This window comes from Macaca mulatta, chromosome 13 (genome assembly GCF_049350105.2).
Source record: "Macaca mulatta isolate MMU2019108-1 chromosome 13, T2T-MMU8v2.0, whole genome shotgun sequence".
NCBI classification, from domain to species: domain Eukaryota; kingdom Metazoa; phylum Chordata; class Mammalia; order Primates; family Cercopithecidae; genus Macaca; species Macaca mulatta.
The window spans coordinates 87337068-87409156 of NC_133418.1; the positions used below are offsets into that span (position 1 = coordinate 87337068).

A 72089-nucleotide genomic window follows, 5' to 3' on the forward strand; every position below is an offset into this window, starting at 1 on the left:
GACCTTCTGAGTCAGAGCCTGCATTTTAACAAGACCCCAAAATGCACCCATCTTCTGCATGTTTTCCTTTCTTTTATGGATGGGAAAACCGGCCAGGAATGTTAAAGAACTCATCCAATATAGGAAAAGAGTAGAGAAAAAAGACAGAACCAGGCCTCCCTGTCTAAGACTTTCTATTCTATCAGACTGTATTTCTGAACTGCTAAGATTTTGTTTTATTTTGTTTGAATATAAGGAGGCACTTACTCTTTATAGAGCAATTTCTTTGGACAATAGTTCAACTGCATTTTTAATACTTTGTCTTCTAACTTTTATATTAGGAAAGTGATTTAAGTACCACCATTGCAATCTTACAGCATTCTAAATTTGACTATAAACTTACTTTTACCAGTGAGTAAACATATGAACACTTTTATATGTTTTTGTGTTACTAATTAGCATCCTTTTCTTTAAGCTTAAAGAACTCCTTTTAGCATTTCTTGTGAGGCAAGTGTAGTAGCAAATCTGAGGAAGCCCAGCTTTTGTTTGCTTGGGAAAGTCTATCTCTCCTTCAGTTCTGAAGGACAGGTTTGCCACGTATAGTATTCTTGATTGGCAGGGTTTTTTTTTTTCTCCTTTAGCATTTTGAATATCTCATCCTACTCTCTCCTGGCCTGCAGGCTTTCTGCCAAGATATCTACTCATAGCCTTGTGGAGTTTCCCTTGAATGTTACAATCTGCTTCTCTCTTGCTGACTTCAAAATTCTGGCTTTGACTTTTGATAATTTTATTATAATGCGATGTGCCTCATTATAATCTTCTTTGGGTTTTCCTGTTTGGGAATTTTTGAGCTTCATGAACCAAGATGTTAATATCCCTCTCAAGATTTGGGAAGTTTTCAGCCATTATTTCTTTAAGTAAGTTTTTGTCCCCTTTTTCTATTTCTCTTTCATAATGTATATATAAATCCATGTACTTGATGATGTCCAATAAATCTAATCAGCTTCACTCTTTATTGTTATTTTTTCTCCTTTAACTGGATAATTTTATCTAATCTGTCTGGGCTCACATATTTTTTTCTTCTGCTTAAGTCTGTTGCTGAAGCTCTCTATTTAATTTTTCATTTAATTATATTATTCAGTTCCAGAATTTCTGCTTGCATCTTTTTAATAATTTCTATCACTTTATCGAACTTCCAATTTTGTTCATGTATTTTTTCTGAGTTCATTGAGTTGTCTGTTTTCTCTTGTAGTTTGCTGGGTTTCCTTAGAACAATTATTTTGAATCCTTCATCAGGCAATTTATAGATCTCTATTTCTTTGGGGTGGTTACTGATATATTATTGTGTTCTTTTAGTGAAGTCACGTTTCCTTGATTTTTTGCATTCTTCGAAGTCTTTCGCTACTATCTTCACATTTGAAAAAGTAGTTATCTCTTCCAGTCTTTACTAACTTCAAAAGAGAAATACTTTCACTAGTCAGCTTAAATAGGGATTCTGGTGGTCTCTCAGAACTTTTCTATAGATGCATACGCTCCACTTCCCTTGTTCCCTCTTGAGTGGGGTAGAAAAGTCTCAAGATTATATTAATATGTTGTCTTATTCTGCAGTGCTATAACAAAATACCTGAGACTGTGTAATTTATAAGCAATAAAAATTTATTTCTTATGATTTTGGAGCTGGGAGGTCCAAGATCAAGGCTCCAGAAGGATTGATGCCTGATGAAAGCTGCTCTCTGCTTCAGGATGGTATTTTCTTGCTGCATTCTTCATAGGAGAAGTCTCACCTGGCAAAAGGGATGGAAGGGCAAAAGAGAACTCCCATAAACCTTGACCTCTTTTATGAGTTCTCATCCCATTCAAGTGAGAAGAGTCCTCATTACTTAATTACCTCCCAAAGGTCAGACTTCTTAGTACTATTGCATTGAGGATTCAGCTTCAACATAAATTTTAAATTTTAAATTTTCATTCAAATTACAGCATATTCCTTCTCTTGGTCTTGCAAAAGTCAGGCCATGTGCAATGTAAAGCCTCCTGTTTATCTTCCCTAGGAAGTGCCTTGAAAAATTCAAGATTAGTTGCCTCTTTCCAATCCTGAATCAAGTTAGTTGTCTTCGTGTTCCCATGCACAATCTGCAGAAGCTTGTACATACTATCCGTGGGAGTGTATTCAGGGTGCCAGCTACACGGGGGAAAGGCATGCAGAAGGTTGGAAGCACACATGGGCTAGGCAGGAGATCTGCAGATTATGCATTCTATGCAGTTTGTGGCTGGCCCTCTTGATGGAATTTGGGAGGTAGTTAATAGAAACTGTGGCTCTTTGCTGAATTCCATACCTAGGTTGCTGTGAGTTCTGCCCCTTTTCCCTGCTCCTAGCTACCCCAGATTATTCTACCATACTGATTCCCTCAGGGTTCTGACCTGGGTGAGGCAGAAGTGGGTCTCTTCTACAGCATCCTACAGCTGAGGAAATTGGGCACTCACTGTTCTCACTTTCCCCTGTGGAAGAAATCAGGCTGAAGTGGTCTCCCTTGGCACTGAGCTGTGCCACACTGGGGGAGGGGTGACACAGGTAAAGTAAAACTGTTCTTACCTTCTTTAATGCATCTATTCTTGGATTTATTTATTCATTTATTTTTTATTTTTTGCTCCAAACAAGGTGCTATGATCTCTCTGCTGAACTTCTGAGCTCCCACAAAGGTTCTCTTACCTGTGAGTGGTTGGCAAAATTAGTGTTTCTGTGGGAGGGATGAAGGTTGACTACTCATCCATTGACTACGGCCATTCTCCCATCTTGCTGATGTCACCTGCAGCATTGTTTCTTAGAAATGCCAAGATGCCCCCATACATTCAAAATTATAATGTGGCAACTGAAGACCCAGTTTTGGTCATATCTGTGCACCATATTAGTCTATAAAGCTCCTGCATTAAAAAAATTCTTCACTTGCCAACTATCTATCTATATCTATATTCTTATCTATATACTCTCTACACACTTTAGTTTCTTAATCCTGCTTTTTCAGCTTAGCATAAGATTGACAGATCTAGCAAACAGAATTAAGAATGCCCAGTTAAATTTGCATTTCATATAAATAATGAATAATTTTTATTATAAGTATGTCCCAAATGTTACATGTATTTTATCTGAAAACCCTAGCCAAGAACACTTTCTGAAGGCTAGAGTGCTCATGCTTTATTTTGCCCTTCCTCAGCCAGATTTTCCTTCATATTACCGGTGTTTACATTAAGTTCCTATCCCTTTCTTTCCCTTTATTCATTCATCCAACTGGCTCATGGTATTTATGTTTGGGCTGGATCTTAGAGTTCTAGATTTAGAAAAGATATGAGACTCAGAGATCAAGAGCCTTAAAACTTGGAGTTGGGAGAGTTTATGGCTAATGCTGTGATAGCATTTCAAATAGGTAATGACTTTTGTAGGCTTGCCTGAGAATTTACCAATTGTTTAGAAAATTTTTTCTCAAAGAAAGTAAATTTTGAGTTCCAAATTGAATTAGTAACCTAGTAGTAGAGATATAGGGGAGGGGAGAGATTAGAGGAATATTTTGATGGTAAAATAGAATTTGGTGATTACTTGTATACAGACAATGAGGGAGGAATGAAAGATGACACCCAGATTCCTAGTTTGGATAACTGGATTGATAATGAAATAATGAAGCACATATTAAGAAAATACAAAATAGGAAAACAGCTCAAGAATATATGTGTGTGTGTGTGTGTGTGTGTGTGCGTGTGTGTGTGTGTGTGTGTATTTGAAGTAATCAGAGAGCTACCAAGGCAGCCAGGACTTGAAGGGCCAATATTTTAAAAACAAGAGAAGAATGTTGAGGTGAACCAGACAATCAGTGATGCTTTTCACCCAAGGCATTTGTCATTTTATAAGCATTGGTAGAGACATTGAGAAGATAAATAGCACTTTCAGAATTTCAAAAGAATGGGGAGACAAATAATAGAACTTCAGAGCTCACCAGGATGGAAGATCCTGGGTAAACCAATAAACCCAGGCTTTCAGAAAAGAAAGGGCTTTACCTTAGGAATAAAGGTGAAACTAGAAATAGATTGGCCCTTAGTAAGACCAAAACCTTGCTTCAAATCAGAATGGTGCCAAACTGGATTAAGTTGATCACTTTCTGTTCTAAACCCTCACTGGAGGAAGGAAACCTTATTGTGAGCCTCCACTTTCAACTTGTCACTTTATTTTTTCATATATAATGTCTGGACTCAATCAAAACTTACAAAGCAAACCATAAGATCAGACTAGTGTCTGAAAAACCAGAGGGAAAAAGACAAAACTAATTGAGATATTAGAGTTATCAGGCACAAACATGAAAAAAACTGTGATTAATATGTTTAAATTGCCAAACATGTTTTTCCATTTTTTCCAAATCCCAGGCATATCTTGTTACCACAATATTAGGAATAGTTAAAAAAAAATACATTGAGAAGGATGTAGAAAAATAAATAAGTTACAAAGCAGGTAGAAATGTTCCATGTCTTGATGGCAACATATGGCATCTTGATTATGTTGTTTTTACAGGAATACACGTTTGTCAAAACTCATCAAATTGCATTTTTTAAATGAGTAAAGTTTATTGGTTGTTTGTAAGTTTTACCACAATATAGCCTTAAATTCAATCTCAAACACTACATTCAAAAACAAAATTTTAAAAATCAAATATTCATAAATGCTGATTCAAAATGAATGTAATCTTGAGACACACCTACCATGTCAGAGAAGGGAAATATGTCAGACAGTTTGGTGACATCAAAGGAATAAGATGTGTATTCTCTTTCTCTCTCTTTCCCTCTCTGTTTCTCTGTCTCTATCCACACAGCCAGAAGTATCATATCTTATTATTGCAAGTTCTCTATCTCACAGTTGATACTTCCCATAGTTAAGATAGAATAAAGTTGACAGAAGTTACAAGCCATCTCAGGTTTCACTCCTTCTTAATAGGCACGAATTTCCAGTCCACATTTTTCCTGTACTCTGTGGCTCTACTGACCGCTGACTTTTACCTAGACATTTGACTTTCTTCTTGGTGCAGTTTCCATAAAACCCCTTAGTAGATATTTTCAAGCCATCTGGGTCCCGAACCCCACCTTTTGCCTGTACCCAGTATCTGGTCCCACTTCTCTCCCTGATTCTGATTCCATTACTATCCTAACCATTTCCTCCCTCCCAATGTTTAGCTGTTCACCGCTTTCTTAGTATTCTCTAATGCTACAGTCTATGATACAGGAGAGCAGGAACTTTCAGAATAGTTGGCACATTGGTCAATGAATCTCAGATTACAAAATAAATTTTAAAATCCAAGTCATTGCTTCAAACGTCTGTTAAGATTTCAAGGTTACATAGAAAAATAAGACTTTATTTCAAACATAAACTTTAAAGTTTTAGAATAAAAACAACCAAACTATTTCCCAGAACAGGAAGGATCGTTTTTCAAAAGTTGAAAAGCCTAACAGATTTTCAAAGCATAGTGATAATGCATTACCAACACCAATGCCCTCAGTCTAAAAAGATAATATTACCCACCAAAGCATCATCAGAACCAACTGAATTTTCCTCTTTTTAAATTATTTCACTCTCTTCTCTGTTATTCTTTTATTCTCTTGATTTTTTTATTATAGTCTTTCAAATTCTCATCATATTTCTCCTTCCAACTCCCTCCCTTTTAACTGGTTATGATATGGAATTTACAATTAAATTATCTGTTATATTTCTTGAATATAATTGTGGGCATATCCTGCCTTCACTTTAAGATTGCAGATTAAAACTGAGTCAAAGTATTTCCCTTTCCAGTATCTAACAAAATGGAAGAGACGGGAATTTTTAAAAATTATAAAACCTAAAACCTAAAGGAGAAGTCACTAGTAGCCACAAAACAAGAAAAGGGGGGGTGCTTAATGCATAAACTCCAAAAACTGGTAAATAGGGAAAGATACTGAAGACTGTGAAATGAAACAGAGAGGGTGCCCTGCTTTGCTTTTACTTGTGCCCAAACCCCCAGAAGTTGTACTTCTGAATTGATGAACTCAAACCTCAAAAGAAGTTAACTGAGTCACTGTCTTTTTTCCTTTCCAAATGAGAAATTGGGGGAGAAGATCCGGGGGGGGGGGAAGAGAATGAAATAGGGACTCACCCTACAGAAAAGAAAGCTCCACAGCTGTACAGTCTAAGGAGCCAAGTCTACATTTCCACAAGAAAGGAAAATATCCCTCCAGTAAGTCTTGACACAGGACCATCAATAAAGTTCCAGAAAATGAGCAGGGCTCAATTCTTTAACAAAGACTGTAAATAACCTAACCCAGCTGAGCTTTCTCCCTCTGTTGCTATTCTCTTGGTTTATAACAGAATGGGTAGAACACAAGGATACTCAGGCACCAACCTAAAGCTCTGAGGAGCAAACAAAATCGTCATAGATAATGTTTTAAAAAATAAGAAATAACCCTCTGCACATCAGAGCAAATAGAATGCCTAGACAGAACCACCCAAACTTAAAAAAAAAAAAAATGAGATGGCAGGCAATTATATAACTTTTATATGATAAGGAAGAAAGAGAGGAAAGGAAGGACAAAGAACTAAATAAGTTCTTTCCCAAAGGAAAACTGCTCTGCACTATAGAATAATTTACAAAGTACTTGATCTTGCTAAAACAGACTCAGACCGGTTCCAAGATGGCCAAACAGGAACAGCTCTGATCTGCAGCTTCCAGCGTGATCGATGCAGAAGACGGGTGGTTTCTGCATATCCAACTGAGGTACCTGGTTCATCTCATTGGGACTGGTTGGACAGTGGGTGCAGCCCATGGAGGGCAAGCTGAAGCAGGGTGGGGCATTGCCTCACCAGGGAAGCGCAAGGGGTCAGGGGATTTCCCTTTCCTAGCCAAGGGAAGCCATAACAGAAAGTACCTGGAAAAATGGGACACTCTCACCCAAATACTGCACTTTTTCCAAGGTCTTAACAACTGGTAGACAAGGAGATTCTCTTCCATGCCTGCCTCGGAGGGTCCCACACCCATGGAGCCTTGCTCATTGCTAGCGCAGCAGTCTGAGATTGAACTGCGAGATGGCAGCCTGGCTGGGAGAGGGGCATCTGCCATTGCTGAGGCTCAAGTAGGTAAGCAAAGCAGCCAGGAAGCTCGAACTGGGCAGAGCCCACCGCATCTCAGCAAGGCCTACTACCTCTATAGACTCCACCTCTGTGGTCAGGGCATAGCTGGACAAAAGGCAGCAGACAACTTGTACAGACGTAAACATGCCTGTTTGACAGCTTTGAAGAGAGTAGTGGTTCTCCCAACATGGAGTTTGAGCTCTGAGAATGGATAGACTGCCTCCTCAAGTGGGTCCCTGACTCTTGTGTAGCCTAACTGGGAGACACTTCCCAGTAGGGGCCAACAGATACCTCATATAGGTGGGTGCCCCTCTGGGATGCACATTCCAGAGGAATGATCAGGTAGCAATATTTGCTGTCCTGCAATATTTGCTGTTTTGCAGCCTCCACTGGTGATACCCAGGCAAACAGGGTCTGGAGTGGACCTCCAGCAAACTCCAACAGACTTGCAGCTGAGGGTCCTGACTGTTAGAAGGAAAACCAACAAACAGAAAGGACATCCACACCAAAACCCCATCTGTACCTCATGATCATCAGAGACCAAAGGTAGATACAACCACAAAGGTAGGGGGGAAAACAGAGCAGAAAAGCTGAAAATTATGAAAATCAGAGTACCTCTCCCCGTCCAAAGGAACACAGCTCCTCACCAGCAATGGAACAAAGCTGGATGGAGAATGACTTTGACAAGTTGAGAGAAGAAGGCTTCAGACAATCAAACTTTTCCGAGCTAAAGGAGGAAGTTCGAACCCAGCACAAAGAAGCTAAAAACCTTGAAAAAAGATTAAACGAATGGCTAACTAGAATAACCACTGCAGAGAAGTCCTGAAATGACCTGATGGAGCTGAAAACCATGGCACAAGAACTACATGACGAATGCACAAGCTTCAGTAGCCGATTCGATCAACTAGAAGAAAGAGTATCAGTGATTGAAGATCAAATGAATGAAATGAAGCGAGAAAAAAAATTTAGAGAAAAAAGAGTGAAAAGAAATGAACAAAGCCTCCAAGAAATACGGGACTATGTGAAAAGACCAAATCTACATCTGACTAGTGTACCTGAAAGTGATGGGGAGAATGGAACCAACTTGGAAAACACTCTGCAGGATATTATCCAGGAGAACTTCCCCAAACTAGCAATGGCAACAAAACCCAAAATTGAGAAATGGGATCTAATTAAACTAAAGAGCTTCTGCATGGCAAAAGAAACTACCATCAGAGTGAACAGGCAACCTACAGAATGGGAGAAAATTTTTGCAATCTACCTATCTGACAAAGGGCTAATATCCAGAATCTACAAAGGACTCAAACAAATTTACAAGAAAAAAACAAACAACCCCATAAAAGTGGGCAAAGGATGTGAACAGACACTTCTCAAAAGAAGACATTTATGCAGCCAACAGACAGACACGTGAAAAAAAATGCTCATCATTACTGGTCATCAGAGAAATGCAAATCAAAACTACAGTGAAATACCATCTTATGCCAGTAAGAATGGCAATCATTAAAAAGTCAGGAAACAACAGATGCTGGAGAGGATGTGGAGAAATAGGAATGCTTTTACACTGTTGGTGGGAATGTAAATTAGTTCAACCATTGTGGAAGACAGTGTGGTGATTCCCCAAGTATTTAGAACTAGTAATACCATTTGACCCAGCAATCTCATTACTGGGTATATACCTAGAGGATTATAAATCATGGTACTATAAAGACACATGCACACGTATGTTTATTGTGGCACTATTCACAATAGGAAAGACTTGGAACCAATCCAAATGTCCATCAATGATAGACTGGATTAAGAAAATGTGGCACATATACACCATGGAATATTATGCAGCCATAAAAAGGATGAGTTCATGTCCTTTGCAAGGACATAGATGAAGCTGAAAACCATCATTCTCAGCAAACTATCCCAAAGACAGAAAACCAAACACCGCATGTTCTCACTCATAGGTGGGAATTGAACAATGAGAACACTTGGACACAGGGCAGGGAACATCACACACACTGGGGCCTGTTGGAGGTCGGGGGCTGGGGGAGGGATAGCATTAGGAGACATACCTGATGTAAATAACAAGTTGACAGGTGCAGCAAACCAACATGGCACATGTATACCTATATATCATACCTGCATGTCATGCACATGTTCCCTACAACTTAAAGTATTTTTAAAAATAGAATTAAAATAGCAAAAACAAACAAACCAACAAAAAGACTCAAAGGCCCTATGATAACAACAACCTACCAAGATGTAAAAAGTTGTTGCATACCTGAGGAAGCAATGGGGGTCCTAAACAACCTCATATAAAAGTAATAAATATTTTAGAAACAATATGAAACACAGTGGCTATTGCTGTATATACAATTACCAACATAGCAGAAAGACTTGAACTAATCATGGTGAATAACATTTAAAAAGAAATCAAAGCATTTAGGAACGATGTAATAGATATGGTATAGAGAAAAATGTGATCTAAAACAAGGATAATTGGTGCCATCAAGGTAACAAACCCAACAAATAAACAGAAAAAAAAAGGCAAACACATAGTGCAAGAGACCATTCCTGAAGCAAAGAGTTAAAAATAATACTTAAGTCCAGGCACGGTAGCTCACACTTGTAATCCCAGCACTTTGGGAGGCCGAGGCAGGCAGATCACGAGGTCAAGAGATTGAGACTATCCTGGCCAACATGGTGAAACCCTATCTCTACTAAAAATACAAAAATTAGCTGGGCATGGTGGCGTTATGCCTGTAGTCCCAGCTACTCAGGAGACTGCAGCAGGCGAATTGCTTGAACCCAGGAGGCAGAGGTGGCAGTGGACCAAGATCCTGCCACTGCACTCCAGCCTGACGACAGAGCAAAATCAAAAAATAAATAAATAAAAAATAATGCCTGCATTTGCAGTTGTTTTTTCCTGTATTTTCCAGAAAAGTTTGATACAGAACACTCTACACTGAGCATAGCCAAGTTACATTATTAAAATTCAAAGATAAAGAAATAATTCTTCAAGTAATAAGCCAGAAAAGAAAATCATGTACACTGGGAAAAAAATCAGACTTCCTCATAATGACAGTAAATGCCAAAGACAAAGGAGTAATGCTCACAATGCTCTGAAGCAAAGAAGGTGTGATCCAAGAACGTCCTACCCATCCAGAATGCATTTGACTAGAGGAGAACAGTAGGCAGACTTTCTCAAACATGACAGAATTCAGGAAATACAACATTCATAAGCGTCTCTTGGGGAAAAAATATTAAAATATGAATCAAAATAAAGAACACAGAAATAAAATCATCCAAGTTTTAAAAAACTGATAGGCATTAAATCCATTTATATATTGAGCTAAATACTAAACTAATCAAACTAAGAGAATTATGATTACAGAAAAAACCTAAAAGTTACATTTTTAGACAATATAAAAATATTACCAAAATTTGGGAAGCAGTGGGAGAAAGTTTGAGAATGCTAGGATTGAAATATGTAGCTGAAGGCCAGGCGCGGTGGCTCAAGCCTGTAATCCCAGCACTTTGGGAGGCCGAGACGGGCGGATCATGGGGTCAGGAGATCGAGACCATCCTGGCTAACACGGTGAAACCCCGTCTCTACTAAAAAAATACAAAAAACTAGCCGGGCGAGGTGGCGGGCGCCTGTAGTCCCAGCTACTCGGGAGGCTGAGGCAGGAGAATGGCGTAAACCCGGGAGGCAGAGCTTGCAGTGAGCTGAGATCCAGCCACTGCACTCTAGCCTGGGTGACAGAGCGAGACTCCGTCTCAAAAAAAAAAAAAAAAAAGAAATATGTAGCTGAAGAATTATTATTGTTTTTTAAATTTCTTTTTTAATCTGAAAGAAAACTTTTAGGAAATAATAGATCTTGTCTATTCTTTTCTTTTCTTTCTTTGAGACTGAGTATCGCTCTGTCACCCAGGCTGGAGTGCAGTGGCACGATCTCGGCTCACAGCAACCTCTGCCTCGCAGGTTCAAGTGATTCTCCTGCCTCAGCTTCCCAAGTAGCTAGAACTACAGGCTCATGCCACCACCCCCGGCTAATTTCTTTGTATTTTTAATAGAGATGGGGTTTTACTATGTTGGCCAGATTGCTCTTGATCTCCTGACCTCGTGATCCACCTGCCTTGGCCTCCCAAAGTGCTGGGATTACATGAGTCACTGTACCTGGCCAATCTTGTGTATTCTAAGGAAATATTTATTTAGAGTTCAACAATTCTCTGTTTCTGCTTCTATTAAATTTAAGTAAAATTATACTTTTTGCATTAAAGTGTCTTCTGTAATGTCTCCATCTTAATAAAGATATTTCTAAATAACCTGTGTGTGTGTGCATGTGTGTGCATTATACGTTAGAATGTTTTGTGTTGCTATAAAGGAATACCTTTATATATATGTACCTTTATATAAAGACATGGGGTAATTTTTAAAGAACAGAGGTTTATTTAGCTCCGGGTTCTACAAACTATACAAGAAGAATGGCACCAGCATCTGCTTCTAGTAAAGGACTCAGGCTGTTTCCACTCATGGTGGAAGGTGAAGGGGAACCATTGTAATTTTGCAGAGATGACATGGTGAGGGAGGAAGCAAGAGACCTTGGGGGCAGGAGCCAGGCTCTTTTAAACAACCAGCTCTTATAGGAACTAACAGACTGAGAACTCTCTCACTCCCTCCCAGGAAGGGCACTATTTATGAGGGATCTGCCCCCAAGACCCAAACACCTCCCATTAAGCACCACCTCCAACACCAGGGACCAAATTTCTACTTCAGGTTTGGAGGAGTCAAACAGTATATATGCATAAAAAGATGGACTCTAAAATGATGTTCCTCTCATGATAACAGTGAATTTTTTCTGAGCAGTAGCATTGAGTGATTTTTTTTGTCTTTTGAATTTGTTATAATAAGCACATATTTCTACAAAAATAATAGATTATTTTGCAGATATGGGGTCTTGTTGTGTTGCCCAGGCTAGTCTAGAACCCCTGGCCTTTAAGCAATCCTCCTGCTTCAGCCTTCCAAAACACTGGGATTACAGAAGTAAGCTACTGCACCCAGCCTAGTATTTTTTTAAGCATAAGAATATATCAAGATAAATATTTAATATTGGGAACTGAAAATATGGATGTTTGCTATTTTCTGTACATTTCTGTGGTGTTTACATTAAAAAATGTATTGATAAACTAGTTTCTAGTTTTCTTCTTTACTGTCTTGATTTTTCAGAGGGGGGTGTTCTTATTTGATATTTCCTCTATGGTTTTCTGGGTTTCAATAGAAAAATTGTTGCCCATTTCTAGTTTAGATAGGGATTCATTTAGGAGGGAAAAGAAGCAATATCTGAAAATTGCTGGTTAATAATCAGTCAACTACATGCTACTTAGTTTACATTAGCACAAAGAAAACAATGGATTCTGGAAAGCTGATGTCTAGAAAAATATCATTTTATTATGAACTAAATTGTAATTGGACACATAAAACAAAGAAATTCTTCCACTGAACAGATACACTACATAAGAAGCATTTCCCAGATTCTTTGTTTCAATATAGGTTAATGGGATTCTGCACCATAAATCTAGTCCCTTTCCCTAAAAGGTAAATGTTTATTGGCACCAAAAATTTACTATGTTCTATGTAAGGAGAAGTACCAAGGCAGATGAAATTGAAGCACATGTTTCCAGTCGATATAATGTAAACTTATTTTTTAAAGCATTGCAAAAAGGAAAAAAAAGGTGGGGGAATACTAGAAATATTCAAGGTGGGTTAAGCATACCCTCAAAATCAAAGAAAAACACTCAAACTAAAGAGTTAAAAAATTAAATACTTTGTAGCAGATACATGTAAGTATATGTAATTTTTCCAAAACCAACTCAGAGTAGCATAACTTCAGTTTATAGGTTCAAATTGTGAATTTATACACACAACATGTGTTACGAACTTGGTCAGACTGAAAGCTCACATATGTGCTTTATACCATCCCCTCTGACCTTAGTGTTTGGTTTTCCATCATTTTAGAATATTACATTTGTTAGGGTTTTATATCCTGTTGGAGCAATTTTAGAAGGCAGAGAGGGGAGGAGTTGGTGGGTTTTGTGGTTAGACCAGTCTATAACATTGTCAAAATCATTGTTCTCTCTCAAAGTGTGATTTGGTGCCAAATGGAGCAACCAAGATGTCAACAGTATTTCACAGTGTTGAAGCTTCTCTCCGTGAATCTCTGGATCCCGACAACTTGTTTACTATATCCTCAGAGAAGCTCAGGAATTCAGCTTAGGGTCCAAGTGGTCATTGGGTTCTATTCTGGGAGGTGGGACACCATGTTTCTCTGCGTAGATAGGGTGTATTAAGTTTTCATTCACGTACAATCCCAGCTCTACCACACAGAGTGCGAAAACAGAACAGGAGAGGTTCAGATGCCAAACAGTTACAGGGATTCTGCAGGAAGCAATTAAACTACCACAAAAATGTCCTTGGGCCTCTCCCTTACAGAGCCATGCTGATCCCTGAGGTATTGTCTGCACAGCTTTCTAACAGTATTTCTAGCTGGCCCATTAGATAACCATTGCACTTCTTAGCTTCTCTCTCTCTCACTCCCTCTCTCTCTTTCTCTCTCTTTCTTCACTTCCAACTGTGTAACTGAATCTATTCTAACGTTAATGCTTTCAACACCTCGTTTTAAAAATGGCAGCTGCTTTTGTTTTTAGTTTCTTTCCATTAATTATTTTTTTAAAAAAGAAATAAAAAGCCTTATGCAGAGAAAAAATTCATACCCATCTGAACAAATTTCACTCTCAGATATTCATCAGAGAAAGCCATAAGGAGCCCTTACTTTAACAAATAACCTGCATAATGAGATCATTTGCAGGAGAACCCAGTAATTTTGTTCCTAAATTCATCATATTATACATGCCCAAATACAAAATATCTTTGCAGAAGTATCCTATGTTCTGTGTATATACCCATATGGTTGTTTTAGCATAAATAAGAAGTTACTGGTTCTTTCTAGGTGCATGAGGAATTATCAAGTGTTCCTAAAGCTTAGAAATCAAAGCAGAACCAAGGCCCGAAGCAGGGGTTGAACAGTGAGGGGAGAGAAGAAGTTTTGGTTTAGAGTAAGAAAGCCTGCCACAGGTACTCAACTCTGCCATTGTAATACGAAAGTGGCCATAACCAAAACCATGAGCATGACTAATCATTTCTCAATAAAACTATGGCCACTGAAATTTGAATTTCATACCATTTGCATTTGTACTTTTGATTGTATCCAACTACCTAAAAATCTAAAAGCCATTCTTAACTCATGGGTGGCACAAAAACAGGAGGTGGTCTGGATCTGGTCTGTGGGTCACAGTTCACCAAACCCTTGTATAGAGGAAACTGTAGACCAAAAAGTAGGCAGGCCCTCCCCTCCTATCTTACACAGGTACAGTGATTTCTGTCAGCAAGTTTTTTCTCATATCCTGTGCCTGTAATCCTCATCACAATCTTGGAGATACATATTAGTTTCATATAAGGAATGAGGAAGCTGAGGTTCAGAGAAGAATCAAATAATCTTTAATTCATTTAACAAATATTTGAATCCATTACAGGGGGGCCTGCATTAAGGCCTCAGGGTATGGCAATGACTAAGGCACGGTTTCTAGTTTCTTAGAGCCAACTGGGGCAAACCAGTACAGGACAGGAATTATTAATGCAACATAACGTACAGGCTAAAGGGAATCATACAGGAAGCATTTAACTCAGTTTGGGGGATCAAAGGAAGCATTCTGGAGAGTGACATCCAGTTCGAATGAGAAAGAAATAGATAGGTGAAAAGAAAACGGGGAGGAAAAAGTCTGTTCAGTTATAAGGAACAGCATGAGCAAAGATGTAGAGGTGAGAGAGAGCGTACCATATACAGCAGCTTCACATTATTCAGTGAGTGTGCATCCGAGCATACTGTGTGTATGGTGGGGGCAGGGAAAGAGTAAAGAAAATGCCCGACAAGAAAGGTGAGCAAGGATGACCATATGTCATGCTAAAGAGAGTGGCTTTATCCTAGATATCATGCAGAGCCAACGAACAGGTGGATGCAAAGGAGTGACATAGATCAGATTTACATTTCAGAAAGATCACTCTGGATAGAGAGTAGAGAATGGATTGGGAGGAAGCAAGTCCAACCTTCTCATGTCACAATCAAAAAAGTAACTCCCTTATAAATGACTTGCTCAGGCTCACTTAGCTCGTGAGTCACCAAACCATATCTGTGACCTCATATCTAGTTACTAATTATAACAACCTTTCTTATAACCATAAGCATTTACAGGATACTATATTACTACTGTTATTGCTATTGTTATTTACACAAGGTTACAAAAACTAAATAATAGTAGGACCAGAACTAGACTCTATGTTCTAGGCCTAAACTCACACTCAACACCTTTTTTCACTTTAACAGTAACTTTTAAGCTATGTCCCATAAAGTCTTGGGGCTCTGTGGAGATGCCTAAAGGAGAAACTGGAAAGACAGAGCTTCAGACTCTCCATCTTCACTTTTCTATATTTTATATTTCCAAGAAGCAAGAGCTCCACTACTTTAAAAAAAGGAAAATCATTGTAAGCCATGATATCCACCATGCAATCATTAAGAATGAAATCAGTTCAGACACTGTGGCTCACACCTGTAATCCTAGCATTGTGGGAGACTGAGGCAGAAGGATCGCTCAAGGCCAGGAGTTTTTGTACTAGTCTGGGCAACATAGCAAGATCCCATCTCTACAAAAAAAAATTGTTTTTAATTAGCCAGGTATGTAGCTATAGTCCTAGCTATTCAGGAGGATGAGGTGGGAGAATCACTTGAGCCCAGGAGGTCAAGGCTGCAATGAGCTATGATTTCACCACTCTACTCCAGCCTGGGTAACAGAGCAAGATTCTTTCTCAAAAAAAAAAAAAAAAAAAAAAAAAAAAAAAAACCAAAAGAATGAATCAGTGGCAAACAAAGGATAGGACGATATACCCAGGGCCCTCAGTATCAGTGGTTCCCCATCTGCCGGTTCAATCAACTGTTCATAGAAATATTTTTTGGGGAAAAGGACAATAAAAAACAGAAATAAAAAAAATAGTATAACAACTATTTACATAGCATTTACATGGTATTAGGTATTATTAGTAATCTAGAGATGATTTTAAATATATGGGAGGATGTACATAGGTTGTATACAAATATTATGCCATTTTCTACCAGGGATTTGAGCATCCCAGGATTTTGGTATCCTCTGGGGCCTTGGAACAAATTCCCTGCATGACCGTATGTTGATCTTAAAAAAAAAAATAGGGGTAGAAAATAGCTTATGAGAAGTGAAGCAATGGATTTGAAATACATTTAGCAAATCCTGTCTCCTTTTCTGTTGACAGGCTTTCTGCCCTGCCCCTGAGCCCAGGAGGCTCAGGAAAGCTTAGTGGGACAGCAGGAAATCTAAAACACAGAATTTGTCCTCAGCAAAACTGAACAGTTTTCAATCTTCACAACACCCACTTTCACCATCCCTTCACCATGGAAGCTTGGCCACCTTCCTTACTGAAATGAAATAGACCGGATTGCATCAACTACATAATGTTTATTCCCTCAGTGTCTACAAGTGCTATTGTCCCAGATGTCGACTGTGGAATATCTCATCCCACTCTGGAATTTGCATCTGGAAAAGTTGAAACTCTGGGAGAGGCCAATTGTTAATCCACAGGTGGAATTTCGTGTCCCTTTGTGTCTTCGACTTGTCAGTCTCCAATTTATTGCTCACATGAAGATAATTTCATTCTCTGGACTCAGAGAGGCAGAAAACAAGGAGGGGATATGAATGTGTTGGTCAAAGTAAATAAGCAGATGATTTTTGTGATAGGCTAAATTGAACTATTATAGCCTCATGATTTTGAAAAGCTCTTTCCAAAGCTGAATTTACCTGCGGAGTGGTATTTAGAAACCCCCTTTTGGTTTATAGTTTAATCATGCTCCTATCTCCCTCCCTCACCATAACATTCTGGATCAACTGCCCCTATGTAACCAATTCTCACATTTAAAGTATACAACTAGGAAAGATTAATTTTCCTCCATTCTGAGAATTAATCTTTTACCTTAGGAAAAGATTTATATTTCTGAGTCATAGAAAAGCCAACACCCTCCAGCACTTAGAAGCAACCTCAGAAAAAGAAAAAGGAATGAAAACAGTGAATCAATTTCCCTTTCCACACAGATCTGAGAGATGAGATAGTTTTCGTGTCTGCCAAGGGGCTTCCGGCCCTGACAAGTTGAGTCAGCATGCTGCAAATCATTCTAGATGATTTTTGGACCACATGTGGCAGCTAGAAGAAACTAAACTGGGTCAGGCTAACTTTTGCAAGGTGCCTTAGGATTTTAAGAGCTAAAGGGAAACTATAACTCAGTTTTGTGCCTCTTGTGATCATCTATGATGTGAGGGTAAATGGTAGCAATGTGACCAGGCATGCTGCCCTCTCTTGCCTTTTTTACGTGTCATTACTATTATAATAAGACTCATGGGTGTGGCATCCATGAGGAGGTACTGCTGAGATCTCCCTTTAAGAGAGAATCTGCTCGACTGTAGTGATCATTTCAGTGTGTATATGTGTATCAAAATATCATGTTGTATACCTTAAACATGAACAATAAAAATAAATTTAAAAATATAAACAACTTTTAAAAAGAGAATCTTTAGTAAGAAGTGTGGTTACCTGCCAGCCTACAGCTGTCACAGCTGTGGGGTCCATCATAGCATCCATACTAGGGCCACACTTCTCCAGAGCTGCTCCAAGCCAATGACTGACCATGGGGAGAGGGGACAGAGGTAGGGGTCTGCTAGGTAGAGGTGGGCATGCCTGCTCTACTGGGAAACTGTTGCTTTGGATGTCCCTATCAGCCTAGCCAAGACTTTCTCAGAGTTGCCCTGCAGGCTGAAACTCTATCTGCCTGATTCTTCTTCCTTCCTGCTCTCTCTTTACAGATGTGAAACTTGCATCATGGTCTGAACCTTGTCCCACCTGTTCCTGCTCCCTCTCCCTTTATCCTTCACAGGCATCGCCCCCTAGTCAACGTTTTGCATTCCTAATTCCATCTTGGTGTCTGCTTCCTGAAGGAACTGAGCAGAGGCAGGTGGGAAGGGGCAGGTCTTTCTTCTCTCACCCCATCTCTAACCTCTCCTCCTCATGTTGCCTTAACTTTCCAGCCAGCCCACGCCTTCCCCCTTAAGCAGCAGCTGTGGCCTTCAGCAGTGTTTACCCTTGGCAGTCATGTGGTCCTTTTGCCATTTGCTTTCCCAACAGAAACACCAACCCTAAGCAGATTGGAAACAGCACATGTGTCTTTATAAACTGAAAGTAAATATGAAAAGCCAAAGAGGTGCGGAGATACTAGGGCAAGGTCTGTTCCACCTGAAGATTTGAGGAGTGTGTGTGTGTGTGTGTGCACGCACACGTGCACATGTGTGTTTATTATCAGTTGGGGGAAGAGGTGGCAGATATCCCCAAATTAGAAATAATCTTCTCCTCATGATTTTGAGAAAGAATGAATACAAATGTATCATTCTACCTTTTCAATTCCATTGCCTACCCCAAAGTTACCAGATCACTTAGCAAACAGTAGAATGGATGCACCTGTTTTGTTCTTTTTCCCTCTCTACTTTCATAAATCAATAAGATAGTCAAAAGTTGGCAGGGAAGAAAGTCAGGGACAATAAATATGAATGAACTGAATTAGCCACAAACTATTCAATTAATGTTTAATCAAGCAATTGCACAATTTAGAATGACCATTGTCCTGTTTTAATTTTTTCAACTAATCTATCCAAGTGATCGTGTCATTTTAATTGCTAAAATGAAAAAGACCTAGGAAATCAAGAAGACAGTGAGCAAAAAGGAACAGCTGGGTATGACTGAGTTGCCTGCTTGGAGGCAAGCAGAAAGATGTAAAGTTTTTGAAAATTCCTTCCACCATTGGATTCTAAGGTGAGGAAATTAATTTTTAAAATTAAAAACACAGACCTAAATCCTGTCTTCTGACACCTGCTAAGTGTATGGACTCTGTTCACTTTGACTTGAAACATAAAAGATGGGTTATCTCTATCAAATGTTGTCTACCCCATAGAGATTTCATTCTCAGCATGCCAGAAACATTTAATCCTCTCTCTCTCTCTCCCTTTCTTCTCACTCTCTCTTCTCTTTTTGCTTCTCTCTTCTCTCTCTCCCTTTCCTTCTCTTCTATAATTTTCCCAAAGCTTACAAGGACACCCTATGTGCAGTACTTTGTTAAATTAGAGGTTACACCATCGGCACCAACAAATATTTTAAGATTTCTTATCACCTTCGACCTTATCACTCCCAACCCTTCACCAACAAAGGGGGGAAATTAATATTAAATTATCTGGGCTGAGTATCATGGCAAATGTGTACGCCCTGCCTTCCCCGATTCCTTCCATCTGTGTATGGCCTGAACAGCTGACTGGAACAGTCTTTCATCTGTAATCTAATCAACTAACTTTCCCATGGGAAACAGCCAATGAAGCCCAAATCTACGTACCAAACTCTTTTTAGCCCAGGCAGTTCGCCACATCTGACATTTCAAAAAAAAAAATCAGTAAAAGTGGCTGCTATGAGTCACAAAAGACAAACAACATTCCTGAAAGAAATGAACAATCACTAGAAGAAACACATTAGTGCCTGCTTTGGAAACCCTGTAGGTCTCTATAGATCTGAATGGTATTTAGGCCTGAATTCTCCGCATCTCTAGGACACCTTCTATTTGCTGTTTAGTTTTCTGTAAATATAACTGTCTCCTCTCCATTTTTTAATTGTAACAAACTAGCATACGAAATACTTATAATATTTAGCGTATTCCTTAATACTCTCTTTTCAATTATTGCTACCAACCTAAAGAGTGGTTAACTATAATTTGCTGTATACCACTGGCTTTCCATTTGGTAGGCCAAGACCTGCATATTACCTCACAAGCTAGTACAAACACACACATGTGCACGCACACACTCCAAAGCAAAAATACAGTGGCAGAAGAGACTAAGGAAAGGAGATATCAGAACTAAATGTAATGCGGGGCCCAGGATCAGATGTCCTGGAACAGAGAAGAACATTAGTTACAATTAAGGAACTCCCGATAAAGTATGAACTTTAGATAATCATAATGTGTCAATATGGGTTCATTAAAGTGAAAAATGGACCATAGTGATGTAAGATATTAACAATAGGGTAAACTGGGAGTCGGGTATATAGAAACTCTCTCCACGGTCTTTGTAACCTTTTTGTATATCTAAAAATCTTCTCTTTAAAAAGCTTCTTAGGACAACAACAGAAAGCTAGTCGCTGACATCGCAGTGACTGCATCTGACAATCAGGCTTTCCCCGCAAGTTCCGTCTCCCCGCAACTGTAAAATTCTGACGGTGATGAGTCCCTTTTCCAAGCTCACAGATAGCGTAAAAAGCCGTGTGATGATGAAGATCACGCACTTGGTGATGCGCACAGAAGAGCAGCTGGCTAATGAAAGTGTGGTGATTAAGCTGAGCCCTGCATCTCGCTGTTCTCTAACGGGGGTCCAGAGGGAGCCAATAAAGCTCTCTGTGAAATGTACTCGGAAATCTGAAATGTGTCCAAATCACCAGTTGCCAACTAACCTGCCCAAAATCTGACAGGAAATTCAAACCAGAACGTTTTCCTGTTTTAAGAGAGGTGTAGTTTTGCAGCTTCTTTTCTTTTCTCTTTTTTCCCCCCTTAAGAACAACGAGAGTGGGTAATAAAACATTTGACTCAGATGGAAGGAATAAAACTAGGGATAAAATGGCACAAAACCAAACAAATCCCTGGAGCTGAAGAAAATCCTGGCTGTGATAGGAATTCAGGCCTTTCCAATATGTATCTGAATGAAGCAGACCTCAGAGCCAAATGTATGGGTGTGAAACGTTGTAAAATGAACGTGTGGGGATGTAAGTGTTCTTGAACGTAAGCTGATTAATTTTCCAAAACTCCGCCGACACAGTGTTTCAGGTCAACTGAAGCTTCAGTTGGTGCTGACTCAGGGCTCAAACCAAGAATAATACAGATGTGATGAAAACACTCCCTTTTCTGTAATAGGTTTGCTCCTCCCTGAGGTCCACGACACTCCCTCTTTAGATTTTGTGAAAATATCCTGTTTAGCTGCCGGCTTTAGAGGAATATGGTTCTGATCCTTGAGGGTACTTTCCCCTGAGCCAAGGGGGCATGCTCTGTGAATCCAATGCTTCTCAAACCTTTTTTTCAGAAGGGGAATTCTTATACGAAAGAATCTTACTCGGGCCCTCTAATATAGAATCAATTAAAATCAGGGCTGCTCCAGATGATGACGAAGAGAGAACAGAGTCATTTCATTTTATTGACTCTATATATGTATATTTATATATATACATACACATATATATTTTCTCATCTTAACTGCATAAAGGTTCATCATTTACAGAAACATGCTCAAAAATAGCCCCACACATATATACCATGGAATACTATGCAGCCATAAAAAAAGATGAGTTCGTGTCCTTTGTAGGGACATGGATGCAGCTGGAAACCATCTTTCTCAGCAAACTATCGCAAGAACAGAAAACCAAACACCGCATGTTCTCACTCATAGGTGGGAATTGAACAATTAGATCACTTGGACACAGGAAGGGGAACATCACACACCGAGGCCTATTGTTGGGGGAGGGGGTGGGGAGGGATAGCATTAGGAGATATACCTAATGTAAATGACGAGTTAATGGGTGCAGTACACCAACATGGCTCATATATACATATGTAACAAACCTGCATATTGTGCACATGTACCCTAGAACTTAAAGTAGAATAATAAAAAAAAATTGCCCCAATATTTAGTATTTAGTTGATTGGTACAAAGAAATATATTTTTGTTATAAATTATATTAATATAATAATACTTTATATTTGTATAATTGGTGGACATAATTCCTTGTCCCAGGGAACCCTCAGGGACTAAAGTGTTTTGAAACAGAGTTAAAGATGAGAGGAGGGAATGCTCTAAGGTGAATACTAGACGAGGTAGAAGTTGCCCAGATGCCCATTCATCCCATTTCTTCCTTCCAGGAACGGAGGAATATCATATATTCCCATTGCCCTTGCAGACAATATTAGGGGGATGTGATTGCATTCTGGCCAACAGTATGTGAGTAGAAATAATACGTCTCTCTTCCAGGCCTGGTCTCTAAAGTGTGTCGTGCAATCCTCCCCACCCCCTCATCCTCTCTCTCCCTTATCTGTATCCTGGAAAGGAAGGATTACCAGTTGGCAGAATTAGTTACAAGGTAGAAGGAGAACAGATCCCCGAGCTTCTATTCAAATGAGAATGACCCAGGAAAGCCATGTTACCCCCATCACACTATGATGTAAGCAACAAATAAAAATTTCCTGGGTTGAGCCACTGAGATTTGAAGATCTGTTACCACAGCAAGACTCAGTCTGTTCTGATTAACACAGAAAACATGAACTTCTAAAATGTATTTAATCTCATTTAAACATTTTAAAATTTTGTTTAGAGGACCAGTATCAGCCTGAGTCTCACCAATACCATAGATTCCTTTTTCAATTTATGACTAGAAAAAGGCTATCCTTCCTGAAGGACTGGCATGCTTTATACAAGTAGATAAGAATTTTGTCACTTCTTATGCCACCATTTTTGCCCCGGATACCAGAAATCCTGGGACAAAAATAAATGTTTAATTACAATCGTTGGTTTTGCCCTCTTGGCTACCATATGTGTTACTGATTCATTTGCATGGGTTTGATTTTTTCAGTCTTTGTTAACAGTTTGTTTTTCGCTGTTTGAACCACTTGATCCATTTTGAAAAGGTGTAGTGTAAATGAGTAAGTCTTTCAAGAGAAATGACACTAGCAAACCAAATGAAACAAATGTCAGGAATTTTCTTCAAAGTAACATTTCATTTGCATGATGTTAAAGATTTTCCATCAATGTGACTATTTAAGTGGATGCCACAGCACAATTAAATGGAGATGGTCATGGAGGAATTCAGGCTTAATCTCTGATTGTGCTTCAGTTGATGGCAGGACACTTGACCAGTATTATGACCCCTTTCTTACATGGTCCAAATGTTTGAAGAGCATGAGCAATGAACAAATTTCTATTTTATAAAAATTAGAATCAGATATTTAAAAATAGACTTTAGTTTAAATATTTTTTCTATAAAATCCTAAAGAATCCTCCTTAATCATAAACGTGATACTGAGACCAACAAGATTTCTCTCTGCAGCCAACAGGTTATCATTTAATATTTTGTAAGTTTCCACTGGAATATTAGCACAGTATTCTTCTTTTCTGGTGACCAAATGAATAAAAACTGTTTTATAGCAGGCATTGCTTCCACTTGCTGAAGAGTGACTTCCACTAAAACCTCAACATCACAGGCATAAGAAAGGCAAAGGAGAATGTGTGAAGACTTGTTTCACCTGCCTAGTGTGAACTAACTTCACATTATGAAAAGAGTCACAAATGTACAAACCAAATGGGAACACATTCCCTTCCTCCCTCCTGTCATGCCAAGGCTGAGTTTCGTTTTTAAATACCAACCCAGGCAGATGAAGATGGAAAGTAAACAAAGGCATTTTAACACCTCCAAATTACAATTTTCTTTTCTGTAAAATTGAGGTAATAAAATACAACATCAGTTGCACACATGAAATTAGTTAAGAATCATAGACTTTCGGATGGACTTGGAATGGCTTTTAGCAACTATGTCGCTAGTCCATTTTCACACTGCTAATAAAGACCTACCCGAGACCGGGAAATTCACAAAAAAAAAAAAAAAAAAAAAGATGTTTATTGGACTTACAGTTCCACATGGCTGGGGAGGCCTCACAATCATGGTGGAAGGCAAGGAGGAGCAAGTCACATCTTACGTGGATGGCAGCAGGCAAAGAGAGACAGAGCTTGTGCAGGGAAACTCTCATTTATTTTAAACCATCAGATCTTGTGAAACTTATTCACTACCATGAGGATAGCACGGGAAAGATCCACGCTCATGATTCAGTTATCTCCCACTGGGTCCCTCCCACAACACGTGGGAATTATGGGAGCTACAAGATGAGATTTGGGTGGGAACACAGAGCCAAACCATATTACATGGGGTTGCTAGGGAGGGAAGGGATCCCATACTTCTTCTCCAATGATAACAGCTCCATATTTGTCTGTTCAATATATGGGATTATGCTTTCAATTTTACCTTAAAGGAAGGTTCTGACACCAAAATCTTTTAAAACTCCTTGAATGAGTATAGCAGTCACAAAGACTTAAGTTCAAAATCCAGGCCTGCCACTTACAAGACTTGGACAAGTTAGTTAACCTGGTCTACTCTCACTTTCCTCCTTATAAGATGGGGTTGAATATAAACACTGATCCCCATACATCAGAAGGCTAGTGTGAGGAAGAGATGATCAAATAAGATGATAGACATGTCAGTACTATGTAAACATAAAGTATCATAGAACAAAGGGCTATCTTAGCATTATTTATTATATAATACTCGCAGTTTGAGTATGGCATTGGCACTGGAAATGGATGAAAAAATTAGATAGGTGAAGATAGGCATAGGAAATTCCAGAGAGATGTCAGTCAGCATGTGTTCTCTCTGCACGGTGCCCCATGGAGATGAGCAATGCAGAGGCCCAGCTAAGTCCAAGCACAATGCTGTACCACGTCTGACCCAGCTCCCTGGCACAGGGGCTTAGCTGTGGTAAGTGGGCACATGGGTTGCATGGTCTGAATGTTTATGTCCCTCTAAAATTCATGAGTTGAAATCTAATTCCCAATGTGTTGGCATTAAAAGGCAGGCCTTTGGGAGGTGACTAGGTCATGAGGGTGGAGTCCTAATGAATGGGATTAGTGCCCTTATAAAGAGGACTGAGGAAGGCTTTCCCCTTTTGCCATGTGAGGACTCAGTGAGATGACTCCATCTATATGAGGAATGGGCCCTCACCAGACACTGAACCTGCCAGCACCTTAATCTTGGACACCCCAGCCTCCAGAAATGTGATAAATAAACTTCTGTTGTTTATAAATTACCCAATCTGTGGTATTTTGTTGTAGCAGCCCAAACAGACTAAGACACGGATGAATTTAAATAGCTGCACCATTGTGAGCACATGAGGCAATTTTGACACGGGATAACTATTTTCTAGTGGTGGTTATGGGGTCCTCCAGCCCAAGAGGGTGTATCTAAGTTCTTATCCTGGCAAGGAGTTAGGAGCAAGAAGAGTAAGTCAGGTGGGAACACCGTGCCATGACAGCAGCTGGTCAAAGGCATCCCTCATGCTGCCTGGTTTCCACTGCAATAACAGGCCTCCAGCCATGGTGGCAGCAACAGTCACATGGTGGATACTTCTGAAATATCTGGTCCCCCAAACTGAGTCCTCTAGTCTCAAAGAGAAGTTTCTCGGTTCCCACTCTAATAAAATCACAAGATTGGAGCAACTGCCTTGTAGCTGGATTAAATGTTTAGGGTTCTTGTATAGGAGGAAGCACTCTGGTAATGAACAATGTTTGTGCAATAGTGGGATAGGACTCAGAGTCCCTTTAATTTAAATATTTAAAGAGATGTGGCCTTATTATATTCAAGATGGTGAAGTATACAGTAAGTGCAAATATAAAGATATCTTCCTATTCCAAAAGGAGATATTTATAAAGTTTTTTTAAACATAATCCTTCATGCTAACCAGCAAATAAAATTTGCTTGATAAGAATTAGGTCCACCTAACACTTATTTATTAATAATGTTAGTATTATTATGTAATAGTAATGATATTAGGGATTCTGCTATTTGCTAGATATATAAAGATAAATAATACATGTTTCCTACTCATGAGAATCTGATGGTCTCTGGCCACCATCTGACTGCTGGGAATGTTTACCACTGGTATCACCTGGCCAAAATACTTCTCCCAAGGCCTGTCACCAACTCACGAGGAAAGTCTCTGAATGACATCGTTTTTAACAGATTCAACAAGTGTTGTCATAAAGGCAACATGATGCCAACAATGTTTAAAAAAAAAATGGTACCAACATCACGTCCTTGCTTGTTAATTAGGTACTTTGGTAAAACCAAAGGTTCTATTAGTCTTGCCTCACTTTCTCTTTCAACTAAAACAGCTTCGGTATCAGATGAGGGGGAAACCACGGACGTAAGATAGAGAGATTCTAGATCAGGGAGAAACATTTTAATTCTAAAGTCGAGCATCCTGGTCACTGGCTGGTACAGGTAGGATAGGTGACAGCTTTCTGTCTTCCTTTCCTTTAGGTCAGGTGCTTACAACCTGGAGTCCTGAGGTCTCCAAGGAGACCTTCCTAGGGTCATATACAATATTGTATGGGGATGGGATATTTTATTGAGTCATTAATGTCTGCCTTAATTCGTTTTTGTCTGTAGATGAATAAAAGGACAATTTTCCCTTCCTCCTTCTAGAGAGATAGCCGTTCTTCACTTTTCAGGGCTCCTTGGACTCAGTTCTGCCCTGGAGACTACCTCTATCCATTTCTTTGCTGGAGGCAGAGGGCAGACATGGAATTGCCCTAGAAAAGGGAAGACAAAGGGAATATGGCTGGTTTGTAGGGGTGAGGAAGCTTCAGGAAGCTACTACAGGGTGGTTCCTGAAAACAGATCTGGGTAGAGACTGAGGGGAGAGGTGCTGTCCATGTAAGATCTGGTGGTGGGGCTCACACAGAGCACAGCAGAGGTATTAAGGCCTCATCTAAGTTGAGTGTGTGCTTCCTGCTATGCACCTGGAGAGTCTGAACGCTAGTGCTGCAGTCTGGGGGCCCAAGCACAGATCCCTGAGCAGAACCACACATCATCAACAGTACCCCTGAGTGAAGAACAAAAACCCGAGAGTGTGGAATGAAATCCTGCAGCCCTTCCCAGCATTTCTGGACCAGGTTTCCTGTATGATCCCAAGTGAAGAATGAGGAAGAATGAGAAAGGCCCTCCTTGGATTTCTCAACCACCTGGTGGGTGGAAGGCTGAGTCAGATATGATTTGCAAAAATCGATGAGGCTTGTCTTATACTTCCAAGACTGTAGAACAAATGCAAACCAATTACAGGCATGTGCACTTCTTTGTTGCTGTTTTTTGAGACAGGGTCTCACTGTGTCGCCCAGGCTGGAGTGGAGCGGCACAATCATAGCTCACTGCAGGCTTGAACTCCTGGGCTCAATGATCCTCCCACCTCAGCCTCCCAAAGTGCTGGAATTACAGGCATGAGTCACTGTGCCTAGCAGTACTTATTTTTAAAAAAGAGGAAAACTGCTCAGACCTTTTATCAGATACTTAAAGGTATCTATGACCTAAAAAGGGTTAAAAGCCTCCACTTCCGGAGTTAGAGGGTGATTTTAAGTTGGGTTCCCTGAGATGTAGATTTGGGATTTGTGAGGAGGTGATTTATTAAGACTGCTTCTCAGGACTACCATTCGACCCAGCAATCCCATTACTGAGTATATACCCAGAAGAATGTAAAGCATTCTACCATAAAGACACATACACGTGAATGTTCATCGTAGCACTCTTCACACTAGCAAAGACATGGAAGCAACCTAAATGCCAATCAATGACAGACTGGATAAAGAAAATGTGGTACATATACATCGTGGAATATTATGCAGCCATAAAAAATGAACAAGATCATGTCTTTTGTGGGAACATGGATGGAGCTGGAGCCTATCATCGTTAGCAAACTAACACAGGAACAGAAAACCAAAGACCGCATATTCTCACTTATAAGCAGGAGCTAAACGATAAGAACTTATGAACACAAAGAAGGAAACAACAGACACTGGAGTCTACCTGAGAGGGGAGGGTGGGAGGAGGGAGAGGAGCAGAAAAGATAACTATTGGATACTGAGCTTAATATCTGAGTGACAAAATAATATGTACAACAAAACCCTGTGACACCTGTTTATCTATGTAACAAACCTTCACATGTACCCCCAAACCTAAAATAAAAATTTAAGTCAGGGAGGATGGCAGGAAGGGGAGGAAGCCAAACAAGGGTGTCATCGCAGGCAAGTCCTACAGAGGGTAGTTTTGGCCTGATCCTGCAGGGGACCTCTAGAGGGTAAGTTATGCCTCCAAGTTGTACCAGAGGCAAGAAAAGCAAGAGCACTGGGCTCTCATACCTACCTCACTTGTACGCCATTCATCAAGGCCACAAGCAGGGTGGAGAGAACAAATGCCCAGGCGCTTTGGCTGGAGGGGCTCTCTGCACAGGCCCTGGCATCCTGAAAGCAGTTCTCCAAAGAGCTTCAGAAGCTGTGAGTTAGAAGCAAATGCACAGCAAACGGGTATATGAGTATACACAAAAATGGTAAAGACAAAAAGATCAGCCGGGCACAGTGGCCTATGCCTGTAATCTCAACACTTTGGGAGTCTGAGACAGGTGGATTGTAAGGTCAGGAGTTCGAGACCAGCCTGACCAACATGGTGAAACTCCATCTCTATTAAAAATACAAAACTCGGCCCGGCGCGGTGGCTCACGCCTGTAATCCCAGCCGAGGCGGGCGGATCACAAGGTCAGGAGATCGAGAGCATGGTGAAACCCCGTCTCTACTAAAAAAAAAAATACAAAAAATTAGCCGGGCGCGGTGGCGGCGCCTGTAGTCCAAGCTACTCCGGAGGCTGAGGCAGGAGAATGGCGTGAACCCGGGAGGCGGAGCTTACAGTGAGCCGAGATCCGGCCACTGCACTCCAGCCTGGGCGACAGAGCGAGACTCCGTCTCAAAAAAAAAAAAAAAAAAAAAAAAAACAAAACTCATCCAGGAGTGGTGGCGTGTGCCTGTAATCCCAGCTACTCAGGAGGCTGAGGCAGGAGAATCACTTGAACCCAGGAGGCAGAGGTTGCAGTGAGCTGAGATCGCACCACTGCACACCAGCCTAGGCGACAGAGCCAGACTCCACCTCAAAAAGAAAAAAGATCTTGCGAGGTCTGATTGGGAGCACCAACGTCATCCACCGCATCTTCTGAAAGGAGTTGTTCTTAAAAATGCAATTGCCATTGGGAGGCTGAGGCGGGTGGATCACGAGGTCAGGAGATCAAGACCATCCTGGCCAACATGGTGAAACCCTGTCTCTAGTAAAAATACAAAAATTAGTTGGGTGTGGTGGTGCATGCCTGTAATCCCACCTACTTGGGAGCCTGAGGCAGGAGAATCACTTGAACCCGGGAGGCGGAGGTTGCAGTGAGCCAAGATTGCGCCATTGCACTCCAGCCTAGTAACAGAGCGAGACTCCGTCTAAAAAAAAAAAAAAAAAAAAAAAGCAACTGCAATTGCAACTGGAGAGCCAAGGACTTGGCACCCCAAGCATAGCCATGAGGACACTAAGGAAAGAGAAAATCTAGCAGAGAGCAGGGCCTAGAAGAGGGAGACAAAGTATGTTAGGAGGAGAGCACAAATCCAACACAAATGTGTCTATTAGACCAGTGGATCTGCTCCCAGTCCATGAGGAAAATGTCTCCTCACCAGACATCAGTTGTCCCTGTTCTGGGACGGAGTCTAGCTCTGTCACTAGACTGGAGTGCAATGGCGTGATCTCGGCTCACTGCAACCTCAGTCTCCTGGGTTCAAGCAATTCCCCTGCCTCAGCATCCAGAGTATCTGGGACCACAGGCACGTGCCACCACATCCAGCTAATGTTTGTATTTTTTGTGGAGTCAGTGTTTCACCATTTATCTAGACTAGTCTCAAACTCCCAGACTCAAATGACCCACCCGCGTCGCCTTCCCAAAGTGTTAGGATTGCAAGTGCGCACCAATGCACCCAGCCCTATTTATTCTTTATTTACATTATCCTGTGTAGCATTTTCCCCACTTGCTTTACCCCATCACTCAGAGCTTTCCCATCACTCAGAGCTTCTTGGTGTCTATTTATTTCTTCATTCTAGTCCCAGCCTCTGGTTATTTTTTATTGGGGCTTGCCTCACCTGCCTCCTCTTGCTCATAGCCCCTTCTCCAGCATCTCTCTCTTCCCGGGTCACCTCATCAGTATCTTTTTCTTCTATAATGTAGAGAAACGTATTTCTTTTTGGTTCAGTCTTAGCCCAGTCAAGTTATGGCCAGTAGGTCTCATTTTCATAACCAAACATGCCCATATAAAGTGTGTTCTGAAGCAAAGGCAGTTCTCTTCCTGAGTCTGCAGTTGGCACTTCATGTGACTTTTCCCCTCTCTATTACATACAGTACATATAAATATATATGTAATATGTACACACACATACTAATGCATATGGAAACTGAGGCCCAGAGAGATGGCAGCTTGCCTGTTCATTGCCTCTGAACACACTGGCTTCCGAGTGTTCAAGCATTTTATATCAATGGTAATAAATAAAAAATAGTTTATTGGGAAAGGCAATTCAAGCTAAGTGCCAAATACATTCCATAGATAAAGAATTTATTTTCTGAATCTATGGGGCTAAGGCACATAGTATAAATATGGGGAAACAGAAATTAGCATAAATCTTGAAATAAAGTTGCCTTTCCATTACATATGGTAACAGATGATTCTACAGGGCTAAAAGAGACTGTTTAGGGGGACTATTCATTTGAAAACCTTGTAGTATCAGTAAAAATACTTTCTGTGCTCAATATTTTCTTACTGATTTCATCAAAAACATAAAATCATGAATCATAAAGCTGGAACGTGTTTCAGTTAGATAATCTGATTCACTTCTCCACTTTCAAACAGAAAGGGGTATTCTTATCTCCATTTCCAGAGGAATTAGTTGCCAGAAGTACTAGTATTGACTTAAGGGCAACTTAGAATCCTGTTGCTCCACTGCTTCATTTTCCAGAAGCCACATCTAACGTGGTCATCTGCAAATTACAAACCGCTTTTAATACATTTTACTTGTGATAATCCTCATAGCAACCTTATATGACAGGTCAATTATTACCTCATTTTTACAGGTGAGGAAACTAAAGCTTGGAGAGATTAAGTCACTTGCCTAAAAGCACCCCACGAGTATGTGACGGTTAAGACTGAAATCCAAATCTTCCATCTCCAAATCCCGTGCTCTTTCTTTACAATTCTATTCAGACCGTGAGTACTAGAGGAGGTGGTTTGTGTTGGCACATTGGTTTGGATGTTACAGACAATAAGAAAACATGGCTGAACTGTCCGTCACTGCAAGTGGGATCTTATCTTTATCTAACAGGAGGTCTTGGCTGGATAGGAACTGAGTCTTAAATACTTCCAGTGACTGGGTGGTAACTCCATGTCAGACTCTGTTCAGGTGTCCAGGATAGATCACTGACCAACACAGAAGGGTCTCTGGCCCCTGGAATTTACATTCTAGTGGATGAGACGGATGTGAAACAAATAATGAAATATAAAATATGTCAAGTGATGTTAAGTGCTATGGAAAAATTAAAACAGAATGAAGAGGTGTGTGTGTGAGTGTGTAAGGAGAATAGGAATTATATTTTATATATAAGGTGTTCAGGAAAGTTCATCAGATAAGGTCACATTTGAGAAGGTCCCTAAAATAAGTGAAGGAGCAAATTTCATGGAAATCTGGGAAACATATTCTGGATAGAGAAAAATCACAAATGCAAAGATCCTAGGGTATGAGTTTAGTGAATCTGAAGAACAGGAAGAAGGCCCGTGTGTCTGGGAAGGTTTAGCCACCATGTACTCGCCTTCATTGAGCAAAAAAATCCATAAGAGAAAAAACAAATGCATGTCTTTGAAACATAAAAAATAACACAGGGTAAAATTGAGTGTTACAAAGAAGCATAAATCAAGTACTATGGGAGTTCAGAGGAAGTAAAGGAGGCTTGGAATCATAGAGAACCAGCAGTTAATTCTCTATTCCAAGGTTTTCCTTTTCGTTTGAACTGCAAAATATACCATTTTCAAACTATATCTTATGTGGATTGCCAACACGAAAACAAATGAAATCAGAATCCTCTAGTAAAGTGAAGGGGTGGGGGAGTTTTAGCCTTCCCAACTTGGCCTTACTCTTTCTCATCACCAGCCACAGAAGAAACTTCACGGAACCCTGGAGTCTAGGAAACAAAGTTTGCCAGTAACGGATCTAGTCAAACTAGCTCATTTTACAAAAGAGGAATCTGAAGCCCACAGAGGGAATCCTCTTCTGGCCTCTACTGGAGTGAAGTGTCCCTGGTCTTCTGGGCTGGCCTCAGCCACTAATGACCACAAAACATGCTTCAGCTTCCAGTCTGAAGTTCCTCCCTCCTTGTGTTGAACCTTGGCCTGACTGACTTGGAACGCCATTCTCTCTGCCTGTGGACCAAGGCATTCACTTATGGGACCCATGCATTCATCATTTCTAGGGGCAGTCTGAGACCATTAAAACAAAGAGGTCATTGCTCAGATTTGCGTTGCAAATTAGATTTTGAGTCTAAAGTAAGACAATAGTCTTGAAAAATAGATTTATTGGGAGAATATAGGTCTTGAACACACAGAGATGATGACAATGAAACTGCTCTACGCTTATACCCTGAAAATGACAAGCACATCCTTGACATCATCCTTCGCATATGATGCACTTCTTTGCTTAAAATTGCCTCGTTTTTGGTAAATTCTACTCATTTTTCCAGGAAGCTAAATTCGCTTTCCCTGTGATGCATTCTCAGACTTTCCCAAGCAGAATCAATCAACCCTCCATCTGTGTTCCTGTAGCACTTTTTTTCATACATTTGTTATAGCCCTCATCTTACTGCATTAGAAAAACGTGTTTACACATTTTTCTTCTGCTGAGTCTGAGCTTCTGTTGTGAATAAGAAGTATGTCTCACTCATATTGATGCCTCAGCTGCTGCTAACACAATGCTCTGGTGCTTGATACATTTGCTGATTGACATTGTAATTCAGTACCGGCTGAGGTTATGAGAAATGAGTGTCCTTATCAACCATAGACTTTTTGAGAAGTTGCCAACTAGTGACAAACCATTATTAATTATTTGCTTGGCAACTTGATAAGTTATTCAAAAGTAAAATGACTGTGTGAATATCCTGTTATTGATCATTGAACATTTCTGATGGACAGTCCCAGCACTCACCTTTGGTCTGTTTCAGTCACAAGCCTTCTTACACATTTTTCTGTTTGTTCATCCATGCTGGATCTGTTCTGAGGCAGACACGTTGCCATGACCAACACAGCCAGCCATGACACATTCTCCCTCATGCCTGGCCACAGCCCCTGGTAACTGTCAGCCTTGCAGATATGACTGACAAGAGTAGAAAGCAAAATCTGTGGGAAAAAATATGAAATCAGGTTCCAGTTCTCACTCCCTCATTATGTAAAAATGACCTCATGTTTAGTGAGTGTTGTGTGGTGAATCTCACATGATCCTGAGACAGAAGGGGCTTTACCAGGAGAGAACTGATTTTTCTGATAGATACATGAACCTGGGTAACGGTGCTTCTAGCCATTCAGTACTGAAAGGCAAACTTAAGTTCCCTTTGCCAAATTCACACTGCACATCCAAGCTACAGGGAAGGGTCAGTCCCTTTCAACAACTGCAACGTAACTAAAGCCACTTCATTTGCAGGAGTTTATAAAAACTAGATTCTCCCAGATCCATTTTCTTAAGCCAAGAACAAAACAACCTCAGTAGTAGAAAATGTCAGCTCTCACATGTCCACTGATCTTTGCCTCATCATCTAAGACTTTTTAGATTTTGTGTTGAAATACAACTTCCCTACCAACAGGTCTCCTGCCCAATCATTTTTAACCCTAACTTTATAGCTAACAGTTCAAAGTACAATATTCTTTCTTTCATGTATAAGCATTATTTGATCACATGGGATTTACCACATTTATTGTCAAACAACTGATCTTTTCTTCTTAAATTCCTCTAGGATTTCCATCTAGTTGATGTGGCTTTCATGTTTCTAACAGAAACAGCAAAGAAGAACTCAAGAGAGAAATGTTTGTATCTTGTTGAAATGCAGAGTATTCAGGGTTATCACTAAAAGGCATTTGAGACATGACCACACAGAAAAGATAATCCAAGGAGCTGTTTGGGAAGACGAATCACATTAAGGGTGTTTATTTGGATTTCTAAAATTTCCCTTTCTCTGGCTTTATTTACATTTCATTAATATGAAGTGATTCAACCTAAGTAACATTTTGTCCTACATAGCTTACTGATTTGACTTTTGCAAGCAGCCAGACACCAAGAGTGGTCCTAAACAAGCTCTTGGTTGATGCAAAGCTCCACACTTACTGAATCAGATAACTGTAAATGAAAATTGCCCTTTAAATGTAATCTCTCAAAATCACCAGAGTTCATTTCCCCTAGAGAAGCAGATAGCTCATGCACATTCCCTTAAGAAGGGGATCAAGCTTGTTACCTATAAAACTAAGAAGGCAGAACTGCTGTCAAGGGCAGGAGTTGAACTGTACGGTTTTAATTCCTAAACTGGACCCAATTCAATGGGCTTTGGTCTTGATCTTTTCCAAATTTATGTTAATTAAGTCCTCATTAAGCAGAGTTCATTTTAAAGAAGTCAGACGCCAAGTCTTGTCTTCTCTACCTAGACTTTCAATATTGCAGAGCTTTTTGTTAATTAAGGTGAAGAATTCCTTTTGGCTTTCACAGCCAGAATTTTCCACTTGTTCCACTTTGTGTGCCAGTTGGCTTTCACACTCTGCAACCATGTGCCTCTGGCACAGCTGGAAAATTTATGAACTTCTGTGGGATTAAAAAGGTGCTATATCCTTGGGAAATGTTCCTAATAACCTGAATTCCTATTTATTCTCACCAGTGATCAATCTTTTCCAAGTAATAACTGGCAAGTGAGCAGTAAAGGCAGGGAACAGTGACATGTCAGCAGCAATGTTTCCAGAGAGGTATCCTCTCTCCCCAAGCCCAGAGCTTGAATCCAACAAAGACTGATATGGGCAGTCTTTAGCCAGAGCTCTGGCTCCTAGTTTGGTACCCAGGGGCAACTTGCAGATAAAGGAGAGATGGATCCTAGGCTGCCCTTATGGCTGCCTAGGATGTGTGAGGGCTCAATAGGAATGGCATCCCTTAAAGATTGCTAGGCACCGGAACTGGAAGCAGAAGACCCAGTTCTAGATCCTCTTCTCCCACTGTATAATTATGAGACCTTGAAACAGCTCTCTGCTTCTCCAAGCCTTGGTTGTCTCACCTGTAAATAAAGAGAATATGACTAGACCATTGCTTCTCAAACTAAATGTGTAATGAAGGAACACATTTTTCCTTTCTTCCTCCTACCCGAATCTATTGTAGACTGGTCTTTTGTGAAATACAATAAAAAGGAATTACCAGAAGAATGATATTTGGAAGGTGCAACAATGTCAAATTTCTATAAGAATTCTAGGCCGGGCATGGTGGCTCATGCCTGTAATCCCAGCATTTTGGGAGGCCAAGGCCGGTGGATCACGAGGTCAGGAGATCGAGACCATCCTGGCTAACGCGGTGAAACCACGTCTCTACTAAAAATACACACACACACACACACACACACACAAATTAGCCAGGCATGGTGGTGGCTGCCTATAATCTCAGCTACTTGGGAGTCTGAGGCAGGAGAATGGTGTGAACCCCAGAGGCGGAGCTTGCAGTGAGCCAAGATCGCGCCACTGTACTCCGGCCTGGGCAACACAGCAAGACTCTGTCTCAAAAGAAAAAAAAAAAGAAATCTAAATGCTTACCCATACTTTCTGTACTTATCTGGCCATAAAAAGGTAACAGTGTCTGGGCCAGCAGCAGCACAAGGACCACACTTTGAGGAGCAATCAATGAGATGATATCTTAGGCACCTCCTGGCTCTCATAGTCTCCTCTTCCCATAGCCTGCCTGCCTCTCCACTAGATTTGCCCAAGCACCCAAATGCTAAGCTTGGTGACAAGACCAAAATTATGCTTCCTGGGTGACTTAGTGTGTTAGTGCTTCTTTTATGACATACTATAAATTGGGTTACCTATAAACAACAAATGTAGTTCTTATAGTTCTGGAGGCTGGGAAGTCCAAGATCAGGGTGCCAGAGGATTTGCCATCTGATGAGGGCCCTCTTCCTAGTTCACAGATGGCCATCATCTCACTGTGTTCTCACATGGTGGAAGAAGTGAGGGGTCTCTAATTCCATTCAAGAGAGCTTCACCTTCATGACCTAATCACCTCCAAGGGCTCCAAATACCATCATCTTGGGGGTGAGAATTTTAATCTGTAAATTTGGGGATGGGGTGGTGACACGGTCACGCAAATATCCAGTCTGTAGTATGAAGTTGGCAACAAAGATCCAAATAACTACTTGAACAACTAATAGTATTTCTATCTCCGTGTTTCTTTCCCTATCAACCTCCCCAAACCATGATCTAGAATCCCAGCTCCACCACTTGGTGTTGGGGCCAAAAGCAAGTTACTTAACTTCTCTGTGCCTCAGTTTTTTCATCTCTAAAATGAGAATAACATCTTCTTCACAGGAGTATTTTTGTTAAGTGTTTATTTTGATATAATTTCAAACTTAGAGCTAGATTAGTACAAGGAAATCCTATTTCCTCATTTTTATTTTTTATTTTTTGGAGACAGGGTCTCACTCTGTTGCCCAGGTTGGAGTGCAGTGGTATGATCTCGGTTCACTGAAGCCTCGACATTTAAGACTCAAGCAGTCCTCCCACCTCAGCATCCAGAGTAGCTGGGACCACAGGCACATGCCACCACATCCAGCTAATTTTTGTAATTTTTGTAGAGTTGGGTTTTTGCCATTTGTCCAGACTAGTCTCAAACTCCCAGGCTCAAGTGACCCACCAGGGCATCACCTTCACAAAGTGTTGGGATTACAGATGAAAGCCAACGCACCCAGCCCTATTTATTCTTTATTCACATTCCTCCTGTGTAGCATTTTCCCCACTTGCTTATGCTTCTCTTTCTTTCCCTCTTTCTGTTTTTTAAAAATTTTTTCTGAATGATTTGAGAGTAACTTGCATCCACCATGCTTATAGAATTGTCTTGAGGATTAAAGGAATTAATACACGGAAAATACTCAAAATGTTGCCTGGCACACATAGTAAGCTCTCATAAAATAGTTCTTATGCTTGATTTTCAAAGGCCTTTCCGGACATGCAAAGGGAACCTCAAACTCGAGTAACTTGGGGGCCACTCCATGTGAAACCTCCAACAAACTGGAGGTCTACCCCTATGGCTTTGCCCTTCTCGGAGATTTATGGCTGATTCACTTATTTTCCAATGTGTTGGATTTGACCAACTTAAAAAATATTTTCCATGCCATATGCAGCTAGCCTTGAATACTGGTATTAAATGTATCTGCTCTAAATTACTATATGTTATTAAATCCAAAGAACTCTGGGATTTTTCTTCCTTTTCTTGCAAAACTGCTGTACTACTGTTAACATGGTATTAAATTGGTCAGTAGTGAGTAGGAGGCCAAATCCTGTGTTCTTTAGGAAAATGATAGGAACTCTGATTTCTAGGAAATTCAAGTATGACCTTAGAACAAAACTCCCCTAAGCAGCTCAAATGTCTCATATCTCTGTTATCCAAAATGTCTCTGTCTCTGATTCAGAAACAAAATGCTGATTTACACAATGCCCTATCTAACCCTTATGTTGGTTTAACTTTAAGCTGAACCAGAACTTTCATCTCTCACATTCACCCTGGGTTCCTTTGCTTCCTCATTTCCTGCCTCATCCAGATCCTGCTGTGCAGAATTGAATTAAGTATAGAAAAAATACTGATTCAGCTTCAGCTTCATCTCCATGTGCCCAGATTCAGCTGCAGAAAAGGATAGAAATATTGTTTGGTCCACAGCAATTTTTTAAATCATTCCATGTGAGTCATATACCAAAAAGAAATAAAATCATGGAGGCATCTGGCATCCAGAAAAGTCCACTTTTTTCTATGGCCACAGTCTAGAAGGTCGGGTGACTTGCCCAGGGGACACATTGCTCTTCATAGAACATTGGAACAAGGCCCATATGTCTTCCAGGCCCTTTTGCTCAAAACCATGTGACCAAAACAAATCCTATCATTGTCCCAGCAGGATTCACTGGTCTTATGAATTTGGGGACAGACTGTGCCTGGGGGAGGAAAAGGAAACAAAGTAGATGCTTCTTCCATTCCAAGATGAATCACATATGTATAATTAGACCCAGTTTAGTTTCACATTACCCTTTCCTGGAGGAATCTATGAATATGGGACCCCCACATATATTCACAGACCACACTGAATGCTCTGTTCCCTAGAAAACCTATAATCTATACTGTACAATTTGATATTTGGTTAAAACATTTTTGCAGGACATGTGTATCTGGTTCCCAGGGCTAAGCCATCCAGTCCTAGAGAGCCAAGGTCATTGTGCTATACTTCTTTGTACCCTCCAGAGCAATCACATGGCGTGCTGCATACATAGTAGGTACAAAATGTATTTCTCTGGATTGGCTAATATTTTATTAAAACATGGGAAAATCGACTGGGTATAGTGGCTCATGCCAGTAATCCCAGCATTTTGGGAGGCCAAGATGGGCAGATCACCTGCGGTCAGGAGTTTGAGACCAGCCTGGCCAACATGGTAAAACCCATCTCTCCTAAAAATACAAAAATTAGCCAGGCATGGTGGCTTATGCCTGCAATCCCAGCTACTTGGGAGGCTGAGGCAGGAGAACTGCTTGAACCTGGGAGGTGGAAGTTGCAGTGATCCAAGATTGTGCCACTGCACTCTAGACTGGGTGAAAGAGCAAGACTCTGTCAAAAAAAAAAAGAGGAAAAATCAGTCATCCCACCCATCAAATCATTGTCTCCATCCCCAATGGCTAGTGGCAGATGTGCCTGCTCCTTAGCTGCAACGTGGATATGCTTCCCTCCAAAACAGAAACCAGTATCTCTGCTGCTATCATAGACTCAGACACCTGCAGGGGCAGTTCCCACTCACTGCATTCCACAAACCACTTGGTCTGTACATTTCTCTACTATCACCATCTTCTTCCCAAAGAATCCAGGTATTTTACAGAGATGAGAAGACACATTGATACTCACCTGATTTATTTAAAAATCTAATGGATAGTTCCTTCAAAAGTTAAACATAGAGTTACCATTTATACTGCAATTTCTCTTCCAGGCATATACCCAAGAGAATGGAAAAACATATGTTCACACAAAAACTTGTGCATGAATAATTGTAGCAGCATTACTCATAATAGCCAAAACGTAGAAACAAGCCCAATGTTCAACGACTGATGAATGGATAAACAAAATGGGGTCTATCCACACAAAGGAATATTATTTGGCCATAAAAAGGAATAAAATATTGATACCCGTGACAACATGGATGAACCTCAAAAACATTATTCTATGTCGATTAAGCCAAACACGAAATAACATATATTAGATAATTCCATTTACATGAAAGTCCAGAATAGGCAAATCCATAGAGATAGAGAGTAGCTTCATGTTGCCAGGGTCCAGGGGAAAATGACTGTTAATGAGTATAGGCTCTCCTTTTGGGGTGATGGAAAGGATATTCTGGAAAGAGAGTGACAGTTGCACATATCTATGAAAATACTAAAAACCATTGAATTGTACATTTTAACAGATGAAGTTTACGGCATGTGAATTATATACCAATTTTAAAAAATTGTTTAAGGCCAGGGTTCTAAGAAGGCCAAACAGGAAGAGTTTCAGCCTCCAGCTCCCAGCATGACCGACACAGAAGACGGGTGATTTCTGCATTTCCAACTGAGGTACCGGGTTCATCTCACTGGGGCATGTCAGACAGTGGGTGCAGGACAGTGGGTGCAGCCCACCGAGCGAGAGCCAAAGCAGGACAAGGCATCGCCTCACCCGGGAGTGCAAGGGGGAAGGGAATTCCCTTTCCTAGCCAAGGGAAACCATGACACACAACTCCTGGAAAATTGGGTCACTCCCACCTTAATACTGCGCTTTACCAAGGGTCTTAGTAAATGGCACACCAGGAGATTATATCCTGCATGTGGCTTGGAGGGTCCCTCACCCACAGAGCCTCCCTCATTGCTAGCACAGCAGTCTGAGGTCTAACTGCAAGGTGGCGGCGAGGCTGGGGGAGAGGTACCCACCATTGCTGAGGCTTGAGTAGGTAAACAAAGTGGCCAGGATTCTCGAACTGGGTGGACTCCACCGCAACTCAAGGAGGCCTGCCTGCCTCTGTAGACTCCACCTCTGGGGACCGGGCATAGCCAAACAAAAAGCAGCAGAAACCTCTACAGATGTAAATGTCCCTGTCTGACAGCTTTGAAGAGAGCAGTGGTTCTCCAGATACAGAAGTTGAGATATGAGAATGGACAGACTGCCTGCTGAAGTGGGTCCCTAAACCCTGAGTAGCCTAACTGGGAGACATCCCCAACTAGGGGCAGACTGACACCTCACACCTCACACAGCCAAGTACCCCTCTGAGACGAAGTTTCCAGAGGAACAATCAGGCAGCAACAATTGCTGCTCAGCAATATTCACTCTTCTGCAGCCTCCACTGCTGATACCCAGGCAAACAGTGTCTGGAGTGGACCTCCAGCAAACTCCAACAGACTTGCAGCTGAGGGTCCTGACTGTTAGAAGGAAAACTAACAAACAGAAAGGACATCCACACCAAAACCCCATCTGTACATCACCGTGATCAAAGACCAAAGGTAGATAAAACCACAAAGATGGGGAAAAAGCACTGCAGAAAAGCTGAAAATTCTAAAAATCAGAGTGCCTCTCCCCCTCCAAAGGAACGCAGCTCCTTGCCAGCAACAGAACAAAACTGTACGGAGAATGACTTTGATGAGTTGAGAGAAGAAGACTTCAGACGATCAAACTTCTTCGAGCTAAAGGAGGAAGTTCGAACCCAGCACAAAGAAGCTGAAAACCTTGAAAAAAGATTTGACAAATGGATAACTAGAATAACCAATGTAGAGAAGTCCTTAAAGGACCTGATAGAGATGAAAACCGTGACACGAGAACTATGTGACAAATGCACAAGCTTCAGTAACCAACTCGATCAGCTGGAAGAAAGGGTATCAGTTATTGAAGATCAAATGAATGAAATGAAACAAAAAGAGAAGTTTAGAGAAAAAAGAGTAAAAAGAAGCAAACAAAGCCTCCAAGAAATATGGGATTATGTAAAAAGATCAAATCTACATCTGATTGGTGTACCTGAAAGTGATGGGAAGAATGGAACCAACTTGTAAAACACTCTTTAGGATATTATCCAGGAGAACTTCCCCAACCTAGCAAGGCAGGCCAACATTCAAATTCAGGAAATATAGAGAACTCCACAAAGATACTCTGCAAGAAGCACAATTCCAAGACACATAATTGTCAGATTCACCGAAGTTGAAATGAAGGAAAAAATGTTAAGGGCAACCAGAAAGAAAGGTCGGGTTACCCACAAAGGGAAGCCCATCAGACTAACAGCAGATCTCTTGGCAGAAACTCTACAAGCCAGAAGAGAGTGGGGGCCAATATTCAACATTCTTAAAGAAAAGAATTTTCAACCCAGAATTTCATATCCAGCCAAACTAAGTTTCATAAAGTGAAGGAGAAATAAAATCCTTTACAGACAAGCAAATGCTGATAGATTTTGTCACCACCAGGCCTGCCCTGCAAGAGCTCCTGAAGGAAACACTAAACATGGAAAGGAACAACCAGTACCACTGGAAAAATATGCCAAAATGTAAAGACCATCGATGCTAGGAAGAAACTACATCAACTAACGAGCAAAATAACCAGTTAACATCATAATGACAGGATTAAGTTCAAACATAACAATATTAACCTTAAATGTAAATGGGCTAAATGCACCAATTCAAAGACACAGACTGGCAAATTGGATAAAGAGTCAAGACTCATCAGTGTGCTGTATTCAGGAGACCCATCTCACGTGCAGAGACACACATAGGCTCAAAATAAAGGGATGGAGGAAGATCTACCAAGCAAATGGAAAACAAAAAAAGGCAGGAGTTACAATCCTGGTCTCTGATAAAACAGACTTTAAACAGACAACGATCAAAAGAGACAAAGAAGGCCAATACATAATGGTAAAGGAATCAATTCAACAAGAAGAGCTAACTATCCTAAATATATATGCACCCAATACAGGAGCACCCAGATTCATAAAGCAAGTCCTTAGAGACTCACAAAGAGACTTAGACTCCCATACAATAATAATGGGAGACTTTAACACCCCACTGTCAACATTAGACAGATCAATGAGACAGAAAGTGGAAAAGGATATCTAGGAATTGAACTCAACTCCGCACCAAGCGGACCTAATAGACATCTACAGAACTCTGCACCCCAAAGCAACAGAATATACATTCTTCTCAGCACCACATTGCACTTACTCCAAAATTGACCACATAGTTGGAAGTAAAGCACTCCTCAGCAAATGTAAAAGAACAGAAATTATAACAGACTGTCTCTCAGACCACAGTGCAATCAAACTAGAACTCAGGATTAAGAAACTCACTCAAAACCGCTCAACTACATGGAAACTGAACAACCTGCTCCTGAATGACTACTGGGTACATAACGAAATGAAGGCAGAAATAAAGATGTTCTTTGAAACCAATGAGAACAAAGACACAACATACCAGAATCTCTGGGACACATTTAAAGCAGTGTGTAGAGGGAAAGGTATAGCACTAAATGCCCACAAAAGAAAGCAGGAAAGATCTAAATTGACACTTTAACAGCACAATTAAAAGAACTAGAGAAGCAAAAGCAAACACATTCAAAAGCTAGCAGAAGGCAAGAAATAACTAAGATCAGAGCAGAACTGAAGGAGATAGAGACACAAAAAAACCCTCCAAAAAAATCAATGAATCCAGGAGCTGGTTTTTGGGAAAGATCAACAAAATTGATAGACTGTTAGCAAGACTAATAAAGAAGAAAAGAGAGAAGAATCAAATAGACACAATAAAAAATGATAAAGGGGATGTTACCACCGACCCCACAGAAATACAAACTACCATCAGAGAATACTATAAACACCTCTATGCAAATAAACTAGAAAACTTAGAAGAAATGGATAAATTCCTGGACACATACACTCTCCCAAGACTAAACCAGGAAGGAGCTGAATCCCTGAATAGACCAGTAACAGGCTCTAAAATTGAGGCAATAATTAATATCCTACCAACCAAAAAAAGTCCAAGACCAGATGGATTCACAGCCAAATTCTACCAGAGGTACAAGGAGGAGCTGGTACCATTCTTTCTGAAACTATTCCAATCAATAGAAAAAGAGGAAATCCTCCCTAACTCATTTTATGAGGCCAACATCATCCTCATACCAAAGCCTGGCAGAGACACAACAAAAAAAAGAGAATTTTAGACCAATATCCCTGATGAACATCGATGCAAAAATCCTCAATAAAATACTGGAAAACCGAATCCAGCAGCACATCAAAAAGCTTATCCACCATGATCAAGTGGGCTTCATTGCTGGGATGCAAGGCTGGTTCGACATACACAAATCAACAAACGTAATCCAGCATATAAATGGAACCAAAGACAAAAACCACATGATTATCTCATAGACGCAGAAAAAGGCCTTTGACAAAATTCAACAGCCCTTCATGCTAAAAACTCTCAATAAATTCGATATTGATGGAACGTATCTCAAAATAATAAGAGCTATTTATGACAAACCCACAGTTAATAAATATCATACTGAATGGGCAAAAACTGGAAGCATTCCTTTTGAAAACTGGCACAAGACAAGGATGCCCTCTCTCACCACTCCTATTCAACATAGTGTTGGAAGTTCTGGCCACGGCAATCAGGCTAAAGAAAGAAATAAAGGGTATTCAATTAGGAAAAGAGGAAGTCAAATTGTCCCTGTTTGCAGATGACATGATTGTATATGTAGAAAACCCCATCATCTCAGCCCAAAATCTCCTTAAGCTGATAAGCAACTTCGGCAAAGTCTCAGGATACGAAATCAATGTGCAAAAATTACAAGCATTCTTACACACCAATAACAGACAGAGAGCCAAATCATCAGTGAACTCCCATTCACAATTGCTTCAAAGAGAATAAAATACCTAGGAATCCAACTTACAAGGGATGTAAAGGACCTCTTCAAGGAGAACTACAAACCACTGCTCAATGAAATCAAAGAGGACACAAACAAGTGGAAGAACATTCCATGCTCACGGATAGGAAGAATCAATATCGTGAAAATGGCCATACTGCCCAAGGTAATTTATAGATTTAATGCCATACCCATTAAGCTACCAATGACTTTGTTCACAGAATTGGAATAAAAACTACTTTAAAGTTCATATGGAACCAAAAAAGAGCCCGCATTGCCAAGACAATCCTAAGCAAAAAGAACAAAACTGGAGGCATCATGCTACCTGACTTCAAACTATTCTACAAGTCTACAGTAACCAAAACAGCATGGTACTGGTACCAAAACAGAGATATAGACCAATGGAACAGAACAGAGCCCTCAGAAATAATACCACACATCTACAGCCATCTGATCTTTGACAAACCTGACAAAAACAAGAAATGGGGAAAGGATTCCCTATTTAATAAATGGTGCTGGGAAAACTGGCTAGCCATAAGTAGAAAGCTGAAACTGGATCCCTTCCTTACACCTTATACAAAAATTAATTCAAGATGGATTAGAGACTTACATGTTAGACCTAGAACCATAAAAACCCTAGAAGAAAACCTAGGCAATACCATTCAGGACATAGGCATGGGCAAGGACTTCATGTCTAAAACACCAAAAGCAATGGCAATGAAAGCCAAAATTGACCAATGGGATCTAATTAAACTAAAGAACTTCTGCACAGCAAAAGAAACTACCATCAGAGTGAACAGGCAACCTACAGAATGGGAGAAAATTTTTGCAATCTACTCATCTGACAAAGGGCTGATATCGAGAACCTACGACGAACTCAAACAAATTTACAAGAAAAAATCAACTCCTCAAAAAGTGGGCAAAGAATATGAACAGACACTCCTCGAAAGAAGACATTTATGCAGCCAACAGACACATGAAAAAATGCTCATCATCACTAGCCATCAGAGAAATGCAAATCAAAACCACAATGAGATACCATCTCACACCAGTTAGAATGGTGATCATTAAAAAGTCAGGAAACAACAGGTGCTGGAGAGGATGTGGAGAAATAGGAACATTTTTACACTGTTGGTAGAACTGTAAACTAGTTCAACCATTGTGGAAAGCAGTGTGGTGATTCCTCAAGGATCTAGAACTAGAAATACCATTTGATCCAGCCATCCCATTACACGGTACATACCCAAAGGATTATAAATCATGCTGCTATAAAGACACATGCACACATATGTTTATTGCAGCACTATTCACAATAGCAAAGACTTGGAACCAACCCAAATGTCCATCAGGGACAGACTGGATTAAGAAAATGTGGCACATATACACCATGGAATACCATGCAGCCATAAAAAAGGATGTGTTCATGTCCTTTTTAGGGATGAAGCTGGAAACCATCATTCTCAGCAAACTATCGCAAGAACAGAAAACCAAACACCGCATGTTCTCACTCATAGGTGGGAATTGAACAATGAGAACACTTGGACACAGGAAGGGGAACATCGCACACCGGGGCCAGTTGTGGGGTGGGGGGAGGAGGGAGGAATAGCATTAGGAGATATACCTAATGTAAATAACGAGTTAATGGGTGCAGCACACCAACATGGCACATGTATACATATGTAACAAACCTGCACGTTGTGCACGTATACCCTAGAATATAAAGTATAATAAAAATAATAATAAAAAAATAAAAAATTGATTAAGGAATAAAATAGGACACAAAACTTAAAGAACAATTAAAAACTACTTTGTGAATCAACATGACTCTCAGGGCCAACACTGGCCTGTTGATTTTAGTGTTGCCAGAGCTGGACTTCCCTTTCTTTCTCTTTGTTTCACTCACATTTGGAACTGCAAACATAGGCTTTTCTAAAATACATTGTGTGCCTTTGCAGCTCACATCCAATGCCCATATCAGGTCTGTGACCCAGGCTATTGGGCCCACTCTCAAGTGGGTTTTGATCTGGCCCTTCTTCTATAGACAATGTGAGCCTCGGGGATCTGGCTTCCCCATTTCACATTGTGAGTGGTGATCGTTTCTGTCAAAAATAATCATCTGTCTTTCATTGTAGTGCAGATGATACCCAAATGTTACCCTCATCCATCAAACTGTCAGGTTAATTGTTTATAAAACATCCGGAGCTGGTTGTCACAGAACATCAGCAAACTCAGACCAAATAAAACAGAATGCTCTGGTTGGATACAGCCCCTGCATGAAGAAGAGCTCTGATGACATTTATGGGAACAAAAGTTCACAAACACCTTCCTTAATCCAGTGACTGTCAGAAACCTAGGGGTGGTGTTGCCCTCCTGAGACACTGAGGAAAACTGCTCTCGAATAGCTTAGTTTTTCTCTTCCTAGAATATTTTTTGATCATTTGAAAACTACTTCCAGTCCCAAAAGACTGAAGACAGGTGAAGTTTATGGTATGTGAATTATATATTGATGTTGGCTTTAAATTCAGCTTTTAATTTGACTTTGTTGGCTTTAAATTTCTGCCATGGTCCAGCATGAAGATGGACAATGCAGTTTCCCTGCCCCGTTTGCTGCAGTCATGACTCTCAGATAAATATAAAAAGAATATCCATTAAATATTTTATTTAACTTACTAATTAATAAGGTAAACAGTAAGATGTTAGGACTAATTTAGAAAAAAAAAAAATTTTTTTGAGAAGCTGGTTATCTATTAAAAAAAAATAACTGGTCCATGACTTACCAGGCAAGAAACTTTTCAGGGATGATTCTTCCATGAGACAGACATTTTTTGCATCTTCTTTTGGAAAAAAATCCACAAGTTAATCTTTGTCTGCATAGTTTTAAAACAGGCAAGCCATGGAAAATTAAACCTAGTACTTCACTGAAGAACACTCAGGGCTCTCTTTTGGCTGTTTTGAAGTTTCTAGTAACTTCCTGAGAGGCCACTGCTGCCAGAACTAGGAACCAACTCAGGGAGGATTGTGGGAGCTAAGTCTTTATCATCTAGTGCTAAAAAATAAACGGAACCGTTTATCGATAAATACACACAATTATCCTCAAAGCAGAGGTGCATCAGCCACTATCTCCCTCCTTCCCACAGCCCTCGGACACTCTGTGGTCCAATTTCTTTACCTTAAATGTAACCTACTGTTGTTTAATGGGAAGAAGAAAGAGGAAAACAAACCTGCTAAGAAAGTGGACCAGACAAATCCAAGTCAAGAATCCCTGCCCTACAAGTGTGCAGAACGAAAATACTCAGAGGTCTTCAACTCTTTGGATGCCATGACTTCTTGAAACAGACAAATGCAATTTTGAAAGTAGTTTGAATGATTTTAGAACCTGGCAGGAATATTTATCATAAGATGAAAAAGGCATCAACTCATTTACCCTCCTGCCATCTCCATTCTCCATTCCCTGCCCCCCACCAGAGCTCCTCAAAGCTCAGGAAAGCAAGGCAAACAACAAAAAGAAACAACAATAACAAAATCAAGTTTCTAAAATTATATTATTTACGGTAGGTAAAACTAATGACACAGCATAGTTTGGGTTTCTTACAGAATCAGTGTGCTTTGCACAAGACTATTTTAAATTATGTCCTGGCGTGGTGGCTCATACCTGTAATCCCAGCACTTTGGGAGGCTGAGGCGGCTGGATCACTTGAGGTCAGGAGTTCAAGACCAGCCTGGCCAACTTAGTGAAACCTCATCTCTGCTAAAAATACAAAAATTAGCTGGTTGTGGTGGCACACGCCTGTAATCCCAGGTACTCAGGAAGCTGAGGCAGGAGAGTCACTTGAACCCCGGAGGTGGAGGTTGCAGTGAGCTGAGATCGCACCACTGCACTCCAGCCTGAGTGAAAAAGTGAGACTCTGTCTCAAAAATAAAAATAAAAAAGACTTTTAAATTGTAATGAAATTTTATAGCTATTGAATTTCTATTTTATAAATATACCTATTCTCACATAAAATTGTTTCTGTATAACACCTACAGGTTATATGTATGATTGTTAGGTTTATTTGCTGCTTAGTCCCTGATCAGAAATGCAACTCCCAAATATAATACAGTAGGCCCCCTTACCCACAGTTTCAGTTACCTGAGGTCAGTTGTGGTCCAAAAATATTAAATGGAAAATTCCAGAAATAAATAATTCATAAATTTTAAATTGCATGCTGCTATGAGCAGCTTGATGAAATCTCCAGCCATCCTGCTCTGTCCCACCAAGGAGGTGAATCATCCCTTTGTTCAGAGGATCTGTGCTGTCTGCCTCCCCACCCATTAGTCACTTTGTAACCATCTAGATTATCAGATCAACTGTCACTGTATTGCAGTGCTTGTCTTCGAGGAACCCTTATTTTACTCAATAATGGCCTCAAAGCACAAGAGTGATTATGGTAGCACATTGTTATAATTGTTCTATATTATTAGTTTTTAATCTCTGATTGTGCCTAATTTATAAATTAAACTTTATCGTAGGTAGGTATGTACAGGAAAAAAACATAGCATATACAGGGTTGGGTACTATCCATGGTTTTGAGCATTCACACGGGGTATTGGAATGTATCCCCCAGAGATGAGGGGAGACTACTGTATTCCTCATGTAGTGTTTTTGTGAGACTATTCTTTTTGTGTTTTAGCACGAGGTTATCAGGAACTTGTCACTCCTGCATGGGCTCATTACATGGGGGAAAAATAATCCCAGAATTTCACTGGCCTCAAACAACAAAGCTATATTGCTCATTCATGCTACATGATCACCTTGGGTTGATAGGGACTCTGCTTCCCTGGCCCTCACTCAGGGGTTCAGGCCAATGCAGTAACCACCATCACAAGCCTTGCTGGATATAACAGCAGAAGGAAAAAGTGTGATTCATAGCACACTCACGCATAAGGTTTTCACCCAGGACTGACACCTGACACTTTCTCTCATATTTCATTGGCCAAAGCAAGCCATGTGACCATGCCTAATCTCAAAGAGGCAGGAATTGCAATCCTGAAGAAGAGAGAAAATTCGTAACTAACACCAGTGACCACCAAAATTTATTTTGGAAAGTAGAGTCTCCTGTTTTTAAACAAGTTGTATTCTTTTAGCTATATTAAATTAGCTATTAACCAGCCACATCTTCACGGTGTTAGAATTCTAAGTATGGATTTTGATCTATTAATTTAAACTTCCACTCATCTGAAACATCAACCAAATACAGATTTTTTATGTGTTGCCCCTCATTTTAGGCAAAATGCCATAGAAATTAATAAGACAAAATCCTACAAGCAGATCCCAGGTTGGGTAATTTGGTCTTATGCCAGAAGGCACAGCTTTCTTTTCTGGAAAGGGCCCAGGTTTGGGATTGGCTATAGTTCCTCTTTCCATAAGGTCTGAATCTGTCAACCTCCACAGCACAGAGGATTCATTTGTCACACCTGGCATTCATCTGAGGAATGAATTAACACTGGTGTTTTAAGGAAATTTCATTTTAGGAAATTTTGGTTAGCAGGTGATTTTGTGGTTTCAACTTTACTTCCATACAATTAATTTCCTACACCCAGCTTAGAGTTGCTGAATCCAGACTTCAAAGCATAAAATCCCCCCAACATGGCAGAGTTAGGTGCATGTAGAACAAAAGTAGCCACTGCCAAAGATCTCAGGAGGTCAGAGGCCAGGTTCAAGGCCTTCGTGGAATGTGTGCAGCAAGTGTCAGCTCGACAAGAGTCCAACAAGGAAAGAATGGTTCAGAGTCCACTCTGGCAACAAAACTGAAAATAATCTCCTCTAATCAAAAGGTCTTGAAAGAAGGTTATGGGAGTGCTTGCTATCAAATAATACAAAAAGCAAAAGTAAGTAGGTCGTGTAATTCTACGATGTGGATAGATGTAGAAAGCAAATACTTTCTACGTAATAAAACTATTAACCAGATTAGGTTATTTCATTGCAGTTTCTGGATCTTTCATTAATGTAATTGGCTCCTTGCTGTGTCAATGAGGATCCTGGCATGAAAGAAACAGCACATTCAGCTGGGATTTTGAAGGACATTTTTAGTGGTGGGATTCTTCACAGAGATGTGGGCAGGATTAAGTGAACCACAGTGGATGTCGAAGAACCCAAAAACTAGCAGTGGCAAGAAGTCATTACTATCACTAGGCCTAAAGAGGCAGGGGACAGGAAATAATATTATCAGAGCTTGGTAAGAGCAGCTACCATAGAAGAAGAAAGCCCACCAGACTCTGTGACCACAGAGGAACATGGCTGCTCTTAAGACAATGCCAGGGTAAGGGGGTGTGACAACAAGTGGCCACGTGACCTTTTTCCATGAGCCAAATCCAACTGCAAACCAAAGTGCAAGGGATCTTGGCAATAGAGTCCAGTGACGCCAGTCTCTTGGGGCACAGAGCAGAGAAGGACAGAGAATGCATTTGGCTGGCTTACCACCTCACCTAATTAAGATATGCCATCTGTAATTGTGTAAATGTTTTCTCTTTTCTCCTCTATTTTGTCAGGCTAGTTATGTTCTGTTTACTTTTTCCTAAGTACTCCCCCTCAGAGATTTCAATTCTGTTTACTTTCATTGCTAAATCCAAACGAACTCAATAGTAGATAAGCAAGTGCTTCTTTCTCTTTGTTCTCTAGGGATTTTACAAATTTATTACATATTTAGTAACTCATCCCATATACAGCAAAGAAGGGAGAGATCTTAATTTATTTTTATGGTTTTATCTTATTTTATTTTATTTGAGACAGGGTCTCGCTCTATCACCCAGGCTGGAGTATGGTGGTGTTATCGTGGCTCACTGCAGCCTCAAACTTCCAGACTCAAGAAATCCTCCCACCTCAGCCTGCTGAGTAGCTGGGACTACAGGCACAAGCCACCAAGCCTGGCTATTTTTTTTTTTTTAATTTTTTGTAGAGACAGGGATTCCCCATGTCACCAAGGCTGTTCTGGAACTCCTAGGCTCAAGCGACCCACTCACCTTGGCCTCCCAAAGTGCTGGTATTACAGGCTTGAGCCACTATGCTCAGCTATGGCTTTATTTTTTAGAGCAGTTTTAGGTTTACAGCAAAACTGAGCAGAAAACAGAGTCCACATATACTTCCCGCCCCCACACATGCACAGCCTATCAAAACCCTACACCAGAGTGTACATTTATTACAACTGATAGACCTGCATCAGTTATTACCCAAAACCCATGGTTTTCTTTGGGGTTCACTCTTGGTATTGTACAGCTTGTGGGTTTTGACAAATTTATGATTACTTGTGTCTACCGTTATAGCATCATACAGAGAAGCTTCACTGCTTTAAACATCTTCTGTGCACTCATTCGTCCAGATTTTAATTTTTAAACATAATGTTAAAAATCCCAAGAGATTGTATCCTGAACTTTAAGGAATACTGGTATGTTCCTGGTACATAAACAAAATAAATAATAATATAGTAAATTATTGCCTAAAATTATTGGAAAATGGAATGATATAGTTAGGAATATTGCTATAGACAGCATAACTAATCTACCAATTTTCAAATACTTAAAATATATTTCTAACTAACATGTCAAACAACACAATTAGTGATCTATCAAAACACAACTTTACTTTAAATATATCCTCAGTGGGGATGATTTTCCCCAGGCCCTGAAAGAAAGCGGTAGCTTTTCTGGTCATTTTAAGTCACAAAAGTCAAGCTCAATTCACAAGCAGAAATTTTCCAGCCCCAAATATTAATATCTAAGCTGAAGTTAGAGCAAAATCTTCTTCCCTTCCTCATCTGGGAGCTGCTTTAAGCAGACCACTTGTAGAAGGGCCCAGGGGTGTGGTTGCCACCTAATCACTTCCTCCTTGTTTCTTCTCCTTTGCTGACCAGGGCCTCAGCCCCTCTCAGGGTGGTATGAGGGATGAAGGAAGGAAAAGATGGCCAAGGGAAGTCTTCTTTGCTGATGGCTTTGCTCTTTCTGAGCCTGATACATGTTACAATCCATCATTTCTCTCATGGGTGCCTCTAAGAGCTCATCAGAGTCTCCTCTGCTGGGCTTCCTTGACATGAGTGACATGTTCTGTCCCCCTCGCTGCTGTTTCCCACTCTGTACTGGTTATTGAGTTGTCCACTCTACACAGACTCTTACTGTTAGAGCTTCCTCATTCCCCAGGGTGTCCTTTTGGATAGGAATTTATATTCGTTTGCTATGGCTGTGTAACAAATTACCACACTATTAATACTTATGGCTGAAAACAATCAGCCAGGCCCAGTGGCTCATCCCTGTAATCCCAACACTTTGGAAGGCCCAGGCAGGATCTTTAGCCCAGGAGTTTGAGACTAGTCTGGCCAACAGATCAGGATCTCATTTCTAGTATTATATATAAAAAAAAAAATTAAAATTAGCTGGGTGTGGTGGTACCTGCCTATAGTCCCAGCTACTCCGTAAACTGAGGTGGGAGGATCACTTGAGCCTGGGAGATCAAGGCTGCAGTGAGCCATGATTGTGCTACTGCACTCCAGTCTGAGTGACAGAGCGAGACCATGTCTCAATAGATAATTAATTAATTAATTAATTAAAATAAAGCAATCAACACTTATTATCTCACAGTTTTTATAGGCCGAGAATCTAGGCCTGGCTGAGCTACATCCTCCCCTTCAGGGTCTCTTACAAAGCTGGGGCCACAGTCATCACAAGGCTGAACTGAAAAGAAGCTGCTTCCCAGTTCACTCACATAGTTGATATCAGGATTCAGCTCCTCACAGACTACTGGACAGAGGGCCTTAGCTCCTCCTGGCTTTTGGCTGGAGGTCACCCTCGGTTCTTTGCCAGGTAGGCCTCTCCAATATGGCAGCTTGCTTCACCAAAGCATGCAAGCTGAGAAGGGAATAGAGAGCCCAGCAAGATGGAAATCACAGTCTTTTGTAGCCTAACCATGAAAGAGACATCCCATCACTTTTGTCACATTCTCTTGATTAGAAAGAAGCCACTAGGTCCAGCATACACTCCAAGGGAGGAGATGGCACAAGGGCATGAATACCAGAAGACAGGAATCACGGTAGGCCATTTTTGAAAGCTGCCTATCACAGACTTAAAACAGCTTGGCCTCGTCTCTATCTACATATGGTCCACCGGAAACATTCGTGTTTCCCGCCTACTGACAAACGCTGAGACAAAGTGACCACCTCCTTCTAGCTGCCACTGGCCTCCTTAGCTTTCCCAGGCACCAGTCCCTGACCCCTCCAACTGCCGTTCCCTGGAAAGGAGTATACAGAAAACTCACCAAATGATTCCATGAAGCTCCCTCTCCTGCAACCTGACGTTAGAAGACAGCCCCTCCACACCTCTCTTTTCCTGTAGAGAAGAGGTGGAAACTCACAGATAGCCATAATTCTCTCCCCAGAAAATCAGCTGATAATGCCTCCTCCTGTCTCCTCTTTCTTTACACTTTTATATTCTCAAAGTAAATTAAGCACTCAAGAGTGCTTACACTTGTGTGCAACAGTTGTGAAACTGTTCTTTGAGCATTCCTTTCATCAAGTCTGCATATGACAATCTGTTTCACAACCATTTTGGTGTCTAATGTCTCTCATATTTTTGCCTCACTTGAAATTGAGAGAGGAAAAGACCCATTTTAGCATTTTCTACACATTTAAAATAATATTTTGATGATCCAGAAGGCTGTCACTAATTTATAGTATTTATCATTTTGATCATCCATTTTCATTTTCCTGTGAAAAATGCATAGGAACCCAATTTATGAAGAAATCACTTTTCACAATAAAATCATAGCTGTAAATGAATCACATAAAATCTATTAAAGTGCACTAATATATCTTTCTGTCTAATGTATTGATATAATTTTCAAGCTTTATTTTGAGATGAGAACATCATCTCCTTTTCTTCTTCTGATTTTCTCATTAGGCAGATTCTATAACAAAATCTCCTTGTCAAGAAAGAAAGGGATAGTGTAGAATGACGTACATATACCACATACAGTAGATTTTTGTCCAAGCTCATTTATACTAATGTCTGTAGTACACCCTTTGAAAGCACCTAATAAACCCATTTTATTTTCTACTATTTTGATTAGTTTCCAAGAACACTATTTCCTCTAACTTAAAATGCTCCATTATCCATAGACTTGGATATTTAATTTTGAAGTTCTAAGAGCCAGATTCTTGTTGTGTGTAACTGGAGGAAGACACTCCTAGGAGGACATTATCCTGGTTCACAGAGTGACTGTATATCATTTATTATTTCCAAGTCCTTTATCATCAGTGTCATCAGGTTTGGCCAGAGACAAGGAGGTTAGAATTCCCCACCACCACCACCACCAGCACCACCACCACCACCACGAGTATGAAACAAACTTAAAAAGATGAAATATTCATTCTCTGGTTATGAGACAATGAGTTACTGAGATGGAATATCCCAAGAAGTAGGTGTAGAGCAGACATCATCTAATCCAAAATTTGCAACCTGCTAATAGAGAACTAGAACAAAATACCGAAATGAGAGGTCCGAATGAGAAGTCAAAAAATCAACATAAAAATTCCAAGAGGCACAATCCCTAAAGCCTCAATAAGACAAAGAGGGCAGCAGAGAGGAGAGATCATCTCTCCAGGCTAGGGCATCCCAGAGGCCACTCAAAGTAAGGGGCACCTGAAACTGCGAAGAAGGATCTACAGAAGTTCATTTCTCCCTGAAGGCTTCTCTGATGGCCCAAAAATACATAGGTGTCCTCCTGTTCAGGATCTCAACAGAACTTATACCAAATTCCCCTACACCACTCATCACAGTCAGGGGGAGGGTTTGTTCATGGGTCTTCCAATTTCTACTTTAAACAGCATAGCTTGAGGCCAACGATGCTGTCTTTCCATCTGTATATCTACTACTTAACGCATAGTGAATGTTCAGCAACCACATCTTAATGCATAATGAATGTTCAACAAGCATTTGTTGAATAAATAACTGAAGAAATGAATTGACAATGAGGTAGCACATAGTGCGAACAGCAAATATCAAAGAGAATCTAGGTGAGAGGAGAGAAGTTTTAGTCAGTGCCCTCGGGGATCAAAAGCCCATGGGTCTTTGGTTTCTACCCAACCATGGCCGCCAGCCCGGCATCCATTGCTCAAGTGTTTCTGCTCTAGCAACCTCAAAACTTAACTTTCTCCCCTGCTCTCAAGATCTAGACTTCCGCACATTCTTCCTCCTTTTGCAGGTGTTCAGTTGTGTTGCTCTTAATCTCATCTCCTCTATTTCCTCTCACCTTTTCTTTCTCAGATCAACACTCAAATACTCTTTATTCCCCAAACCTCATGCCTGAATCCCTTCCAACTCATGTAGAGTTCCAACCCACATTTAGAACACTGCAACAGACTTCCTTCTTTCCCTATCAATACTCCTGTTATTCAGGAGCTCTTCTGCCCTGCTAAATCCTGTCCCTGGAACAAATAATCACCTACAGATGACAGGGCAAATTATTTTAGATGAGAAAGCCTGCCTTGGATATATTAGAGAAAGTGTTTCCACTAAAAGCAACTATAGGATGTGAATTACGTAGCTGAATTTTTAAACATCCCATTGGTCTTAAGAATTTGAGGGGTCTGTGAAGAAGAGTAGGGTGGGGGGGAGGGTCAGGAGGAGAAGGGAAAGGAAGAGGAAGAAAAAGATGAAGAAGGAGAAAGAGGAGATGGTAGAGGAGAAAGAAAAGGAGAAGACAAACTGCCTTGTTTTGATAGGCAGCATAACTCTCTTCCCCAGAAAAAATTCACAGAAAAGAACCCAATTGCTCAATTCATTGGCTACTTCTCAGTCTGTAACTTACTTGATACCCACCCCTTCTTGCAAGTCTCTTTCCTCAGCCTCCATGACACCTCTGGTTCTGACTGATTCTCAGTCCTCTTTATGGTCCCCTCTTTCTAGCCACAGCCCTTATGTTTACTGTTCCTCAATGTTCTCTTCTATGTGCTTTGCTATTCTCCCATCAACCCTTGGTTTCAGCCACCAGTGGGATGATGCTGATGATTTCAAAGGCCATGTCTTCAGCTCAGATCTCTTTTTTGTGATTTATGTATCCAGCAGCCTTTTGGACATTTTAACCTTCATGTGCCACAAGCACTTGTAATAAAACACACCTAGTACCGAACTCATCATTTACACCACTCCCAACTCTGTTTTTCTTGTGTAATTTATAATTGAGATTGGTACCACTAACGATCTTATTTCTCAAGTCAGAATCTGGCCTCATACCTCCCCCCCATACACACATACTTACTTAATAAATTCCTGTTAATTTCACTGCCTACATTTCTCTTGAATCCTTCCAATTATTGCCTCCATTCCTTCTCCTAAGCTCCTGCAACATGGGTACACCTACTCTTGAACCCTCCAATTCATTCTCCATGTGGCAGCTGTGATCTTTCCAAAACTCAAACCTGATTGTATCCATGTCTTAATTAAAGGATTTTAACGTCTTTCCATTGTGCACTGTATAATGTCAGGTTTCTCTAATGCCATCTCAAAGTACTTTATCATCTGGTCCTTGTCTGTAGCACTTTATGTTCCCTGTGCTCCAATGGCTGCTTTTAGTTGCCCAAATTTACCACGTTTTTCTCATATGCCAGCCTATCCCATGCTTTCCCTGAGCCCAGCACAGAGAGGCACTGAAAAAAACTGTCGGATGAACAAATGTGTGAATATGAAAGAATCTGTAATTGCTGGTGACTGATTTAAAACAAACTAACAAGTCAAAGAAACAAACAAAAAACCTCTGTAGCTCAGTTTTTGCTTTTACCCAGGAATATATAAATTAATATCATACGAGCAAAGATAAACAGTGTCTTTTCTGCAGCAAGAGACTTTATCTTAATTCTTTAAGCATAATTTGATTTTGCCTTTTGAAAAAATTCAACTGCATTTATTATACAGAGGGTTTTATGGTTCCCTAAATGTATGCCTGCTATTCTCTCTACAAATTGTATTTTCCAAATGTCTGTTCTTCCTAGAACTATTTGCTTATTAGAAGCCAGTTATTATTTTTCCAGGAATGGCAGCGTAAAGCTCGAGGATTTGTTTGTAGTAGGGCAATCCTAGAGATTTTGGATTTGTTTATGTTTCCCCAGATTCTTGTTCCATCATAATGTAGCATTCTGATTTTGACCAAACCTCAGGGGCTTTTGCCTGTGGTCCAATAAATGGGTGTGCACACACATTGTTCAAATAAGTAAAATATGTTAGTGGTGTCCAATCCATCTCTCGGCTACTTCTTAAACTGCTAAGTGCCTGCAGAAGCTCATGACTATTTTATCACAGGAGCTAGTTTTCTCTGTTCAAAATGCAGTTACCTAACTTTGATATAAAAACTGCCAAGAATAAAAATTCTTCTTTTCTTATGTTTAGGTTTAATCATACAATTCATTGGAAAAATAATCATATGTCAGTATCAGTTAGGGCACTGCAAATGAAACTGGCTTCAGAGGATTTAAGCAGAACCAGAATTTTAAAAAAGGATACAGGGCAGCTTAAGAATTGTCAGGAAGGCTGGACAGCCATGTAAACTCATGCCATTTCCCCAGGGGTGCAATATCCCTTTTGATTTATAATTTTTCTGTGAAGGAGGAGTTTCAGATATTTTTCATTGGCCCTTCCTACCATAGTGGCTCTTACCATAGGGCAGGGAGCTGATGTGGAAATTCTGCCAGATGTTGACTACTCCTGATCCAATTAAACCCTAAAGAACTAGACTCTCCCCTTCTCCCCTCCCCTGTGCCTACTATGGGGTACGCTTAGCTAAAAATTCCATTTATTACTTGACCAAAGAAATCCTTACTCCTTGACTAGGGGAAATACAGCAGCATTCCAAGTCCCCAGGAATTATCCGTTAGCTCAGGGCCAGAACCATGGGGATCCTGATATCCCTTTTGAGACCAAGAAGCCATTTCAAAGACAGCCATCTTTCACCTGTATCACCAGCCTCCAGAGAGCAACCATCAAGGAGAGGAAGAGTTAGAGAACCAGGAGAAAACTCTAGGAAACTAGTGTTTTTCACTGTCTTTAGCCCCAACCAGGCTACATTAGTTATCTCTGATCCCCCACTGCAGTGATTTTTAAAGGTGCTAGGATTGGCCCTCAAAGCTTTGGTAAAGGGAGTGCCTTGCAGGCCACCTTGAGGGCCATAGTTGGGGAACAGCAAAACAGGTTGCCATGATAAATTCTCTACAACATTCCTATCTCTCTAGGTCTTTGGGCTCCATTATCTACAATAAATTTTAAAATATCTGTCATCTCAAATACAATTAGTGTGAGTCACCAACACAACTGAGCAGGTAGAAAACCAAATTTACTCATGGAGCACTGCTTCCTGTGGACTCTTCTAGTCTCAATATCTGTTCCATTGGTGTTCTCTGTTTCATGCAAATGACTCTCACTGATTAAAGAAGATTGAGAAGCTATTGAAGGAGATTGAGTGGCTCACAGCATTTCCAAGGTAGCTAGAGAAGCAAATTGAGAGGCCACACAACCTCAGAGGACTCAGGTCATCAACTCACACCAAAAACTGATGCTGCCGCCACTACCCACTCTAGGCACTTGCCCAGTGCTCCCGCTTCAGCAATGGCCACCCTAAGAACTCTATGACAGCTAGTGCCACCCCTAGAGAGGATTCCCTGAAGAACCTGCTTGACTGAGGCACCAGTTTCTAATTTATAGTCTAGGATGGTGTAAACATATCTATGTCTCAGCTTCAAAAGAGGCTGGGGAAGGAAGTATCTGCCACGGTTAGCTTCAGCGGTGGGAAAGCATCTCCAAGTGCCACAAGATATCACAGACAGGAAATTCCCCAAACATAGGAATCCACTTCTAATGCTGAGCAGGCAAAATAATGACACATGCGTATTGCAGAGTTTCCGACTAAAGCTTCATCAAAACATTTTGAGATGTCATGCCTACAACATTTGTGATTTGGTCACCCCAATTTCCTTTTCATTAGCTTGCTGATGAAATACAAATTGAGGCAGCAGCAATACCATAATCCATCGAACTTAGCATGCCATCAATTGCAAGTCATGCTATTATTTTCTGTGCCACTAAAGAAATGCTGCCAAGTGTCCTATGGTTTGTTAAAGGAAGAACAAAACTTTCATGCAAATTTAAAGTAAGCACATCAAAGATTTTATTCAACTTGTTAATTATTGAGAGAACAAGCATAATGTTAAATGAGCCCAAATAGGATTTGAGAAGGTGGCTGTATATAGAGGTGATTTGCTAGATTGTTGGGTTAAATTTGAACAAAACAAAGCAAAAAACTGATTAATATCAGACAAAGCTATAGCCATATCATTGGACTTATCCATTTCATGGGATAGAAATGATTTGCATTTCTACTGGACTAAATCTACATTCTAAACTGCCTCTATAAAGTTATAAAATAGCCAAGTAAATAGAAAATCAAACCTAGCACTGCACCAAAAAAAATATCTCTCTTGTCTACTTCCAAGTTTGGGATAATATTTTGATAGCCTCGATGTTTTCATATTAAAGCTCTTTTGGGCTTATTTAGATTAGACTTTTAGCATATGTAAGTCTTGTGCATGTATAAAAAATACACTAAATAGAGAATTCTATGTATCTACTTTCAAAGTCTTATAATTTATTTTTCAACTCAGAATCATTAAAGTTTATAATTTTTCTGTGTATTTCTGTTCTTCATGCTATCAAGAGCATTAGTGATGCAGCATTTCTTTTGAGCATTCCTCTCTTTTCTCTGGAATTTTCTTCCAAGAAGCTGACACCCATCCTGCAACTTTTGATGCTAGAACATCCTTGATTTTCTCAGGTGTCAACAGAAGATTACAAAGCAAGGCCAACACTCATATTCCTTTCTCAAATGATCTTTAAATGTTTGGGGTTTTTTCGCACCTGTGGAGAGCTTACCCTTTAAATGGCTAAGTTTATGAATGTGCAGGCAATGACAACCACACCATTACTGCTTTCTGGCTGGCAGAGACTATAAGACACCATCAACTGTGAAGAGATATTCCAATTTGAGAGCTGAGCTGCTACAGTGTAAAACATGTGTGTTAGAGTTGATGAAATACAGATAGCTCTAGATAAATAGATCTAAATATGTACATAGGTTATGGTTTGACTTTGTATTATGTGAATGGATTTTTCTTACCTGTGCAGGTATCAAAATACAGTGCTAGATGAGGCAGAGATTGCTAAATATTCCCAAGATACATTTCCCCTTCTTCATTTTAACAAGGGAGCACTCCTCTCACTGGATTTCAGTGGGACAGTGGCTACCCAGTTAAATGTACATTTCACAGCATCCCTTGCATGAAGGGGTGGCCTTATGACTAAATTTTGGCAAACAGATAGAAGCAGAAGTGATATGTGCAACTTTCACATCTCATTTTTCAAAGAAAGCTTTCATTCCCTACTTCTTTTTTTGCCCTTTCCTGTGTGTGTGAGCTGGAATAGAGACTTGGGGCTCCACAGGGGTGGTGAGGGGAGGATGCAATAGAAGAAATTAAGTGACTGGATTAACCCATGTGGAAAAGCTTCCACTTGCCTTATTGCACAAGAGAGAAATATATTGTTTAAATCAGCAGCCCAGCCCATACCCTACATTAATACATGAGGTCCTAGAGGGATGGTGGTTTTTCTAGAATAGTTTGACTTACCTTCTTGACTCAAGGGAAGGGACTGGGTAATTTTAGATTGAGGCAGATCTGAGGATTTCTGGTGATTATCAGAAGTCCACACAACTTCACAGACCAAGTCAGCTCAAACTTGAAGTCAATTCAACTTAACCTGAATAATCCTTAAGCCCACCAGCTGTTAGTGCTGGAGAAAGGTTATGTCTTGTTTTATTTTACATTAACAAAGATCTCAAAAGCATAGCAACGAGTAAAAATGAATTTGCAGAACAAAACACGTAGCATAGAACTTATATAAATAAATAATATGTATGGTTTGCTGGTTAATTATTGCATAGTTAAAAAAACATAAAGGTTAATACCAACTTCATGACAGTAATTGCCTTCAGGAAGAGGTATATGACGTGGTTTGGGATGAACAAAGAGATTTCAACTTTCTCTATAATGTTATATTCCTTTTATTTTGAAAATTGGGAGAAAATGGGAAAATATGCTACATTTGGTCATTCTGAATAGTAGTGGGTAATTGGTACAACAGTGCCTGCTATGTTACTTTCTGCATTATTTAGTTCTTTCAAAGCTTTTTAGAAAAGAAAGTTAAGTAAAGGAAGTAAGATTGGGGAGTGTGTGTGAAGAAGGAGAATGTCAGGTTTTGATCTGATATTTTTGTAATAGGACATTGAATGGGATGTAACTGCTATTTTAAAATCCAAAACTCAGGCCTAAAGCTGAGTAAGTACCAAGAGGTGCTAACGACCTTAATTTCTACAGAGAACAATCAACTTTGAAGGTCCAGATTCATCCTCTAGGGTATACAGAGAGGCAGACCGGCCCCACCTCAGTTTGTCCCCATCTCTACCCAGCAGATAATGAGAGAAGCTTGAGAAAGTCGCAGATGGCTTGGGGGAAATGCTGAGGCTGTCCCCTCCTTTGTCCTTCAACCTTCATCACCCAGGCAATGTGAAGGGGATTTGGACTGGGAGAACCTGCAAAAACTGAAAACTGGCATCTCATTCTGCTTGAGCACTGAACTTGGAGATACTGAGCCCATCTCAAGTGTGGCAGAGGAGAATTAGAGGGGAGGCCCAGGAGGACTCTGGCATTTTTTCCTTTCTCAGCTGGGCCCAGTTCTCTGTTGCTGCCCCACCAGCTCTTTTCCCTTGGATTCTTTTCCTCTTGTTCCTGGTTACAAATCACAGTCAACTGGCTCCCAGGACCCTTTGTCCTATTCAAAGACACAGGTCCTTTCCATTAACTAGTATTGATGACATGGTTTGGCTGTGTCCCCACCCAAATCTCATCTTGAATTCCCATGTGTTGTGGGAGGGACCCAGTGGGAGGTAATTGAATCATGGGGGCAAGTCTTTCCCATGCTATTCTCATGATAGTGAATAAGTCTCATGAGATCTGATGGTTTTATAAAAAGGAGTTCCTCTGCACACGCTCTCTTTTCGCTCATCTGCTGCTATGTGAAATGTGTCTTTCACTTTCCGCCATGACTGTGACGCCTTCCCAGCCACATGGAACCATAAGTCCAATAAATATCTTTCTTTTGTAATTTGCCAGTCTTAGGCATGTCTTTATCAGCACCATGAAAATGGACTAATACAGTAAATTGTTACCAGTAAAGTGGGGCACTGCTGAAAAGATACCCAAAAATGTGGGAGCAACTTTGGAACTGGGAAACAGGCAGAGGTTGGAACAGTTTGGAGGTCTCAGAAGACAGGAAAATGTGGGAAAGTTTGGAACTTCCTAAAGACTCATTGAACACCTTTGACAAAAATGTTGATAGTGATATGAACAATAAGGTTCAGGCTGAGTTGGCCTCAGCTGGAGATGAGGAACTTATTGGGAACTGGAGCAAAAGTGACTATTGTTATGTTTTAGCAAAGAGACTGGTGGCATTTTGCCCTGCCCTAGAGATTTGTGGAACTTATAAACTTGAGAGAGATGACTTAGGGTATCTGGTGAAAGAAATTTCTAAGCAGCAAAGCACTCAAGAGGTGACTTAGGTGCTGTTGAGGGCATTCAGTTTTAAAAGGGAAAGAGCATAAAAGTTTGGAAAATTTGCAGCCTGACAATGCAATAGAAAAGAAAATCCCATTTTCTGAGGAGAAATTCAAGCCAGCTACAGAAATTTGCATAAGTAACAAGGAGTTGAATGTTAATCATCAAGACAATGGAAAAAAAATGCCTCCAGGGCATGTCAGAGACCTTTGCGGCAGCCCCTTCCATCACAGGCCTGGAGGTTGAGGAGGAAAATGTGGTTTCGTGGGCCAGGCCCAGGGTTCTTCTCTTTTGGGTAGTCTAGGAACTTGGTGCCCTGCATCCCAGTAGCCCCAGTTATGGCTAAAACGGCCCAAGGTACAACTCAAGCTGTTGCTTCAGGGGGTGGAAGCCCCAAGCATTGGCAGCTTCCATGTGGTGTTGAGCCTGCAGGTACACAGAAGTCAAGAACTGAGGTTTAAGAACCTCCACCTAAATTTCAGAAGATGTATGGAAATGCTTGGATGCCCAGGCAGAAGTTTGCTGCAGGGGCGCCCTCATGGAGAACCTCTGCTAGGGCAGTACGGAAGGGAAATGTGGGGTTGGAGCCCCCATACAGAGTCCCTACTGGGGCACCACCTAGTGGAGCTGTGAGAAGAGGGCCACTGTCCTCCAGACCCCAGAATGGTAGATCAACTGACAGCTTGCACCACGTACCAGGAAAAGCTGCAGACACTCACTGCCAGCCCATGAAAGCAGCAGGGAGGGAGGCTGTACCCTGCAAAGCCACAGGAGTGGAGTTGCCCAAGACCATGTGAACCCACCTCTTGCATCAGCTTAACCTGGATGTGAGACATGGAGTCAAAGGACATCATTTTGGGGCTTTAAGATTTGACTGTCCTGCTGGACTTCAGACTTGCATGGGGCCTGTGGCCCTTTTGTTTTGGCCAATATATCCTATTTAGAATGGCTGTATTTATCCAATGTTTGTACCCCCTTTGTATCTAGGAAGTAACTAACTTGCATTTGATTTTACAGGCTCATAGGTGGAAGGGACTTGCTTTGTCTCTGATGAGACTTTGAACTGTGGACTTTTGAGTTAATACTAAAATGAGTTAAGAATTTGGGGGACTGTTGGGAAGGCATGATTGGTTTTAAAATGTGAGGACATGAGATTTGGGAGAGGCAGGGGTGGAATGATATGGTTTGGCTGTGTCGCCACCCAAATCTCATCTTGAATTCCCACATGTTGTGGGAAGGAACCAACGGGAGGTAATTGAATCATGGGGGCAAGTCTTTCCAATGCTATTTCATAATAATGAATAAGTCTCAAGAGATCTGATGGTTTTAAAAAGAGGAGTTCCCACAGAGCTTGCAGTGAGCTGAGATCACACCATTGCACTCCAGCCTGGGCAACAGAGCAAGACTCCATCTAAAAAAAAGAAAAAAAAAAAAAAGGAATTCCCCTGCACAAGCTCTCTTTTCACTTGTCTGCTACCATGTGAGACATGCCTTTCACATTCCACCATGATTGTGAGGCCTTCTCAGCTACATGGAACCGTAAGTCCAATAAACCTCTTTCTTTTGTAAATTTTCCAGCCTGGGGTACGTCTTTATCAGCAGCGTGAAAATGGACTAATACATTTCTACAGAATCTACAAAGTTTGGGTTGGTGCAGTCCCTGGTCTGGAGGAGACCACTGGGAGTCCCCTTGTACTGCTTTCACTTCTTGTGGGTGAGAATGGGGTTTACCAAATCTCAACACACCATTGATTGAATCTCCATGGCCCAGCAAGCCTCCACTAAGATTTCTTTCCAGTAAAGTAGTACTTGTCTACTTCTTGTGTGGATGTGGACAGTCTTTGGTAAATCAACAAAAGCCAATTTGGTCAACAATCTTAGATTTTTTTTTTTTTTTTTTTTTTTTTTTGGTAAATCACAGAAGCCACCAAAGAAGTCTGTGGTGGAGAGGGTTGGCTAGCTACCATCAACCTCACTAGTAGGTTATAATTAAATCAAGGCTCAGATCTAGTATGCCAGACAGAAATGGTCTACACAAGAATCCATAAACATAGCAGGCACAAGCTAATCAGATGACCTACTCTGCAACTTGGGAAGTGACAGCTATCCTATCCTTTAGGTTCTCCATCCCTGTGTGACACATTCCTGCAGGAAGGTGGCCACACACCCTAGGCAGGATTCTATTTCTTCTAGTCAGGATTATGCAAGCAGAAATCCTCCTAAACAAGTGGTTTTCAACTGGGGTGACTTTGCTCCCAGAGGATATTTGGCAATGTCTGGAAACATTTTTCATTGTTACAGGGAGAAAAAGGGAGTATACTACTGGAGTCTAGTGGGTAGAGGCCAGAAATGCTGTTAAACATCCTACGAGGCACAGGACAACACCCCTGCAACAAACAATTATCTAGCCCAAAATGTCAGTAGTGCTGAGGTTAAGAAACCCTATCCCAAACCAATGGCTGGACACAGAAACAATTATGGAGCAAGCCTTTGGCACCATCTCAAAGGGGACAGGACAAACCTTGCCAGATTCTGAAACTCTGTTCATGCAAGGGTAGAGACAGTGTCTTTAAAGTATTTTAGCCAATCTACATATACTGAATACTTTTAATTTCACTAGTAAGCCCCCTTTTCCATCATTTGTTATGCTAATTCACAAGTCACCAGTTTCACCAATTAAAAAAAATTTTGACATTAGTGTGCTAATTAGTAAAGCTTCATTGTTGATTAAGTTATAGATAGCAGTAGGCATGGGATAGATTTAGAAAGTAGGAAATACGTTAGCCAAAACGTCAGGCCCCTGCAGGGAGGTCTCAGAATATGAGACTAGAAGGGTAGAATAGAATAAGAAAAGGAGGCCTTTAAATGTGCTCCTGGATTGCTTTTGCACGAATTCTCCATAGAGGCCATGAGCATGCAGTGAGCATTAAGTATCAAGTGCGGTTAACCCTTCCCTTTGTGGCTCACTCGGATGAGTTTGAAATGCCAGCAGAAAGAGGCACATTTTGCCCCATGTCATCATCCTAACTAGAATTACACATATCTCCTTTACTTTTATAGAGCCAAATGATCCATTTCCTAAGTAGTTTATGTGATACTCTATTTTTTATTTGGCCAAATTTTGCCTGAAGGGCTTCAAGAAAACATACATTTTCTAAATCACTAAAAATGTTATGCATTCTTCTACAGAACAAGCATTGAGTTTTACATATCCTGTAAAGGAAAAAGAGACAAAATGTATATGTCTGTATTTAGACATGTAGGTATTACATTATAAATATATAAATGCTAGATATATACACTTTAGCTTATTTTTCTAAGTTGGTAATAAAGGGACCAGAGCTGGTTATTAAATAAAATTATTTCATCAGGGTTGGAAAACCAGCACAGAAGAATGAAAGTTTGGAACATATAAACAGTTTTTCAAAGTCAGACAAGAAATATGCTTCACATAAAAGTTGAAATTAATTGATATTACTTAATCAGAAAAAATCAGAACTTCCTAGCACATGAACTTACTAATCACTTTGTAAATAAGTGCTATAAATCATACACCACCTAGGGAATAAAAGTGAAACCATTCTGTTATCATTCAAATATGTATCAGTGGGGAAGATTTTTAAAAACCTTATACTAAACATTATTGTTTTCTCTAAGAATAAGAATGGTATCACTTATTTTTTAAAAAATTTAAGACAGTGTATTCAAAAGCCATAACAAATGAAGATTATAAAAACATTTTCAAAAGTTGTAATTCAAAAACACCATTGAGGATGTAGTGAGCTACAGTTAAAGTGATTAAACAATTTAAAGAGTTTACCAATAAGGAATGCACCAAATGATTAAATACATTTTATGTGCTTCATAAACACCTGAGGCTACTCTATAACATGCACTAATGAAGAAATAAATTCTGATCATTCAATTATGATAATTATAATGACTGAACATAGGAAATGGTATATACAAAATGGAGACAAGTGTTCTCTAAGGAACACAGATTTTTTTAAAGAATAATTTAACAAATAGGTGGTGCTTACTCTCAAAGCCTTTCACAAATATTGACTCATTCATTCTTCATAATCACTTGATTATATAAAACACTATTATTATTTCCTTGTTAAAGACAAGGAAATCAAGGTTAAGCAAATTGTTTAAGGTCACAGAAAAAGGTTGTCACAAATCTCTGAGAAGCATGAAGTAGCTAAGATTTCTAGAAAATGTCAAACTATGTTTATATTAAGAAGAACATAATAGGCCTTAATCTACTAGAGAATATATTTTAATGTAAACAGATTATATAAGAAAACAATTACTTCATTCACTTCGGCTTTATCTTTTCCATCAAGAATGATCTTCCATCTGACAGAGCGAACAAACATAATTAGTAGGGAACTGAAGACCTAGATGCAAGGTAAATTTGAAAGGCAGCACCTAATCATGCTAAATGGATTCAGTTCTCTACACCCAGGATAATTCCATTTCAGTAGGCTAAAATAACACTCAGGTGTGATTATGATAACCCTGAGAAATTCTGAAGAGTAAGACATGAAGAACAAAACCGAAGATGAGCAGATGTCCTGACTTTCAAAAACAAGGAAAAAGTACTATTGCATCTTAGTAACTAACCTGGTAAATGTTAGTAAACAGCATCCACAAACAGAAATTTATGAGCTCTCGGAAAGGACTCAGTGCCAGAAGTCAGCATGAGTTTCCGAAGAAAAGACATGCCAAACTAACCTCTTTCCTATTAGGATCGGGGAAATGGAGGCAGGTCTTATGTATCCATGATCCCTATCTATGTCACTTAGGAGAGGAAATGTCTTGGAAAAGATAAGTGATGTATTCCATGGCATGTCATGAGCAAACAGCAAGGGTATCTTCCCACCTGCACTTTTGATTGGAAAGCCAGATTTCTAAACTAGGTCATATTGCTTGAAAATTTCCTCCCACACATGTAGCCCTCCAAATAGCCAAATTCAACACTCTAGCCAATACAAGGAAAAATCAAGGTTGTGTGGGTGAGTAGGGGGAACAAGAGATAACAGGTGGTGTAGTCAGCACAAAGCAATATATTGTCTCCAAATAAATACAACCCCAGAATTTGAGGACCAATCAAGAGGGTGATAGTCTGTAAAACTAAAACTGGTAGAGCCAACTTAAAAATAAAATGTCATCTGCTGAAGAACTTCATCCAAATACAGTTTGCAAACGTGTTTTTTAAAAATAAAATCTAAAGAGAGTCTCAGAACTGATTAAGAAGCCAAAATGTCTCACACATAATCAAGGTTACCTGCTGATATCACTAATGGAAAGAAAGAGGTAATCAAATTAAATTTATTATCATCTGAAGGAGGAAATTATGAGTTAACAGAAGGGTGGCAAGCCACATGGTGTCGAGAGAAAACAGAGCCAGAGAATAAGGATTTGGCTGGGTTTATCCAACATGGTCCAAAGTGGAGCGATATTGTCTCTGGCACTGATGACAATTTTTTGATAATATTTTGATGACTCTCCCTCTAGTCTTTTTTGTAAAGCATATTGAAATCCTTACATAATATTATCCTTTTGCTTAGCCTTATAATATAAGCATTTTCCCATATTATTAAACACTGCTCACAGAAAGAATCATATTGGCATCATAATATTCCTTCATGTGGAGATGCTATAATTTATTCCACTACTACCTAATTTCTTAGTCGTTTGTAATTTTTTTATGATTGCCAATATTCTGCAAAAAATGCAAAACATTTGCTCGCTTCATATTATTTTCTCAGGATAATTTCTGGAAATCGAATTACAGGGCCAATGGATTCTGACATTTTAAAGCTCCTGACAAATACTACCTAACTGCTTTCCTCTGCTCTCTCTCTCTCATCAGTATCATTCGTCTTCAAAATGATTGAATTTTTGATAATTTAGAAGGTAAAATTATGCCTCATTTTACTTCATATCACTTAATGAGGCTCAACATTTTTCCATGTTTATTTGCCATTTGATTTTTCTCTTTTGTGAATTGCGTGTTTATGCCTTCTGTTTAGTTAGTTTTAGTAATTGTTCTTATGAATTTAAATGATCTCTATTTGGTAAAGAAATTAAGTGCTTATTTGTCACACATATTGCCAATTATTTTTACCAGTTTTTCCTCTTAATTGCATAAGCTTTTTATGTTTTATATTTCTACATAATAAAAACATTTTTCTTTTCCTATGTTACCTCTTCTATGACTTTTTAATTTAAAAGCTTTCCTAATCTTCGGATTTAAAATATTCTATTTTAGTCTAGATTTGCTATGGTTTTTAAAATAATAATGAATTCACATAGGATGTATTTTGAGACATGGTATGAAATGTAGATCTGAATCTTTTTTTGTACTTTCTTGTATTTTCAGCAATGTAGGTATATGCAAATAGCATTTACAAATAAGTCCTCTTCTCCTTTATGATTTGTGATGTTTCCTTAAGAATATATTCAGTTCTTCTGCATAACAGACAAAAGGGAGCTAGCTATTTTTTCCTGCCCATCTTTCAATTTACTTTATATCGGCCTTATACTGTTTTAATTCTTAGAGTATTTTAATAAAATATAAATAAATAGGGCTATAAACTCTCCATTTTCAAAAAGTTTGTTTATTGTCTCTAGGTTATTATTCTAATTAACCTTTTAAATAACTTCAGCTTCAAAAAATCCAAATGGAATATTAATTGTACTCTGCTTCATAAGAATTAGCATTGAAATACCAATAGCCAGGAATAGTATATATTGGAAGAAAAATAATGCTCAGTGCTCTTCCTGAAACCATCAAATTACCTTGGTTTTGAGGCTGTGTCCAATAAAAACTTTTGATTTTGAACTAATTTCCAAAATGCCTTGATGTTAGTAAAATGATGCTCTAAAAAGTAGACCTAAGTGAGCGTACCTCCTGAAAAAATGTCTTGCCTATTAAAAATAAATACATATACATTCTAGCTAATCAAAATATTGTCTTTTTACCAAATAAGAAAACCATCAAATATTGTTTTTTCTTAAGAGAAAAGATAAAAAGCTGAGAATCGGCTGGGTATGGTGGCTCACACCTGTAATCCCAGCACTTTGGGAGTCCGAGGCAGGTGGATCACGAGGTCAAGAGATCGAGACCATCCTGGCCAACATGGTGAAACCCCGTCTCTACTAAAAATACAAAAATTAGCTGGGCGTGGTGGCACGCACCTGTAGTCCCAGCTACCCAGGAGGCTGAGGCAGGAGAATCACTTGAACCCGGGAGGTGGAGGTTGCAGTGAGCCAAGATCATGCCACTGCACTCCATCCTGGCAACATAGCAAGACTCTGTAAAAAGCTGAGAATCAGATCCTTAATCAGTGTTGATCCCACCAACCTTCCAAATTTTAAGTATGGCCTAAAGTAGTTAGCTATTCTGTGTTATTCTCTGGAGTAAAAGAACCAAAAGATTGAAAAAGATATTTAAAGTTCAACTCATGATTTACAATTCATCCTATAATTGAAGCTCCTTGACAACATCCCTATCAAGTGGCATTTAGATGATGCTTAATATAATAATAGAAAGCTCACTACCTCCTGAGATTGTTGGTTTTAGAAAGCTCTGATTTTTAGAAATTCTTACATAGAACAAAATTAATGTCCTGTAACTTCCCAGGTGTATTATTGTGTTCTCACACCACTAATAAAGACATACCCGAGACTGGGTAATTTACAAGGGAAAGAGGTCTAATTGACTCACAGTTCCACATGACTGGGGAGGTCTCACAATCATGGCAGAAGGCAAATGAGGAGCAAAGTCATGTCTTACATGGTGGCCGGCAAGAGAGCATGTGCAGGGGAGCTGCCCTTTTATAAAACCATCAGTTCTTGAGACAGTTATTCACTATCTGGAGAACAGCATGGGGAAAAACCCATCCCCACGATCCAATTACCCCCCAGCCAAGTCCCTCCTATGACACCTGGGAATTATGGGAGTTATAATTAAGACAAGATTTGGGTGGGGACACAGCCAAACCATATCACCAGGAAACAAATTCTAATCCTTATGCTACCTAAAAATGCATCATACATTTGAATATTTTATTCTCCAGGCTAAGTATATTCAATACTCTACTAAATGTCTCATCCATGATGAAGCTTCTAATCTTATCATTAGTTTATCTAGCAACCCTAACTAGTTTCTCTAATTTTATTGAGTTGGGGGATTAAGCCTTTGTAATACTGCCTTTAAAACACAGCACCAGAACTGACAAAAACCACTCAGTTGAATTGGAGAATCCCATTCACATAACCCAAGGATAATATGCTCTGAAATAAAACAGTTGAAAGTATGTTTAATTGGACTTTTTGTTGTGTTGTGCTAAAACTGTTGACTGGAACTCATAACTGAAAACAAGAGTACTCCATTCTAGAGTTACCAAATATAAGCATCCAATAACAAGTCTCCCTCACCCCTTCTTCTCAAGGACTTCAGAGAGGCAAAGAGGCACCAAACAGACTTTGGGGAATACAACCAAGTGGGTTGAGGAAGGCTTAAAAGCTCAAGCAAAAGCTGGATCCCCCTCTCAAGAAATTGTGAGCGTGGGGGCCCCAGCCATGATCTCCATGGAAAACCAGCTTTGGAACAAGTTCCACTATAAGCAAAACCATCAGAGAGAAGATGGTATCCACATTATACAGGGGAAAAGAAAAACAACATTTTCCCTTTTATTCTAGTCTTCTCTCTTCACATAAGAGCTGAGCTATTGTAGCCTAGAAGAGGGAGGTGGAGGAGGTGGCCCTGAAAGAGATTGGGCCAGTGCTGGAATGCCACGAGGAGGGAGTGAACAGAGCATGCTCCATATCCAGGCCAGCCCTAGGAACCATGTGCAAAGCCTGCACTGGGAGGAGGCAACAAGGGGAGACTTTCACAGGACTGAGATTGGAGCTTTTACAAAAGATAACTGGAAAGTTACAGAATTTGCCTAAGATATCATCAAATGATGGGAAAAGAAATTCAGTGGAGCATGAACAAAATCATGTTGTATTTATATTCCACTGAGGTGCAATTTCTCAACCAACCAGTTATAAAGCCACATCTTGTTTTGCTTTGATATTTCAAGGTGAATATAGGAAAATACTAAGGCTGATTAGGACAAGTTCCAAGTGGCTCCACAATAATTCATTTTCCCCTGTACAATCCTTGAAATTAACTAGGTTTCTATTGTGTTCCAAGATACTCTT

General features: G+C 40.1%; 1 long non-coding RNA gene across 1 annotated transcript; it reads right to left on the minus strand.

Moving 5' to 3' along the window:
- Positions 1–1612: 1612 nt before the first annotated feature.
- Positions 1613–48459, minus strand: LOC144333609 (uncharacterized). Its single transcript, XR_013402496.1, has 4 exons — positions 48326–48459; positions 33219–33409; positions 2570–2686; positions 1613–1763 (listed from the first exon to the last, which is right to left on the minus strand). It is a non-coding gene; the product is annotated as an uncharacterized LOC144333609 (long non-coding RNA).
- Positions 48460–72089: the final 23630 nt, after the last annotated feature.